This window comes from Chanos chanos, chromosome 5, assembly GCF_902362185.1.
Source record: "Chanos chanos chromosome 5, fChaCha1.1, whole genome shotgun sequence".
In the NCBI taxonomy this organism is placed as follows: Eukaryota; Metazoa; Chordata; class Actinopteri; order Gonorynchiformes; family Chanidae; genus Chanos; species Chanos chanos.
In genome coordinates, this window is record NC_044499.1 from 34,440,051 (window position 1) to 34,512,139 (window position 72,089).

General features: G+C 39.4%; 1 protein-coding gene across 1 annotated transcript; it reads right to left on the minus strand.

Moving 5' to 3' along the window:
• Positions 1–34,752: 34,752 nt before the first annotated feature.
• Positions 34,753–57,345, minus strand: cntn1a (contactin 1a). The gene is made up of 22 exons (XM_030774900.1): positions 57,342–57,345; positions 54,381–54,507; positions 53,048–53,229; positions 52,430–52,525; positions 51,678–51,884; positions 50,485–50,584; positions 49,824–50,005; positions 49,195–49,334; positions 48,861–48,969; positions 48,318–48,468; positions 47,196–47,323; positions 46,029–46,201; positions 44,466–44,589; positions 41,085–41,246; positions 40,526–40,675; positions 40,021–40,091; positions 38,543–38,777; positions 37,240–37,343; positions 36,532–36,721; positions 35,804–35,922; positions 35,425–35,575; positions 34,753–34,829 (listed from the first exon to the last, which is right to left on the minus strand). The coding sequence occupies exons 1-22, from the start codon at positions 57,343–57,345 to the stop codon at positions 34,753–34,755; spliced, it is 2,982 nt and encodes a 993-aa protein (XP_030630760.1).
• Between the last annotated feature and the right edge of the window lie 14,744 nt (positions 57,346–72,089).

The window sequence follows — 72,089 nt, forward strand, 5'->3', positions numbered from 1 at the left end:
TTTCCTGTGATTCATCTCATCGAGCTCACACAGTGAGCAAAGGCAGGGCTCACACTCACATCTCGTATTTTATCCTAGCGCGTTAGCAGCCATTTAGCATGGCAGGCACAGGACGTGGGGGGAGACGCGATCATGACAGAGAGCTGTCCTCGTCGACGAAGGCCGACACTTTCACATTCAGACATACCAGGCCACTCACATTAACATGACTCACACAGACGATCCATTAGAGTTAGTTCCCAAAGTAAAAAAAAAAAAAACCAAAAACAACCAAAACAAAAAACACACACACAGACCTTTCATGTGATCAAGCTCATGCTTACTTACTACATTTTTGTGTGAGACTGCGATGTAATAATCATGAAATCAGCAACATGACAACACAAGTAGTACACACGTAAGGCTGTGTACTGATGTCTTAAAAGCCATTCAGTGTCCTCAGTTACTCTTCCCTAGACTGATGTACAGTTATGATCACTGAGGCGTTGCAAAATGACAAAAAATGACCAACATAAACTCAAAAAGCTCCTGATTTTCCCCTGAACAGTGATAAGTTTTTTGTCTTGCCAACTCTCTCTCTCTCTCTCTCTCTCTCTCTCTCTCTCAAAACGAATCACAGCTCTTATCACAATGAGATCCATACCTCAGTGAAATGAAGCTGTATTAGTTTATGTGCTAGCTGTAGAGCTAATGCCCTCATTCAATTCCTTTGCCACTGGGAACATGTTCCCATCATCCAGAAATAATGGCAAGAAGACAAAATAATAACTCAATTTAGGGATTGTCATGATCGATACTTAATCCATTCTGCAGCAGGAGATCTTCAGGAGGAGACAGGTCACTCAGTTATCTCAGGGGTGCAAGGCTACGGCCATTCATTACTCAGGCAGCCAGAGATGAGTCTGATTGGCAGCTGTTTTATGGCTAATACGGTGATAAGGCCTCATATTGGGCAGCAAATGTGGAGCCTTACGCCAATCCGTATTGTTTCTCCAATCGTGACTGGCACACAACTGATCCGTTGATAAGGAAATTGACGGTGGGATTACAATGTCCTGGTAAAATACAGGGAGAGTCCAGTCACTTCTATTTGTGTTTATTGGTTAATTGATCAATATTGGATTTCCTTGCCTTTCTTTGAAGACAAGGAAAGTCTTCCTGACTCTCTGAGTATTTGTTGTCTCCAACTGGCACCAGCTCTGCAGCAAGGCAGACACTGATGTCCAAAAAGAGATCTTTACTGTGAGGATTCCAGACTCACAATCAGCAGGTGGCAAAGAATGTAGTTTATCCACATAAAGTGCATGACTATGGTGCCTGATTACAAAATCCTGATTTACAACTCATTTGAATTATGGTTCCTATGAAGCACCACTAAAAACAAATGGTCTACACAGTCTCTGCTTCAGTAGTGATTTTTTAACACTTATTCATAGCCTACAAATTCACGTTGATTTCATGTTGATTGCTAAGAAGGATGCACACCATGATATGCCACATTACATGATATATTTTGTGGAATATATGAATGAGCAACAAGGGGTAATACTTTTTCCATCCCCATTTTTAATGTATATAACCCATACTTTTTTAATTTTCTTTGATGCATGGGCTCTTCAGTGCCAGATGGTATTATGTAACGACTGCAATGATTCCATTCATTATGTAAAAATATAAATCAGATGCATGACTTGAATTAAAAAACTACCTTTTTGGTTTAAGAACTTTGTGCCCATGGGTAGACTTTTACAATGTTTTCCATCAGTCAAGTATTGCAAACAGAAAAATCACACACACACACACACACACACACACACACACTCACTCTCTCTCTCTCTCTCTCTCTCTCTCTCTCTATCCATCTCTCTCTCTGTCACAAGCAAACAATAATACAGTAAGAGTAAAGAGCTATTCATACTTATACATTTTGCAGCACTGCACCACAGGCTTCCAAACGTAGTAATTACCTGTCAAACTCGATTCATATGAGTAGTCCTGTATCTAGCATGGAGGCATGGCTAATTAGGAACCTTATAGGTTTTTGGAGCGAACAAAGCCCACTCCACCCTCTTAACAAGGGCTGTCTAGGAGAAACACTGCCTCTGATTAACTTCAATTAACTGCACAATACGAGATGTTCCTTTTTCATGCAAATTATGCCCCCCGCTCTCTAATATACACCACTATCTCTTAACACGATAGCATTGTGTGTCAGTCAAGAAAGGGGGTGAGAATGAAATGAGCACTGATGTTTTCTGCCTCTCTTTGCACCAGAGGGGGAAATGAAGTCCCAGCATTTGATGTCACCAGTCATCTATCTGTCACAAATATCACTTCATTACAGTGGGAGCAGTAGAAATGAAAACAAACATCTACATTTTTCAAATGTCCTGGTGCTCATTGAACTGAGGAGGAATTAAATATCACAACATTTCTCTTTCATGAAATTGTACATTTTTATAATCTTTTGATTTTAGACACATATACACAGAGTCAATTTTATGAATGATATGATTTTTTATGGAATGTTTTAGCTTTCATCCCTTTCACTCAAAAAGAGACTCATTTGGAAAACTGAGATAAATGTTTTCATTTTACCAACAGGAGGATCGTTGGCTCTGCTTTCGCAGGTATCTGTCACTAAAAAAAGAAAAAAAGAAAAGAAAACAAAACAAAAAAAACCCTTTTACCAATGTACCAAAGCCTTTTGCTATATTTAACTCATACAAAAATTGGTGCTTGTGCAATACCAGCAGCACACTGTATGAGTGACGCAGAATTAGCAGCTAAAAATCACTAATCATGCCAGTGGAAAAGATAGCACAGGTAAGGACAGAAACGAAAAGGACAGATGTAGTGTTTGTGCCATATGGATGAGGAGAATTCTTCCCCAGTGACTCTTTGTGAGGTTGGGCAGTGTGCCAACACTGATGACACTATCCCTGAAGCCCCTAGGGATCAGACGGCCAATCAGCACAAAGTCATTAAGAAAGAGGAGAAGCCAATCAAAGAACAGTGCTCTGCCCATGGACTTAAGATACAAGCTCCTACAAAGTCTGTTAGCTTGAGTAACTGCCAAGAGCTCACAAGAGCCTGATTCAAAGAGACAACAACTTCCTCTGCATTCACATAGGATGGTGGAGAATAAATTGTGAAGGACAAAAAAAAAATTATAGGGATATATTACTAAGAACGAGATGTAGGAAAGACCGCAGTGGCTTGGAAACTACAGGAGCCAGTCAATCATATGAAAACATCTGCCTGTGTTTTCAGTGAATTTCCCAGTGTTTTTTCTATTTTTTTCACCAATCACAGTTCCAGATTTAATGAGCCTCTACTATACCAACCCAAAGTTATAAAGTTAATTTCTAATGAAGCTGCCACCCACAATCATTCACATACGGCATACTCTGTATGTACGAAGGTGAAGTCCCTCCATCAGGACAACCCTAAGTAATAAAAGCCAGTCTAATTCCACCCATCCACCCACCTATCCTCCCACTCTGGGCATGGGTTTGCATGAATGTGGAGGAGTCTCCATCATGGCAACTCAAAGCAATCAAGTTCATATCTAATAAATGCTACCTCCATTCCAGCTAACCACCCACTCACAGACTTTCAGCCTGTGAAAACGATTCTTAGGATGAAGGTTTCCACCATGGCAACTCCAAGCAATTAAGTTTCTATGCTTTAACCTTCTCACTCTCTGCACTGATCTAATGATGCGTTGATACTGCAGCAAATTTAAATTTTATTAAGATCAGCATGGAAACACAAAACCTCATTTTAGCAAACTCAGGGCTGAAATTTCATACAGCACCTTTGGCAATGCTCTTAATCAACCTTTGATTTAATTCAGTTTCAAATTCATTTTATTTGTATAGAGAATTTAAAGTGGACAAATCGGCGATACTGCTCTTGAGGAACACATTGAGCAAATCTGAGACCACAGCAGCCAGGAAAAACTGCCTTTGGCTGAGACAGAAAGAAAGAAACTTTAAGAAGAGCCGAAACTCAAAATGGGGAGCCCATCCTTATTTGGCTAACAGCAGGTTGTTAGAGTATGGTCAATTTTGGGAAATCAGGAGACAGAAAAATCTGGGAGAAGTGACAGAAAAGTATAGGAGAATTGAGAGCAATCTAGAGATATTTGTTGTCAGAGTTTATCAGGCATATATTTGCAGGAGTTAAGTGCAGGGTGAAGCAGAGAAGGGGCTGCAGCATGATTCTATAATTAGCCTAAATACATTCCTGTCCTCTACAGAAATGGAGTGATAAATATGTTTTTTTCACACAGAGCACAAAGATGCCTACATTACCACAGCATCAGTCCAGATAAATGTTCATCTTAAAATAGGTGGGTCTTCAGGCTCTACAGTGGGGTAGATCACTCGGCAAGATGCATATTTGTGGATGTTGGCAGCTATATATTCAAGGGTTTCATTTGGTATACAACTGCATTAGGCTGACATTAAAGGCAACTACATCAGAGGAACTTATGAAAGGAAAGCATGTCTTGTCATAGCTTATTGTACTGGCCCTGACATAGATTAAAAAAAAGAAGAAAAAAAAGTTCCACAACTGACAGAGTCTAAGCACAGTTAAAACACAGTTCAAAGAACAATGATTTAAACCAAGCTGAAATAGGTTGTTATTTATGTCAGATAACTGAATCCAATTAATACAAATCCTCAGTCTGGAGAGGCCATTCTCCATATTACAGTCCACATGTTAATTCAAAATTGAGTGAAACATAACCAAAAATGTCCCTGATAATTAACTGTTTTGTTTAATTTCAAGAAAATGATATAAAATGTTAATTAAGATTCATGCCCTAAGAGTGAAGTTTGTAGGCACATTAATAAAGCTCTTTTCAGAGACGCATTTTTCATTTTCCATTATTTTAAAATGTCATCATGCCGTGAGTTGTAAATGACCTAGCAAAAGGGTTGTATTATTTACAAACTTGCAAATTACTGCCATACACTAATTCTACATCAGTGAAACACAGTAAATGTTGAGCCCTGGTATTATTATGCGTTATGATTTACTGTTGTGGCCTCAGGTCTCAGCCTTTGACTCTAGAGTATTTGAGGATGTTTCCTAAAGCCTACATGACCTAAGCTGACGTATAGGGTTCGCCAGTGTCATTACCCTACCGAGGTCTATAAAGCAGGTCAAAGTGTTTGCATTAAGTGAGACAAATTAACACAAACATATTAATATGCACGGTGCTAAAATGATATCTCTACATGTAGAGATTGATTTTAAGATTTTAGCAAGTGGAGATAGGATCTTTCTTCCATAAATATACATATGCTCACAGAGTATTGATGGTGACAACACAGTTTATAAAGTTAAATATTCTGATCTGTCCACTTAAATAGTAACCTGAGTACCAGTGGGCCTATTACTGCCAATATCCTGTCTCTTGATAATAGAGACTCACCTTTCAGAACTGAGTGACACAGAAAAAGAGGGTACACCACTAATAATCTGGAGGGTCAGAGAGTGAGTGGGCACTTCAGTTTAGCCAACAGCATCAGTGATTTAGAACCTTGACCTTGAGAGTAATTATGTTTAATTACAGTAAAACTGATACATTACTACACTAAACATGCAGAACTGATTATGGACTTGTACCGGGGGCTTAGAGGGGCTCTGTGTACCCACTAAGCTGAAAAGATACTGTGATCAATATTGCTTCAAACATTAAAATAATCATAAAAATATCAAAATAAGATTTTAATGATAATGGAATAATAATAATGGAATATATATATATCAGCAAATTTGACCACCTCTGTAAAATTAATGCTAATTTACAGAAGTGGGAGGATTTTTAATTACATGAACAAAGACCCAGTATTTATGAAAATAAATAAGTACATGTATTAATAATTACATACATACATACACACATACATGTATGCATGCATATTAAGCTTCTGAATTAATTCTCGAACTTTCTTGTTTGTTCGTTTGTTTGCTTGCTTGTTTGTTTTCTGCTTGGCAGGTTTTTAACCTTATGAGTTCTCAGTATAAATGAAACAATGGAATAATGAGGTTGCCAGAGTTGCCAAAAAGCTGTCCCGTTTGAATCACATCATGACTGATTTATGCTCACAGTCCACTCTGAGCAAACAATGTCCTCATTCCACATCTGAGCCACATTTCAGTTTGATCTTGAATTGAAAGGTCAATCCTCTATCTAATCTTCCCTTTCTTTTCTTTATTAATACTAGCCAACATTTCAAAAATATTTAAGACATAACAAAAGACATGACAAAGTCATAACAAGAGACACAAAAATTTTGCAGGAAAATATCATCCAAAAAGACAGTAGAGTAGTACGATATGAGAGTAAGTAGTACGATATGAGAGTTGTCAGACAATACTGTTTATAGAAAGGTCACAGAAACACTTCTTCTCCTTCACTACCATTCTACAGGTCTACAACAGACCAGTGCAGGTCACACATTCTCCTCCATAAATGAAGGCCTGTTACCCTGCTTTCCCACATATCTAATAAAGCCCTGTGACAAGACCCATGACACCTTTTTATTACAATTCAAGCCACATCTATAAACACAAGGGTGATCAAATGACATTTTCATTCCGAAGAAGTGTTATTTCCCCAAGGCCATGAACATAATTACGGAGGAATCTTGTAAATCTCACTGAGTTGGCATTAAGAACAACCTAGAAACAACCATAAACTAAAGATGGTGTAACATCTAAATCCAGATAACTGGTTCTCAGACATAACACAGAGGATGATCAAAGTACTTTGTTCAGAAGGTTAACAGTATCAGGACATGGAAAAGGAGACAAAGCCGATGTTTGTTTTCTGAAGAACTCAAGTTTTCTGAAAACAGTTGAGAACAGTTTGTGCTGTTACTTCCAGCATCTATCTTTGTAATTCCAAACACAGGAGGAGGGGGATGGCAAGAGGGAGGCCAAAATAAAGATGGGACTGTTGTTCTTACCATTGATTTAGCGGCAAAAGTAAACACAGTGGATTTTATCAACAGCACTGAGAGTGGACAAAGCCCTTTTTTTTCACCGCCAGCATATGGCCAGAGATAAATGTTTGACTGAAGGCTATTTCCCGGGCAGGCCTATCTTAACGATCTGCCGCCCTGACACACTCATATCTCTTCCTGGTACAGGACCCAGTGACACAAAGGTAATTCCTGCCCATTTGTCTGAACAAAGTCAGGTATCGAGACCACCATTTCAAAACAGGTGGCAAAGCCATGCTTGACTGAATTCTATTTGAAATGACTATTTATATTACTAAATAGTATCAAAACATCAAAATAAGTTACTGTTCATGTCATAGTGTTGTTATATGACACAACTAGCAGAGACGAATTTGTATTATTTTTAACTGACTCAAGAAACAGTAAAACTGAACAGCTACAACTTAGCTGTCCTACTGATGAATAATAACATGCAAAATGTACACACTTACAGAAGAACAAATTCTAATTTTTTTGTTAGAGCACCTGTGCAATGCCAGAGTGAAAATAAAGGCATTTATGGTCATGTGCAATGTGACATGGTGTTTATGAGAGCATAGATGAAGGAATATGGCGTCTGAACAGCGTACTTTCCATGATGAAATTATTCACCTACCATCTATGTGTAGTACTCTGCCCAAATGGCAAAATGGAGCTCCAAGTTCTAATTAGCACTTAGTTCTAGAGTTAAAGCTAGTGCATCACCCCATTGTTTGGTGCACCTCCATTTCCTAGCACATTGTGAAAGTGCATTTTTGAGCAGTTAACTGGCATTAGCCAGCAGAATCCATTAGACGCCATTAGCACTGTGGAGAGCACCCATTCCTGACACTGCCACACAAAAATCCAATGAAACACAAATATGGGTTTAAAAATGTAACCTTCGGCCAGACTTAAAAAAAAAAAAAGCACCTTATTAGCGTTTCTCTTCCCCTCTCCGTGCATACATTAACGCCTACCATTTAGCATCGAGGCAATCCGATGCAAGTCATTAAAAATGAATCCGTCTCAATTAGGCAATGCATTAACTCTATCCCTAGCGAGATATTTCCACAGCTACTCCCTCTGTCTGTACTTTTGACATGAAAAAAACCTGGCAGCATAACCTAATGATGCGCTCATTCCACAGATGGTAAATGTGTAGGCCCTTACTGCCAATGGAATAATTAAAGAACAGAAAGAGGGACACCATTCTTCCTTTCCTGTCCATTTTTTTGGACTACTGTGTGGAATGTACATCATAAAATGGAATGTCCACTGGATATGAGTGATCTTCATGCCTTCATAAACCAGTATGATTGGGTTCATACTTACAAAGAATCGGGGAAAAGGTGATAACGTAACTGCACCTCTCTTCAAACCTCTCGAATCCCCATTTGGGTTCACATTGGCAGCAGAGCCGAACGCAGGTATTCATTATGATAAAGACTGTCTTCTGGGTCATCATTCTGGGAAGTAGCCAACCAGCCAGACAAGGTGCTGCATCCTGTCAGCATTTACCATAAACCCTCTACAAATGAGGCTTTCAAGGTTGAGATGTTTCTCTGTTAACACTGCATGTGCTGGACTTTCATCACATGTACGAACACTGATGATGCTCACCAGAATCCTATCAAGTTCACACACCCCACACTGTTTTAGTAGACCAGATGCATGACCATGCTTTGTGCTACATACACAAACTTCTCTTGTTCCCTTGTTTCAAAACTGTTTGTACTGATATAAAACCCTTCGGTTTAGTACTTTTATGTTATTTATTGTTTATTTGTATGTTGGTGGCAAAAATTGTCTAATAGCATGGCAAGCTACCTTAAAGAAGTAAATAACAAATAAGTACATACAGGAAAAAGAGCAAATATTAATCAGTTCTGCAATTCATAAATGTATAATAGTCACTAAATAGTGGTGAATGTGATTTTCGTATGCTTTTGGGAATTTGTTCCTGTTCAACTTCTTCTTACGCCCTAAATCTGCCCAAGCAGTCAGCACGCACCCTCAGAGATTTGTGTGTGCCAGGTCCACAAACAAATCTATTATGCACAGCTTTCGTGGGTCTTATGCTGATTGCATTTGCCCACCTAACCCTTTCCTGGTTTAACTGGAGCAACCTAAGAATATTTCTGGTTTCATTTTCATTATAAAATTATTTGACCTCCTCCAATGTACTCTTCACAGTTATAACAGTAATGATATACAATTCACTGTTTAAATGTGTGAAATAATAGGAGAGAGAGAACAATTTGCCCCTGAATAGCTAATGCTGAAGAGTGTGGAGGAGAGAAAGAGAGCAATTCATGCTTGGGTACTAAGGTCAATTGGCGCACTAATACAATTGGCAGTAATAGGGGATAATGAGTATGAAAAGCATCTTTATATCATTTTTGTTCTACTGTGATTTTTAATTGAAATTAAGGTAGGCATCTAAAACAGAAACATAAAAACTTAGGAAAAGTCATGGAGATACAAGAATGTAGCCTGATACAAAATCAACTCTATTGCCAGACATCAGCTTAGCAGTTCCAGTATTAACTGAGTCAAGTTTGCAAGCAAGTGATATCGAATTCATGAAGCGATAAACATCCATTCAAAACAATCAGTAATATAATTACAAAATTAAACCTCATATCCTGTTCTATAAGATGGAATTAACTGCAACTTTATGAAGTGGCAAACACTGAAGATTAGGGTGGGAGATTTGACAACTTATTAAGTAGTTTGTGTGAGCACTCAGCTGAACTCCCATGGAACCAGTTACTTATTTCACTTTTTTAGTTGGCTCCTGGACGACGTCAGACATTTTCACATCAATGGCGGAGCCATCCATCATTCTCGAGTGTCATCAGAAAAGGCGGGAACCGACATACGGTCCTAGCTTTGATTGATGGTGTGTACTTTAAAAAAGCTGCCCTCTTCCACCATTATCAACCCAAGGCAAGGCAATCGCATTGCACTTGCTGTAATCAGCTTTGGACCCATCGATTCACAACAGCCATATTTGCTATATAAATATATCTGGTGTGTCACGTGAACTGTGCTAGTAGCCTTCGGTGAAACGCAGCGCTTGTATGGTATATGAGTCTTATGAAAAATGAGGGGTCCGCAAATGGGAGGTGTCCCCTTTTATGGATAGATAGTGTTTTGATTTATTTGATTGCTTTTTTAACCTTGATAAGGACAGCCCATTGCCTCCCTGTGCAGCGGTGACATACAATGGACGTCTGCCCCGCTACTCTGTACAACACCTTTCACTCCAGGCTCTTCATAGAAGAGCTGTTTTTTTTTACCCCCATAGAGCAAACGCTGCTGCAAAGCATGTTAGGTGGTGTAATCTTTGGTTAAGAAAACCCGAACAACCGCTTCATCCTTCATGTTCTTCAATCAAGTATTCATATTATATCTCAACGCTGTGTTGCCTGCTCTCCTGCCACGGCTCAGACACTCTCGTGTTTTTCACGGTGAGAGTGTGTGTGCTTGACGAAAACTAGAGCAGATGGCATAGCTGAACACGGCGTACCCACGTAAGAGAATGAATGTCCAAATAATTAAGAGACAGTGTGGAGAGGGTGATGGAGAACCTATCCTTTTATCTCTAGTGCAGTGTGACTGTTCTCCACCTTCACCTTACTCTTTCCCTCGGGTTTAGAGTGGGTCATTTCACAGGCTTATTTTCCATTAAGGAGATACATGAAGTGAGGCCTCTGCTTATCATCCTCTCCGAAGAGGGGTGGTAGAAATATTCAGATATTGTACTTGAATTAAGGTAAAGATACAAGCATAAAAGAATGTCTCCAACAAAAGTGCAAGTCACTCATTAAAAAAATAACCTGAGTAAAAGTCTTGAAGTATCAGGCTTTAAATGAACTCAAGTTTCTAAAAGTAGAAGATTTCTAAAAGTGAACTAGATGCAAGAATAAACAGGGTCTTGCACCTGTTTGTGTACATTCACATCAGTTAGCTTACCACAACAGCCTTTGGTGTTGACTCTCACACACATTCAATTGGCTTCTACAGGATAAAATAAAAATAAAAATAAATAAAAAAACAATGGCTTAGAGTAACAAAGTATATTCACTTGCCATCCCTCTCTCTGAAATAATCATCTGAAGCACCATGTGCAGGACTTGTGTATCTAATGGTAATTTAATGCAGGTTTTGTTTGTGGTCACATGACTCAACAGCATCTGGTAGAAGTCTCATCTCTGAGAACATTAACCCCATACTTGGTGGAGATAAAAACTCTGTGTGTGAAGTATTACAAAAGGATTAACATGCTTTTGCAAGGCCACGCCCTGATAAGTGAAGAACTGAATCATATGCACCAGCAATCACCTACACATAGCTGTACAGCATGTGGGAATGTAAAGCTATGGGAGAAATATTGACTTTAAAAATGGATCAAGAGGTATTACCATGAGAGTCTGCTTCTTTTTTTCCAGCATATCATTAAAGCTAAAGCTAAAAGTAATTATGTCAAATGTCCATCAAAATTCAACTGGGTAATCCACTATGGTCATTTTACCAATGTGACATCTTACCTATGGTCATTAGGCCACTTGGTTTTACCCACTATGTGGCATCCTTAGAATTTTAAGACAGTAAGCCTGTCTGTTTTGGGGGGCAATTACTTTTGATCATACTGACTGACAGTTGAATTCACAATTCATATTATGGGAGAGAACTGTAAAGATGTGGGATTTTTAAATGGTACACAGTCATAAACAGCTTGTAAACATGGTCAGTAAACTGGTTTAATTTTCAGGCATAGAAAAAAAAAGATATGTGATCATATGCATTACTCTCAGGAAACTTCATGGAAATATCCTTTTGGGAGGACTTTTACTGATTTACAGCCCAAATACAGGAAGTGTATTTTGTCGTGTAAAGATCTGTGTAAAGATCCCTTATTGAATGAAGGAATTCCAGAGGTACAGAGATAATGTATCCAAGGAGACAGAATGCTCTACACAACAAGCATTGGTCCTGTGAGACTATGTTCTAAAGAAATGATCCAAGAGCTACAAGCAGAGTTCAGTAAATTGTCTATATCCAATACAATTCATCTATTACAGCCAGAAATGAATGATCCTGCCTGTAAGGCTTGCTGCTTGGTTCTCTAACTCAAACCGACAAAAATAACTAGGTGGTACGAGCCATAAAAGCCATAGCCAAAAATGTTGTTACAGTTGTTTTATTTATCCTTCTAAGTTCTGCAAAATATCATGTAACAGAACTGTGAACACATAAGTTTTAGAAACAGCTCCTACATTAAGAAAAACACTCACGGTCGGAATCATCCATGACTGCTGTAATTCATGTATACGGCATTGTCCATAAAATCTGCTGGCAAGAAAATACTGTTGGGTCAACAATCTCCTAATGATTCAATTTCCAACACCTTAGCCTTGGCATTACATTCATCATGACATATTTCAGCGATTCTTTATATCCCTATAAACAAAACCATAAAAACACAAAAATGTCTTTCATAAAAAGCATCACCCCACCAGCTTCATCTTCAACTGTCTGACTAAATGTCAGTGATGAGAATGTACATGTAAAACGGTCAGTAAAATGTTGCTATTCTCATGAAATCACATATTAATGGTAAGTGCTAGCAATTTCATAAAGTGTGGTTTGTTCCATCTAAATTTAATTACAGGGTCTTAAATTATGCGATTAAGAAAGGACACCTCGTAAAATGGATGAATCTGTTTGCTCTCTGGGACACAGGCTTGTAAAGCAAAAATACTACATATTTAGACCAACAGAGAGCTCTTCAGGTGAACAATTTAGTTATTGACTGTAGAAGATTTTAGCATTGACTGCCATTGTTTCCTATAGATTTATTTGTCTCTCAGAAGGCTTGAGATGTATTGATTTAAATGATTTTTTCCTCCCCTCCATTGTATGAACAATGACCAGGTCAACAGTAACTAAAATGCACCATTTTCCTCAAATCCATCACAATTTATTCAGAAGCAAGTTTTTAGGGTTTGTTTGTTTGTTTGTTTGTTTGTTTTATTATTTTTTCCCAAAACCTTTGTAGATATTTAGTCATTTATTGTAAAATTAGACATTGAAGAAAACAAACAAGCAAATCACAATTCAAGAGATTTTAAAATCGAAGTTCAAAATATTTTGGTATTTGAAACATTTCAAAAACTCAACATGCATCTGAACTTGCATTAGTTCTTACTGTATTTTTCCTCTGAACAACAGCCATGTGCGACCACCCCACTCCCCTCTCGCATGCGTTGTGAGGAACAGATGCTAATTTATGCCAGTCTCTCAAACACTGTGGTCTTTAAACGATTGTTAACCCATGACTACTATCTCACAGTGCAGGCATAAGACATAAAATTCAGATGAGTGCAGCCAGGAGAGTAAATCATAAGAGCTATCAATAAATAATTACATTTAAATGTCTCTTAATGACCAAACTTTTGCTGACTGCGCTGTAGTTTATGACCTCTAATGAAAGCCTGCGTAGGAAGCTTTTATAACGTGGCAGTCATAAAGGGAGGCCTTCAGAATGGCTGACGACACACTGGGCTTGACAAAAGCTCCCTTCAGTGAGAAAGAAATACAATAATAGTAACTGTGTTTTGGGAAAATATCAACACTGGTCAAATTGCTACTTTATTTTAAATAGAAAATATTGGCTAAGTTGCCAACAATGCAGAACAAGCAAATGTGTTTTGATGAAGATAATGAAAAAAATAGAATTAAAGAATGAGAGAGTGATAGACTGAAAAGACAGCAGCTTTGCCTCAATTGTGTACCTACATATAGGCCTATTACAATTTACACAGACTCTGTTTCATTTGGAGTAATGGTATGAGCTATGGAGAGAACATGTGCAAAACAAATGACAAGAAAAAAAAAATCCTATTTCCACAAAAGGGTATTCTCAAAACAAAGCAATGATCATACTACAATTTGTTCCTCAAATGCTTTTCAACACATTTATTGTCCCTAAGACATACGCATTTAGTCAGATCATCTGTCAGAGTCAAGGGCATTGGAAAAAGGGGAGGCGGGGGGGGGATGTTGTCAGATCCCTCCCCTCCAAGCCACCACCAACCCCCCCCAATGTGAATCCCATCCCTCGCGTCTCCCGTCATTCCAAACACATCTACAGGTTAATACGTTAGATCATGGATGGTCCAAGACATTCGATCATTCTTTGGTCAAGAATGTAAGTGTTGTATTGTAGGGTCACACCTGGTTGGCTTTAAGATAATGAACCAAATAAACTTAAAATACTAGATAGCTTCATAACATGGATGTCCTAAGTTAGCATGCTTGCTCCTGGCACAAGTACCTACCTAACATTACCTACTAGCAGTGCTAGGGTGTGTGGAGGGAGAGCGCTAGCTGACTAGTTTATGGGATACTAGGCTGTTACTTGAGTAAGCTATATGGGGTATTGGTTGTGTAACATTACATTAAAAAATATGGCTTCAAAACGACCTAGCTAACAACAGTAAGCCAGGCATTTCTATGGTCCTTTTCATCTGCTTGAAAGTTGTATGTTTAATAGCTACAATGGTAAACGGCATTTTTTTCTTGCCATTAAAAAATAAATCATCACTGATGGCCCAACCCAACCATCGCTTAGGCGGTTTTGAATTAACAAGGGTAAATACATAAAAAATATTTTAGTGTAGGCCTGCTGTTAATAATTTATCTGCACCTGTAGGCCTACCTGTTTTCCAGCTCGCTTCCTACTCCTGTCTCCTGCTTGCTAATGTGTGGCTGAAGCTGAAAAGTCAACGTGCCATTGTCACAGAAATCTTCACCAAGGCTTTGAACTCCATACAACAGAACTTATAGGGCCCCAAGAAGTTTTCTCAATTATGTGTGCCAGAACAAATACGTGTACCTACACACACACACACACACACACACACACACACACACACACACACACACACACACACACACACACACATACATAGAGAGAGATCTCCACAAAGAGGTTTAAGTGAACATGCAAGCTGCTTTACTGTGAAACCAAACTGGGGAACATAAGACTCTTGTATTTTATGACACTGAAAACACAACAGAGACTATGATTTTTGAGCGTTTCATCTTCTCCACTACCCCCATCTCTTTCCCCCTTAGCTGCCAGACAGCTACCTGTGGAGCTCTTGGCTGCTGCTTGCTGTCACCTGCCGGGAGAGACAGTCCCCAGAATCCCCCTGTGATACATAGCAGCTCTGAGATCAAGCACATTCTGGTGGGAGGAGATGGGACCTCCCTAGTATTACCCAATGTGTAAAAGCCAACTCACTTTATCCCACTGGGCCAGCAGTGAATAGGATTTTAAATTATTTAAACAGTATCAGTAAGGCCCAAACTGCACACGCCTCTGTTAGCTTGTTAAAAACAGTACAAAACTATTTTAAAAAAGATATACTTAATCACACAGAATTAGTGCAAAAAAGAGTGACAGGACTAAGAGAGTGCAAATCTTCTTTTCAAACCTCCTCCATCTTTACTTAACAACACAGAGATATGCGATTCTTCAAATTTTCAGTCTGCTCTGGGTACAGGATAAAGAATAATCAGAGCATGAAACATGAAATGATTAGAGCTTCCCACCATTAACTTACAGAGAGAACACTGACATAGACAGAGAAGATGAAAAAAAAACAGAGAGGGAGAGAGAGAGAGATGATTGCTCATTAAATGGGTCACTTTTAAACAGAGGCAAAACAGATTCAATTACAATGTCACACTTCTGAGCTCAGTTAACTACTACACAAATTCCAGCAAAACAAGGTTATATATCTGTGTTAATTGTTCATATGCAAATCACATAAGGCCATAACATAATGTACTACTAAACACAACTGTGCTAGTCTTTTCTTCCAAACAACACTGATGATTTTCATCAATCTTCATATTTATTTGCAAATTAAAAACCAATTAAGATCCAGGCAGTGCAAAATCAGCATCCTACTGTCAGATTAATTGCTAAAATGTGCTCATAAAATACACAAAATATACAGTAAACTTCATATAACCTCATATTAACAAACACAAAGAGAATACCAAATTCAATATCAGCTAAGAGAAAGCCGCCTAGCCTCAACAGTATATCACAACATATATCAGAGAAACAGTGTCTACGAATGAAGATGCTGACAGTGGAGCAAAACTGTTGGGAGAGAGTATCCATCTATCAGAAGAATGGCTTTCTCTAATACACTCAGCCTGTGAGCCTGCAAGAGTGAAGTCAGGGGCCAGAGCGTGAAAGCACTTCAGCTGTACCCATGACACATTCGTGAAGACTGAATAATCAGGAAAAGATCCATGAAACTACACATCCTCTGCTATTACTAACCACACAGACCCTCAGATGCACATTTTAGATGAGGATTCTTCACCATATCAACAGGATCATAAAATCCCTGTAGAACTGCCAATTACGACACCGTCTGACACCTCCTGACCGTAAAACAGTAGGAGACTTCTGGCTCTGAGGTCTCTGAGATATACTACCACTTGTTATCTGGGTCCATTTAAGGTGCTTAAAGGAAACCCTGGAGAAGTGTGTTGGTCTGTGTTTCCAGGAGCCCAACTCCTCCGTATGGTGCCTACCCTCCTTTTAAACCCCCATGGGATCAAACCTCTGAGACTCACACACCTGAACATACACCCCCCCCCCCCCCCACACACACACACACTTGCTCATACACCACACACAGTCAAACAGACACACACACACACACACACACACACACACAGAGACACAATTTATAGCTGATCACCATCACTAATGCACCAGTCTCTCCACATCTCCTTGAGGGCCTGCGAGGAGATGCCTTTATGGCCCACATGTTCATCTGACTCTGAGTACTCTGTATTATTCATCAGATACACCAATTTACCATCATAACACAACTAAATTATACAGAAGTGTGGAAATTTTATGTTTACAAACAGATGCATCTGTGTGAAACATGAGCATAGAACATGATGTCAAGCAGCTCTAGGGAGATCCACAGAGAAAAAGATTCTTCAAATTAGACAATAAACACACCGTCGTATATTTTAATGTCAAAAACATATATTTTCATGAAAAATGTCCCAGGGTAAGCTCACACCTTGATAGTTCCATATTTCCAAATATCTTATTAACCATACTCTTTCTGCCCTTATTACGTTTCCCTTAGATACCGTGACACACAGCTACACATCATTACCATAAACAGCATTGGGGAGCATCATTATGGCAGCTATACACAAGCAGACGCACATACAAACACACACGCAGACACACACACACACACACACATAGACTTGAGCTTGACAGATCAGCTGCTCATCAGTAATCTGCAGAGGGAGCATTCCACATCTATCGATTAACTTCAGAATGCAGCGCAAAAGTCATTTCCTGAGAAGAGATGAGACAATCACATGAATTATCCCCAACATTAATTATCATCCTCTCTGATGGAAACAAACTGAGGACTGTCAATTAAAATGGAATCAATGACAATATAAAAATGGGGGGAACAATTCCCAGAGAACAGGTTTAATTTGATTAATAGTCACTAACATAGCATTTTTCACACAGCTTAACAGAAGGGACAGAAAATAATTACTCTACTCCAGTAATAAGAAAGGCTGAACATTTTTGTTTCAGTCCAACACTAAAACACCTGATTCAGCTCATTAGCTATTCATCAAGGCCTTGGCAAGCCGAAGCAGGTGTGTTAGAGCTGGACTAGAATAAATACGAGAATACACTGAGAACATTGTTTCAGCAAACCCAGTGAGCCCAGACCGGCATATTATCGATCTTGACCGAAATGTATATTAAAGACAACAGAGTCTAAAGTGGTCAGTGCAAAAACTGGCCGTGCAAGGCCCTGAACTTGTTATCCTTTTTGTCATAAAAGTACAAGAGGATCTCTTTCTCCAAACATTGTTTTCTCCTTGGACAGTATGAATGTTTTTATAACAGACTCAGATCTGCAGCCAATAATGTCTGACGACTATATTTTGCAGGGTAACTATTCTGGTTCCCATTTTTATCCAATTCACCTCTAATTTGTTTCATTCCACTGATTACCTTATAGTCCTTTTCTTGATAGGTTGGTAGGGAGAATCTGTAGTGGACCAGGGCATGAGAATTCAGATCAATGGCTTCCACAGACTATAAGGAAAACACTGCTCTTCACTAGGACTTTCTGTCCAACCTAAGAGAGAGGCTGAGGGAAGCTTGTGACTGCAAATAGTTCCGATCCTTTAGAAAAACACAGAGGTTCTGTGATCAGCTTTGAAGTCTGAGAGTACTCTCCTTCCAGCATGTCAACTACACGGACCCACGCAGCGCATCCTGAAATACACACCTACGTTTTCTTCAGATGCATAAAGACCCTTTCATGTGTTAAAATTCACTAAAGCTTGGTAAGGTGCATAAGGTCTTACGTAATTCCAAGACAGGCCTAGCGCGTCACAAAACACAAACATCATGATAGTTAAATGAGAACTCACAAGAAGTTGAACTCAATATAGATTTGCTTCCAGTGTGAACAAGAATAGGGGCAGATGCAAAGAAAGTAGTTGGATGTCTTGGGCTAGCTGTTATAACAGCTGGAGATGAAAAATCACAGAGTGTGTTCCTCTCCAATGGCATTACAAATTGGCAGCTTTGACCAGTACAGCTGCCTTACTGGCATCCCATTGAACAGCAGCAAAGGAATTGTTCTATTTAACGTATGCCTAATTAAAGATAATCACCATGATTTACTCGTGATCTTTGCTTGTGTTGCCAGCTTTACACAAAGAATCTGACTCAAAGGAAAAAGACTAATCACAGTTGTACTTGTGTTTCTCTTTCATAATGTGTTTCTTTTTTACAAACAATAATTAGAACAGAGTCTTCCCCCAAAAAATGAAGCAAACTGTTTTGGAAAACTAACAATTAGGGCAGTTTGTTTGAATTTGTAATACAATACTCTAAAGTAGCTAAAAAATTTACATTTATAAAAAACTGATAAGTTATGGAAACCTTCCACGGCTTCCACATCTACAAAGAGAAAGAAATCCAGCCACATGACTCGCATCAGTGAAAATGTTCTCAGAGAGGATTTAGTCATTTTGAAGATTTACAGTGCCACCCACTGGTGAAATTCAAACAGTACACAGTCATCGATTTGACAGAGTTCCAGGCTCAGACATACCTGTATGTACTTATGCGTTCACTAAAAACAGAAAGAAACAAGCAAACAAATAAATGATGAAAGAAAGAAAGAAAGAAAGAAAGAAAGAAACAAAGAAACAAAGAAAGAAAGAACATTGAAATAAAAGTATATTTCACATTTATGCAATGAAACAGAAAAAAAAAGGATCCTATCACACTGTTTGCTTTCAGATTGTCGCGTGTCATAACGCCTGGCCTACAATGTGAAACCAGACTTATATCACAGACTGTCACCTTGGTTACCAGGCCCTTGTCTGACAACAGGACAAAAAAAAATGATTCACACAATTCAATGCATGATGGTTGCAATAGCCAACATACTCCAGTGCACACAGCAGCACTGATAGGTTTTGAGGTCTCTGAGGCGATAAATGAGTGACATGCTTCGCTCTTAAGCACACTTTAAAGCTTAAGAGACCACAAAGGAGATGGGCACAATATATAGGACGCTTCACCATCCCTGCATATGTGTATAGAAAAGATATTTTTAAAAGGCTCTATCAAGTATTGTTGGCTGTCCCTACAGGCTTTGCCATCATCCATCACGGTGTGAATCTATATCCCAGAACTCTCTGCCTTCTTTGACAGCGCCAGGTGATTGACAGCTCACGTTATAGCACAGAAGGGTGGCACTGAGAGAAGAATAGACGATTTATGAGCTTATGGCCCTATTCACCACACTTACTGCATTAGATGAACAGAGAGAGTGGATTTAAACTAGATTTGCTTTTCATTGTCCAAAACATGACGTGTCATACAGTATGTACCAATGCTTCAGTGCTAGGACGATTTGTGGTCCTCTCTGAAATTCAGCAAAAGAAATACACTAAAGACATGTGTGAAAAGGCTATATGTTAGAAATGCCTGTATAATTTAAAAGTATAAACATCTTTACTTGTCCAGTATCACACATTTTTTGCATGCACCTGCAAGTGAACTATTTGGGTTGAACCTCATTGAACCAAAATGATGGTGGGTGGCCACGTCCTGATAGCTGACGTGGTCAGATTGCTCGAGCAGTAAAAGTGTCTGCTATGAACAAAGAGACTGTGACCTTGTGAGGATGACTCACTGTTGGATGGTGGGGTCTACACTGCTGGATTGCTTTGCGTAATTACAGAGTCTGTGGTCTTACGTGAGGCAAAACACAGATCTTAATCTGGATCTCTTTCATGCACTTGAGGTAAATTAGCAGGAAATGAATCAAAGAAATGCCAAAGCCTGCCACCCAGAGGGAAAACACTAGCACGCGCGTACATACAGTATGTGGGTACAAATGTACCATAACACACACACCCTCTCTCTCTCTCTCTCTCTCTCTCTCTCTCTCTCTCTCTCTCTCTCTCTCTCTCTCTCTCTCTCTCTCTCTCTGTCTCTGGATCTTGCTCTTTCCCTCTCTATGAGATTCTTTGAACATTTAGGTCTCAAGAGACATTTGCTTTTGTCTAGAATGCTTTCACGAGCCCCCCCCCCCCCCCCCCCCCCCCCCCAAAAAAAAAACACATAATGAAAACTAACTCATGCAGTGACCCAGAATGTTGCTCATGAGCCAACAACATCTCTGGCCATATATACTGAAACATTTCTTCCAAACAAACTGTGCATTTTTGGGTTCTTTCACACCTGGTGCAGTTGCAGTGGTTTTTCTGATGTGTTTCCCCTATCAACAGTCAACATTCATTTTGGCTTGAGCAAAGAACTATCCAAACTCAGCTGTGTACCAAATATTTTAACTGTGGTCCACTAAAAAGAGTAGTCCTGGAGTTTCACAGGCAAAAGCAGACCAACATATTTGGCAGAAATACAGTGTTAGAAACATCTATGATTGTTGTATGCATTCAGTTTTAATAATGGAACCACACTCAGGCCCTTGCTGAAATTAATCAGGAACAGTGACAGATTTTTGCTTAACCTTTTATATTAGATTATATTGAGCAGTTTCCTTCAAATTTCTTAAATGCTTAGTGTACCCTTGGATAACTAAACAATAAGAGTATGACAAAGCTCTGTGTTTTGTCCAGGAGATAGATATCACTGTTACAACCACTGTTCTGCTCAAGGTCCTTCCTACCAACTTTCTGACTGGTAATTGAACAGGGGCTGCATGGCTTTGGATAGAAACAGGGCATTTGAAACCAAAGCAGACCCAGTGATCTGATGGGGAGTTGGACTGAGGAACGCTATTAAATTACAATACTAAGGCAATTTAGCATTCATGTGAAAACACTCACATACTGCCACAACCTTAGTCCTGTGAGGGAAAACGTGTACTAGCTCATTTTGCAAGAGTAAAGACTTCTTAACACACTTGTGATTTAAAATGCTTACCTTGACCACATTTCTATTGTCAGTCTAAAATTCTAAATTCTGTATTTCAAAAGCACAATTACAGAGCTATGTATTCAAAAGACAGTGCTTCATGTTGTGTCTTGTTCATATTCTTATCACAGCCAGCAGAATAGAGCTCATCTTCTCAAGTCTGCACAATCCTCACAGGGCACAGGCTTTTCTCTCATGTCTCACACAGATATGAAAAAGAGCATACATTTCATCAGGCGCCTCTTCCTCGGTTAGCAACGAAAATACCTCAGACTGATGCTTCTTATTTTCTCCAAGGCTATTTAGTGTTTGTTTGCTATTACTGAGGTCAAACTTTTTTTCTTTGTTTATCTTTAAAGACCTCTTAAGTTTTATTTCTCATGTCACTGTAGCAAAAGTTTTAGAATTGGTCTTGTCTTTGAAATAAGATGTCGACGACAACATATGTCAGCCTGATGTGGCAGCTGTCATTCGGTATTATGTCTTAACACGGCTGTGATATATGTGATGTATTATGACACAGCTGGCTCCTGTTCACAAATATAACTATCTTTTGTATGTCTTAATGAAAGCTGCCTCAATAAATGGCAAATACAGTGGATCATCCCTTTAAAAAAGTCCTCTTAATCTCATGTGTCCAAAACTGAATCACTGTAACAGCCCCTTTCTTCACCTCTCATATAGAGCCACAGAACCATGGTATCTCACAGCCTGTTTTTAAGCCTAGACATCACTAAACCTGTTTGCTCTGATTACTGACTTTTCCCTCCCTGCTTTGCAGTGAGGAAAGCTCCCCTCAACACAACACAATTAACAAAGAGTACAATTTTGAGACTTTTTGTAATATCTGAACGTCTGCACTCGGCTGGCAAGGGTACAGTGGAGTTCCAGAGTTCCCTTAATACCCATAAGCACCTGACATTTCCAGAATTTTTATCCCTCTCTTCAACACCTACACATGTTCTGAACTGTGTGAGCTAAACTAAGCCTCAGAAGTCACGCCAGCCTTCACATCATTATGACTTAATTCCATAGTCAGAACACTGGGGAGTCTGTTGATAGACTGGAATAGTGGGAGATCAGTGTCATGTTGGGATCTGTAGTTTTTCATTAGAGGGTAGACGATATACTATTAGAGGACTTTCAGGGGCAGAAATCCGGTAAATGGATTTAAATAGTATACAAATCAGCAGATTAATATTCCAGTGTTGTTTCTCCATACAGTAAACAATCAAAGCTTTTTTGAGATGAAATTCTGCATTACAAATTGTGAGGCTGATTATAGTCTGAAGTCAAATACAGTCCAGACCACATATCCAAAAGGACCCTTCAGTGCCTTTTTCACAGCAATAATTTTCCTTGTTTATTGTTGTTTATGGTTGTTATCATCGATCTAAATACTGACTCATAACTTGGAGGCCCTATTCACTGTAGCACTGAAACACAATCTTCGAATGTCCAAAAGGCATTAAAGAACTTTGTCTTTTGATGATTCAGTATTACAGCCTAACACTATTGCTCATCCTATAAATCCAGACATAGAGGTCCATCAATCATTTCCAGACAAACAGCTTGTGTTAGCATTTTGTCCGTGTGACACCAGCACTGCGGCTTTGTTTGCCCTTTCAACATGTTGGCTTGTTTAGCGAGAGATTTTCAGCTGTTAAGAAAGAGCTTTGATGAATAAAGGTAGTCTCTGTGCTGAAGATCAAGCAAAAAGGAGTCTGGATTAGTCAAGATTCAAGTGGGAAATTAAAACCTCTTTGGTAGCTGTTTGACCAGTAAAAGTATGTGACAAACGCAAGTGAACAGTACAAGGTTATCTGACATGGGCAAAATTGCACTCATCAAGTTATCTGTATAATGCAGATTCTAGAGTATTCTAGAGTAACAGTTGATCACTAGCCTTGTATGAGTATGGGTAGTTTTAGTTGATGAGTCACTAGCCACTGGAAGGTCTTCTTGAGGTAAAGGCCTAACCTTATGCACTGATGGGATCTATTATTTTAGGATTGTAGAACCAGGATATAAAGCTGTTTGGCCAGGTGTCCCACCCATGGGAACCACATCACAGCCCATACAAGAGCAATGAAACCCCAGGACTTTGTGAGTCATAAATTCTGTCTTTTCGTGACTCTGAAGTTGCAACCCTTACTAAAGTGAGGCTGGCATTTACTGTGTGACAGGTTCTCACCCTCACCATCACTGCAAGATATTTCTGTTGTGTCTCTCTGGCCTAAGTAAAAGTGTAAAACTGAAGAGAGAAGAATGCTGGTGATCTGTGATCTGTGTATCTGAAACGTCCATGAAATTGTTCACAGTTTATTTCACTCCATCTGCATTCTCCCATTTACCCTGAGTGTTCCCTCTAAGAAGCCTCCTCTTTCTCTCAGAAACAAAACAGATCCCTCTGGATTGCCAGTCATAACCTATCACTGAGCCTATATGGACTGAATTTCCAGGTAATCTAATTGTTCTGCTGTATATTCCTGGGCTGGTGCTTGATTGTGTCTGACTATGTTAGCTGGAGTTTGTGAGGGAGAGACATCATTAATTTTAGGGTCCAAGTTGAATGAGACTGTCCTGCTGTGTCTATGCTTGATGATGAATGGCCTTGGTCAGCAGCACTGCCTCACCACACCCGAGAACCAGGCTTTTGAGTCATCAGCAGGTTACCCAGGAGAAACAGTGAGAGAGATACATCTGGAGCAATATGTGATACACTACTCAGACACACTCAAAGGGTCTTAATGGGTCTGGCTAAGATCCAGTCTCAGGCAGGGAATGGGGGAATATACAATCACTTTAAAAGTACCATCAAATTCGCTTTAACTGACCCTTCATATAATGTTAGACCTCCCAAACTTCAATACAGTAACCTTTTATTAAAAAAAAAAGAAGAAGAAGAAGAAGAAAGAAAGAAAGAAAGAAAGAAAGAAAGAAAGAAAGAAAGAAAGAAAGAAAGAAAGAAAGAAAGAAAGAAAGAAAGAAAGAAAGAAAGAAAGAAAGAAATATGAAAAAGTTCAGACTGCAATCTGTTACACCAAAATGTCCATGAAAACGACATGGCCACAAACCCAGGGTCAACCGTATCTTTCTGATTTATGATTACTGTTACAATGGACCTGCGCACACTTAAGATAACAGATACTAATATGTCATTGCGTTTGCCCTATAAATTCCAAACCTCTGATCCCAACCACCAAAACACACAAAGCTGCCATTATTCACTGTCTGCGTACGAAGCAGCTTTCGGCTCTACAGCTACTGCTTTTACTGTCAGATTCCTGTGCACACAGAGGACAGATGGCCACTGAACACACATAAATACCAAAATAAAGCATTCCAGCTTTTGCTCATGAAGGCTTAACCTCTCTCATCACTATGTCATTTATGCTTTCATGAACCGTCACATAAACTGGCCATCTAAAATGATGAACTGACTAAATGAAGTGGAGATGATATTTCTGCATTTCACTCTGTGCTTTTGATGTTCGCAAACTCCCTCTGAACAGCTGAAAGAGTTTCTACTTTTATAGTCACACAGACACACTTCCCAAGAACAGCTAAGATGTATGGTTTTTGGTTAGACTAATTGAGTGAGCTGTCATCAAAAACTGGCTTTAGTGGAAGAAATTAACATTTAGTGCTGGATTTACTAATTTGTTTTTAATGTTTTATTACAGTAAAGCTTTAGTAAAGCTGTGAGCACGGAGAGAGACAAATGAGTCACGTTAGCCCTTGGCTCATTCGGACTTGTTTGACGAATAACCTGTGAGGAAAGCCATTCAGAACAACCATATCTCAAGTTACTTCTGTTGACCCGTCATGATCACCTAGTGCATCTTGTAATCTAAAGAACAACACCATGAATCTTGTGAGTCTAAATATACTTTAACAGCATGGATCGTACAAAGCAGACAGGGCACAGGAAATAGCAGACTGGGTGGACTCTTGAATAAACAGGCTGTGTGTTCACTGCAGGTCACTGCACTCTGTAACAGCGCATATCCATTCTAGAAACCACCCATCTATCCCACACACACACACACACACACACACACACACCCCTCACTCCACAATTTGGTTTTAGCTTTGGAATATTTGCATGCACTTGCTGAATAGGAAAAGCACAAATTTCAACAATAGAGGCATTCATGATTTATTAAACTGTAATTTTCTAAAATTAGTATTTCCCTCTAAAAGCCTCTCTTACCAGAGGGTACAATGTTGGTAAGTTCAGTAAAGACTTCTAATAAGTTCATTATGTTAAAACCCATTAGTTAAGTGAAATGAACAGAAAAATGTCCAGAAGACTGCAAGAACAATAAGAAGAGGCAGAAGATACTGGTGAAACAAATGAAAAACTTTGATAACACATCTGTTTTTCCTGCAGTTTTAACACTGAAAACGACAGACATTACATGGACGTTGCCAAAGAAAAATGCCCTCTGCTTTTATCTGCAATCATCTGTTATTCTGAATCTAGCCTTTACCCTCAAATATCAAAACTGCCCACAAGACAACACAGGTCATAAATCTCTCTTTTCTCTTGGAGCAGTGTAAGCATGATGCAATCTATTCCTGCCATCGTTTCAGTAGGACACAAAACAAGGTAGATCTGCTTTTCCCTTTGTGTCTCAGATTGTGTTTTATAATGTTACTGCTTCAGGACCTTACTCCCTACCTCCGGGCACAGATAACAGTGGGAAAAGTAGTAGACTGCCACTGCTATAGAATCTCAGGAGAGAGGAGGACAATTGTATTTTCAGGTTTTTATGGGTTCCCCAGGGTGTTCTATTATTGAGTTACATAAACTGAAGTCTTGACAAAGTTGACACGTATGTCCATTGTACCAACCACTGCATGAATAAACACAGAGTATAGCGATGGTATTTACAAGTCACAGTCAAATTAAAACTTTTAACTTGATTGTGAACAACTGGATTATTTGTGGTATTTGTTTAGCAATGCATGTGTGTGTGTGTGTGTGTGTGTGGGTGTGTGTGTTTGTGTGTTTCTCTCTCTTTCTTCCAAATGCACAAACACATACACACACATATACACACTCATTCAACTTCTTAAATTGAAACAATGGATTTGGTTGTAATAGACTGTACTCTAGATTAAAATGTTCTGGGTGATGGTATATGTACAAATGAGGGTTTGTTTCTTAATTTCTGCCTATTATTTATTTCTAATATCCTGTTGAACAATGAGGGTTCAAGATGCATTCAAGATATGAGTAGTGGTTGTTAAAATAACTGAAGCAATACAAAGGCTGTGAGCTTAATTCCAGTGCTCTTTAGCTGAATGCAAACAAAACTTACAAACAGCTCCACAATTGACAAACCTATTTATTGAACAAGAACTGTTGAGAGAACAGTAATTTGAGGTAAATTGGAATCATCAACAAGGGTGAGATAAAAGCCATCAGAGTATTAGCAGCATAGTGTAAACAACTTCCTCAATTCATTGATTTGCAGTCTTGGGTAGTCTGTTGGCATGCTGAGGGTATTTAAAACCATTTAACATGGCCATTTACAATTAAAGTCTGCCTCTCTCACTCGCAAAATAATACACTGCAGCTGGGAATGTCAATAAGTATAAACTCTGGTTTTGTCCACTCACCTAAATAAAAAATCCATAGTTAGCAAAGAAATGAGACTAGACACCAGGGTAAATAAACAGATCAATGCAGATGTTATCTAAATCAAGTTTAACCATCGAACAGGAGGCAGCTGAAAACACTTCAGTTAATTGTGTAATGCATGTGGTCTGCTGTGAGAAAGATTTAAATGTTGGTTAAGAACAAGGTTCAAGTTTGGGAGACTGCCTGTTCACTTTTTAAAACTTGCATAATATGCTGAGGAAATGTGTTCACGATGATGAGAATGGATCCTGTGTGAGGGAGAGGGGAATGTGAAAGGTCAGTGTGACAGGTGAAAGAGGCCTCAGGGGTAACGTCTGACCTCACACACACACACACACACACACACACACACACACACACAGGCTCAGAGTTTCCCATCAAGCAGGAACAAAAAAAAAAAAATCCACACCATAGACTCACCCATATCCGAAAGAGCTTTTCATAAGTTTCAGGTGCCATGCAGTCCGAAAGGGTCAAAATGTCGCATGACCCTGTGATCTGAAGTGTCATTGATCACTGAGTTATAGGGCTCAGCTTTCACTCAGCAATACAGCACATACACAGGTGTAGTGTGTTACAAACTCATCTCAGATATTACACCTGTCTCGAGCAATCTGTGAGCAACCAATCAATATTTTTCAGTTTGGTCCTCACTGTCATTCTCACGGGCAAAATCCACACATAACTACGGAGGTACAGCAGGCTAAAAAACTGTAACATAGGAGCAAAGTAAAAAAAAAAAAGAAAGAAAGAAAAAAAGGTGGAAAAAGTGGATCAGACTGACAACAATTTGTAAGCCAAGATTCCTCTAATATGTACTATTACCACAGAGGATGGTGTGCCAACTAAGGTTCTTCTCTGTCAGCTAAAGTTCGTCTTTCTCTAACTGCTTGCTGATGGTCACTAATGTCAGGTGCCTGGGTAGTTTTATGTATCATTAAGCCAGTATCACTCTGCACTAAACATGTGCTTAGTGGCTCATTGTGTGAAAAGATGCAGTGGCTGGTTTCACATGAATGAGATAACAAAATGTGCTAGCCTAACTCACCTTCACAGAGGTGGAGTCCATTTGAGGCAAAGACTTACATGAGTTCGTGGGTAACTGAGCATGTGAAATTTGAGAGAAACTATCAGTAAGAAAGTATGCTAGATAAGCAGACTGTGAATCTAAACCAAGACATAAACTATAATTAAAAACCAAGGGTAGATTTTTAAACAAATGTAAAATACAATGATGATATCTAAACCTCATTACCTAGAGAGGAAACAATTTGTGAACCCTTTATTGATGCACTCCAAAAATTCACTTACCAAAACACAAAGGCAGGGCAATGAGTTTTAAAACATGTCCTAGTCAGACTCACCTCCAAAAGCCTGTCCTGAACCTGCAGTCCATCCACCCTGTCAGCTGGACCTTTCTTGGTCACATGTGACACATAGATACCAGGAACCTCTGCATCCCCCTGCATAAAACAAGGCAATAAACTGTCACAAACATTGCTGTAGCTTGATAAAACTCCAAAGCCGCTTTTACCTCAGAAGCACAGAGAAGTATCAAGTGAAACATATATACTAATAGTCAACGGTTTGAACATATATTTTAGTACACCAAGCTTATTTCAGGAGATTTAAAGAAAATACGTAGACTATAATTCACTATTTATTTTTATGAAACAGGAAAAACAGGAGCCTAAGAATCAAAACTTAGTGTGGCACAAAAATGTGACAATGGAAGGAGAGTGATTTACTTATCTGATATTTTTAAGCAAAGAACAAGTTTTACCTGATCAAATTCTCCTCCCATGATTTTAAATCCCAATACGTTGTTTTCTCTGTGGAGAGTCACTTTTAATAGTTGTTGGTCTCCATTCTGCATGACAAAATGTTCAAATATGCAGTTTTAATGATAAAATAAGAAAGTGTTCAGCAAAAGTAGCGTTGCTGAATAAATCTATGAATACTTCTCAATGGGTTGACTTCCAAATACTGTACTGTTGTCGACCGCTGCCGTATGTCTCAATGTGGGTTGGCACAATGACTCGACCACAATGGGATGGCCAAGTTCAGTTCCTGAACTGGTGTTGCCGACTAAAAGAATACTACGATCATGCCACCCGACTGTCAAAAGCTTGTTCGCAACACTGCGGAGACGAGGTACCTTACCTTGCCGCGTGCACCGATTTGTTGTTCTATGGCGCTGACGTGAAGCATGTATTGACTTAGTTTCTCCTGGTACTTTTGCGCATCGACCTGCGCCTGACTCTGCAGACCTGAAAGTTGCCTCAGAAGTTTTTGCTCTCGCGCTCCACTCTCCAGTGCTTGCCCACGGGTCGCGTCTTGAAGAGTCGCTGCACGCGCCCTCAGTTCTTTAGTTTGCGCTCTGAGTGCGTTGAGACAGCAGTGGTTTTCCTTGTTCGCGTAAAACAAAAGTCCACATCCATTTTGACAAATATCTGCCGTTTTAAAGTCACTGTTCACTGCCTGAGACTCTATATGACCCAGTCTGGAAGCCTTCCTGCACAGTTTTTCATCATAGTAAGTTGGAGAGTCATTCATTGTGGAATAACGTGAAGCGCCCAGGTTTTATAGAATCAAGGCAGGTAAACTTGATTATCAGATCCAGCTCTTGATGAAAAATACAAGAGTAAAGAGATTGCTTAGACATAATAAACCCTAATAAACACCTCCACACTCTTTGAAGGATAAAACTCCGGTCTTAGAAGCTGCACTACTACAAGCGAAAACTTCTTGCGCTGTCGTCACAAAAAAAAAAAAAAAAAAAGACAGAAAGGGCCGAATCACTTCAACGTCGGGCTGTCCAGTATTCCTCATCGACTCTTACTGGTGTCTACTTCAAAATGATAGTTCCTTAAAAATGAAATGTGAGAATGTCAGTGTTAGGTCCCTTTTTGCATATGCTTTTATTTGCCTCCTGGTCACACATTGATACGTAACACTAATGCATTTGGGGGTTTCATTTAACACTTTTCGAGGAGCTCCGCACGTTTTTAATTTCGCCACCAGAGGTCAGCATTTCTTTCAAAATTTGCTTCACCAGGATTTTGCCATTATCTTTCAATCTGATTTCACGGACTTTAAGAAGTTCGTTTCATTTACATTTGCGGATTGTTTGACTGATTGTAGATTAATTTGCGGTAATACTATGACAAATACCTGTTTTACTCTGTTTCCGTTGGTGTTTGTGTAGGCTACTCTGGTGGTGTCTGTGAAAACCCCCTGAACTGTAGTAGGTCACACACACAGCCCAGTGTTAACTAAAGCATTTTTATTTGTTTGTCTTTTTCCTGATCTGTCTTCAATTCTGAGTTCGGCTAGCGGGGACTTTGAAATGACATTTGCACAAATGATCGATGGGCAATAATGCTCGTGTTTGTTCCAACGACAAATAGGCCTAAAGTCTGCATTACGATTACGATATTGCCTCTGTGACCTTCCTCTACTCATGCAATACAGGCTTGGGTGCAAACGACTGAAACGTCAGGGCATCATATTCTGGAGTCAGGATTCAGGATCTGCCTTTTGTACATGGTGACATCAATCTGGTCATATAAGAACTCATAGGTGTTTTCCAGTCCCAGGTCGGGTTGGCTGATGGACAGAGCTAATATTGATTGCATTGATTCTGATTCATTTTCCTCGATTTTGTTTCTCATTATGAATTGAATTTTAGTTAATACCCTGAGCAGCGCTGGACATTGTATGGCCCCAACAGACGACGACGCAATCCATGTGAAACACAAATGTAATGAAGAGGGCTTTTGTATTTTGTGGCCTTGGGTTTCTGAAATTGTTTTGATTTACTTAAACCATGAATCCACTGAAGGTATGCATGTGACAGGGGTCAACTCTATGCAATCTATCATTGTTTCAGCAAACTCAGGCAATAAGACAGATGTTTGTGAAGATAATATGCAAAAGAATACGGACATTAAAAAAATTATCTATGGGACATTTTGTCATTTTTTAATTGTGTTTCCTTGAACAAAATACTGTTAGCAATGTAAATTGTGATCTGTTTGAGGATATGAGTGCTGTCTTAGAAGGTTTCTCATCATTTTTTTTAAATAAAATATTCAACTCCTCTAAAATCCCCAACTTGAAAATGAAATGTATTTCTATTTGCAGAAAGTCTCCAAGTCTCTGCTGGATACACAGTTCTCATTACAGTTTAATATGCAATTAAGATGATAATCTGACAGGAAACTCTAATGCGTTTACCTAATTGGGCCACTCAAATAAAGTGACGCTGTGACAATATTTGATGTAAACTTTTAGCATCCATGGATCATATGTGTACAACATTCAGTGACAAAAGAAAAAAGGATACAGATTTATTTCCTCTGGAGAGGCAGGGTAATGAAAAACACAGGAGGGTTTCTATGGAAACATTCAGCACCTCTATATAGAAAATTGTGTTGTACACATGACACATACATATTGTCAGATGTAGAGATATCAGCATGGTTTAATACTTTTGTATTGTGTTTCAATATGAATTCCAAACCTTTATGTGGATTGGCATGCTGCTAAAATGTGCTGAACAGAAATATAGATATGAAATGGACATGCATACAATCATTTATCTAGCACATATGCACAAGTAGGGGGTCTCGGATAGATAATGAAAACCAATTAGTCTCCCAGAAGTTTAACAATTTTTTGAGTTTTCAGACTTGGCTCTTAAATCCAGATGATTTAAGTCCACATTATTGGTTTTGGTCGCTGTAATATATTACAACTTTCATACTAAAACAGCTCTCACCTTGTAGATTTTCTTTTCTGGGCTGATTCTGAGCAGCCATGTTGTGCACACTTGAAAATATATCATTTAGGCCGTTTTCCAATACTCTTTCATTTAATTTGAGTTTTGTGGCAAACTGGCAGTCCAGCAGTTCAAAGACAATGGTTGTAATGGTTTCTTAACATTCATGGATTTCACAAATAACCCTGCAATAAAAACATTTCTATCACTAATTATATCAGTAATTAGTGATAAGCTATGAGCTGTAGTCAATGTATTAATGTAGTGCTAATAACCATCCCTCTATTTACTGTACAATAGACTGTATTAAGAACATTAGGATAAATGAAAAGATTTGGAGTCAAATTTTTTGTCTCTATAAACTTTAATTGAGAAGACTGGCTTAAATGAAGCAGATAACTCACATGTTAGGCGTATCTACATTGTCTCTGACAAAGAGGGTTTCGTCGTTCATGATGAACAAACGTTTCATTACCACAGAGGCAGATCAGGAAAAGCTGAATTACATGAGTCGACTCGTCAAGATGTATGGAGTTCTATCGCGCTGGAATGTACCATTCATTTCCATGTCATGCATCTGAGGCTGTACCATTACCTCTCCATATCACAGTTCGCACAATTTAAAGGCATTCATGCATTTGGCAAATCTTTCACTTGGATGAGTCGTCGCATGAAGGAGACTGGGAGAAAGCACTTTGTGGTGGTTCTTGAATATACTCATAAAATGTAGAAGCAATGGCTGTTATCAGTCATGTTTTAAGAGGCCCTCCACGCAAAAGGTCAAAGTTGAATATATTTTTGAATATGTAAGGATGAATTGCTTTAACTGAACTTCCCCGTAGCAAAACAAGGTGTGATGGATGGCCTTATGGTATACTTTTCAGTAATGTGTTCTAATCAGATTAATTCTATATTTCTGATAACAGTATATTTGTCATTTTCAAAACAATTTTCCAAATAAATATGCAATTTTGACCTTTTGAAGTAGGAGTTCATCTTGAACGTGTCTGAGGGGCTATCAAAACGCAGCATTTTGCATTTAATGAAAGCAAAATAGTCAAGCAAGTGGCAAATCATAATGTGTATGCTAATTATCAACACAACTGAAAAGATTTGTCGTTACCAATATATCTCTGATAACATTTGTATCGTGTTAAAGGGCAATAGTTAAATGAGAACAATAAGACTATATAAACAGACAATAAATGATCCTTGGTATATGACAATTAACTGTTGTGCTTGTACTCTGCTTGCACTGGTCAATAAAAGATGACTCAAGATCAGTTTGACAAAGGGGTTATTTCTACAGAGCTAGATGAGTTGTAATATTAAAACATAATTCAAAGCAGGCAGCCACTGAAACATAAATTGCACAATACTCATGAGTCAGGACCACTGCATAATTGTTAATAACGACACGCGGGTGGTAATGTGGAAAAAAAAAGCAGAGAACAAAGTAATGTTAACATTCCTTACAAAGCACCAGCTTTCACACTGAGGTCTCGCGGATACAGTCAAAACAAAGGCAACTTTTTGTGCAAGATTTTTGTATTCTATTGCATGTTGAGAATATTTCTACCTCAGATTAATGGATGCTTCTTTAATGGACATTTAACTTTCTCACAACATTGAAATAACGTTAATGAAACACCAAAGCGTTAACATCATGGTTCTTGAGTGACGTCACTGCACACATACACCCACGTAAATACTTTGTTTGCATTTGAAACCATACGGATATGTTGTTTTTGTATACTGATACGTTCATCTTGGTTTACAAACACAGACTCGCGAGCTAAAAATTCAAATGGTCTTTTTTTGTGCCGTTTATTAGCAATGATGAAGAATTTGTAAATGTTCAAACCACATGTTCTTCCTTCAACTAGCAATGTATTCATGCACACATGTTAAGTCCCGGTCTTCAATTCGTTCCATGTTAGGGCTCAAAAATGGTAATATTTTCAAAATTAAAAGAATTTTTCCAGTAGTAATATGTAAATATGATCAAAACAATATATATATACTGAATAGAGAGAGATCAATAGCTTATAAATTATTGCATATATAATATTAGAATAATTGTCCATTACGATCACTGTTGTATATGTGCAGTGTGTATGTCATAATCATAGGGAGTATGTTTGCTTTGACTGTATCTGTTCAGGGCAGATGTGCTTTTATTTTATTATTGAACAGAACAAAAGGAAAGCCACTTTGCAAACTACATATAAGACATATTCGAATAACCTTTACACTGACATTTTACTAAAATTCACTTGCCCAGAGTGCACCATTACTCTCAATTATTATTATATTTTTTTAATTTGCTACAATACATGTAGCTTCTTTTACAATCAGTGGAAAACTGTACTGCAGTAGCCCACAGGTAAAGAACAGTGCAGTTGGACCTCTTAGCAAAGCTAAGTTACAGCAAGTAACATATTCGTAAAACATCAGCATATGGTTTCATGTAAGGCATATTGAACAAGTTGAATGAACAAACCCCTTCATTGCTCCTCCAAATAAGTTTTCTGAAGATAATAAACATGGGGTATCCTGGTTGTCTTTGTCCTTTCTGTGTTTCTCAGTGTGTCTTTTTTTTTCCCCCACAGGCATATTCCGAGTAAGGTAATATGCATTTGGTTGCAACCAAAAGATAGTGTGGAAAAAAAAGTCTTAGTTCTATCAGGCGTCATCCTTACAGAGTCCCTTCACCACACAGAGTGAAGGTCGGCAGAGGACACCGTTACATTCAGAGTCTCTGGGAGAGGATCGCTACTGCCAGTAGCACAAGCAGGCTGAAAGACTGGGCAGCCATTACAGCTCCAGCTGGATTCAAAGAATTGAGACATTCAGAATTAAGAGCAAAAAGAAACTATTTAATAACTTTCTCTTTACTTTTCACAAAACATTTTAATGGTTACTTAAACTTAAGTTGCTTAAGTCTATAATTGCCTTGGTTGTATGAGTGACAGTTTGTTCTAATGGAAAGGTTTTGTGAGCTCACTGGAGTTTTGTCACATCCTCTCAGCTCTCATTTTAATGTCTGCACCTGTTTGTGGCTGTAGGAAGCCCTGACATTGACTAATGGCTGTGTTGATATCTTTCAAATGGCACTAATCCAACCAGAGACAGAGCAAACTCAAACATCACTCAAACTCATGAGTTAGTAACAAAAACAGGGCTAGAGATAAAGGGAGATAAAGAGAAAGATGGAGAGAGAGATAGAGAGATGGAGCCAGATAGATATAGAGAGAGACAGAGACAGACAGAGAAAGAGAAAGAGACAGATACAGAGATCTAATAAGGTTTCCGTCTTACTCTGAAGATAACTTAAAAGTAGATCTTACCACAGAAGAAGTCAGATCAAGAGAAAAGGTAAGTGGACATTTTGTGAAGGCTAATGGCATGCTTAAGAAATTACCTGTGATCTGTAGTCGTGCCACAGCTCCATCGCCTCCAGCACTGTATGCTCGAACTTCCACAAGGTATTGCCCTTTTTTTGTTAAGGGCAGGTCAATGGACTGCCTCTCTGTCATATATAACGTTCCCTTGCCATCCATTGTATAGAGCACCTTTAAGCACAGGCAGAGATGTGAATTTTATAGAGTGTGAAGACAGAGAAAGCGGGTGTTGTATGTTAGGAGAGTAGGACATATTCAATGGAATAAAATTATGGGGTGAGATGACAAAGGTCTACGTAGTTCCTGAGAGCTGTATAGCTATTAAAGTTCACCTACTGCTAAATATGTCTCTGTTCTAAGAAAACCATTTGACACCAAATATGATGAGAGAAGACTCACTTTATAGCCCTCCACTATGGATTCGTTGGCTAAAGATTCCACCTGCTCCCAGGCTATGTTGACTGAGGTGCCACTGGAACTGAACTTTGGGCCTAAGATCTTTGGAGGACGACTTGGGGCTGAAAGGAAAAATGCAAGGCTGTTTAAAGGTGCAGAACAGAAATACTGCTTGTTCATTATTTAAGCAATTTGCAGTTAAAATCAACAAATGTGATAAATGGTCTCTGAGGAATCGAACTCCAAGTGCCTTATAGGTTTAGTTTATTCAACATTTTCTCAAAATCATAGTTTCTATTTATTCTAGCTGTTCATGTATTGGTCATGTAGCACTTTAAGAGGGGGAACTACCACAGGTCGGTGGGGTCAATTCCACAATTACAACAGGTCTGGTTTGGTGATGAGCTTACTAGAACCGAACCTAAGCTAACAATTGCTCCTAGAAGGGGAGACCCACATGTCTGTGTACTGGGAGTGATAAGTAAGCTGGGAGTAAGCTTTGTAATCTTTTTGTCTGTCCTTTTCTGAGACGTCTTTACTTCATGAAAGTTACTTGAAAAATAAGGCGTATTTTGGTTGCCTAAATCAAACCTGAGCTTCAGTGGCCGCCCTGTGGAAGCTCCGTCTTTGTCAAATTATGGATTGCTCCATTAACTGAGGAAAAGTAAACAAACAAACAAAAACACTATTCTACACTAAACAAAGCAACCTAATGTCTGAGATTTTCTTACGTGCTTTCTTGGTCCGGATCTCATGGATTATGCTCGTAGGACCGTAGCCAGCAGCATTGTAGGCACGCACGTTGACGAGGTAAAGGGAGTCTGGCCGCATGTTGTCTAGTCTAGTGTGATTCTCCCTGCTGGACACCATGAGGCGGAGGGCTGTTGCCTCATTCTCATCAGTCTTCCTCCAGTACCTCACCTACAGGAGAACAGTAAACGTCACCGCATGAGCTACTGAGACACAAACTACAAAGCTACGGTACTCTACATTCAATATTTCTAATGAAAATTCGTGGCCTCTGGAACCAACACTTATAATAAAGAAAGAACTGCAACTGATTGTAATTAAGCATCTATATTTAAGCAGAATATTAAGGACTAATTCAGCAGTTTTACCTAAAGGAGGCATGAAAGAAACTCAGTTCTGAGTCACTTGAAATGATTTTTTGATATGTACCCATTGTAATACTGCAAGAGACACAATATACTGTAGATAATTACATAACTAACAAAAAAATCCTATTGATTTCACACATGCATTTTTAAAGAATATAAGGAAAGAGCATGCCGATATGTGCACAAATAGAGTATAGAATTTTGTTTTTCCATAAGCACAATATGTTCAAATTTTGTTTTGTAGAGCTGAAACATATTTTATATTTGTATTATGTTTTCATTTGGTTTGTTTGCATAATGTCCATGTTCTCTCAGATTCACCTGATATCCCTCCACAGTCTGATGGAGGACTGGAAACCACCATACTACAGCCTCAGTGGCAGAGAGACTCTTCACCTCCACTATGGATGGTGCCTCAGATGGAGCTGGAGAGGAGGGAAGATATAATGGCATATTATAGCATATTAGACGCAAAGCATAATTAATTGAAACGTTTACAGGAACCACACAAGACATTAAAGCTGCTTTCAAACAGAGAACAATATAATGGCTTGTCAGAGCCAAAGAACAGTTTACAGAAGTCAAACAAGATATTAGGAGTGCCTTAAAATCAGATGTTACCACTTTACCATCATAATCTCAGCATTTATATAACGTGTTAAATTGAAGTCAAATACCATATGTTTGAAGCTCACACTGTAGCTCGTTTAATGCTAAAAGAGCTAGCTAACAGTGACAAAAAATGGAGCTGCAGTCACGTCTACTAAAATGAGCAATATCACAGTTATCTGGAAACATATTAATCATTGCACTCAAACCAGATTAATTTCTGCAGTCATTCACCTTTTGCTCATATTCAAGAGTTATAACCCATAGCCGGCTCTCCATCTGTTACCGTCACTTTTCCTATACTGCAGAACCAATCAAAAATGGGCGCGAGTCCAAACGTATGCCAAGACTGGGCATAACCTTCCAGAAGCCTCTGCCAGTTTCTGATACTGCACCAGGTTGCCAGGGCAACAGAGCATGGAGATGAGAGAGTGTCTATTGGGGAGGTGTGTCTGTCTAAACTATCTTTCTAAAGCACTGAATAAGTGGGTTAAATGCCCCGAAGCTTTAGACAGAATTATCGTCTTACTGATAGCACTACATAGCTCCATAATCCCTCTTTGGAGACCGAGGGGAGGAGAAGATTCTCATATCAAAAGGCATTAAAATTCCACAGATATGTGAAGGATGGGGTCCTTACAGTGTCAACACTGGGCCAAGTGCACTCGGTTACTGTGTCACTAAGTGCTTTACTATTCCAGCAGCTGAGGTGCAATAGGTGAACAACATGTAATGTTGCATGTACTAATGATTAATTCTCATGTGACATGGGCTTTCAGCATTTGATGAACAGGAATAGTGATCAGTTTTCATTATGTTATGGTGCAATGGAAAGCCAGCTATGAGTGAGTCTCTCTTAAAATGTCTCTTCTCTTCATGTTGCTCACTGTTTACAATACAAAACTACAGTGTTGCTGTGGTAAGTTGAACACATGACTGGCAGGCGCACACACACACACACACACACACACACACCATGACATTACTTTTGACTTAGTCTACTCTTGAAACCTACCGTCCTCTGAGGAGTAAATTACTGCTGTGAGGCTGAAGGGTCCTTCTCCTTTGCTATTGAAAGCCTTCACTTTGACCTCAAACTGGGTGTAAGGGGAGATGGAGGCATCCTTGTGGACGTAGCGATTGGCCTGTGGGTCAGCCACCGTCACCTTCCTCCACTCATAGTCATTGCGAGGTCTAAAGGCGACGATGTAGCCGAAGTTGCGGCCGTAGTAGTACTGTGGCTGCACAGGCTGAGGATGGAACAATTTTCATAAGTTTCCTTTCATTATAATTTGACATGCCAAAAGACAAAACTGTCCGAAAAGAAAACAAGTATGGAACATTCTTATTGGAACTGATTTTTAGCTCAGCTAATCTGGCTTGTGTAATACCTCTGTGGATACTGTAATGTTCTGTCAACAAGCAGCAAACAAACATTTGCCAGGAAATTTATTACGCATTTAAGCTGACTTTGCATCTTTGTGCACTGATGAACTAGGTGGTAAATCCAAGTATCTCCCCAAAGGTTGCTGAGCTACACCTGTGGGAGGCTGGGTAGCTTGTTAGCCTAAACTGAAAAACGGCATTCTTCAGGGTTTTTTGGACTGCGGTGAGGTAAATTTGTTGATTCCTCACAGGTCAGTTGAGGCCCTCTCTTTAGTTACAATATGAACAAATAAATGTCCCACTTTCACCTACTCTACTCTCTGCATTTGGTATCTGTCAGACTGTATCCAACTTTTAGCCGGTCAGCTTTTATCTGGTCAGCTTTTATCTGTTCAGTCATGCCCACTGCTCTATGGGCATTAGAGCCACAAAAATTTAACTCCACACAGTAATTATAGTTTTAAATAAAACTGCGTGTGAGAAAATAATCAGTAAACTGAATTCTGAATTTTATGTAAAACTTTTCAACCAGAAAATCAAAGCACAGAAAACAAAGAACTGTTTGTACCGACTTCCATAACAGAAATGAAAGACAAATGTGTAATACAAAGAATGTCACTATCAGTAACCTCCAAATACAGACTCATCAGGAAACTACTAAAAAATGTAAATAGCAATTTCCCCAATTGTTTAGCGTATCAGTCATGTGTACAGAGCAAAAGGGAAAGTCAATGTTTGAAATTTATTAGATATGATTGTTGAAGTTTACTTACACACACAACATATGACCCTATGTTACTGAGTCAGAGGAGACTCAAGGCTAAATTTACCAAAAAATTATTCAGAAATCCAATAGCGCTGCAATAATTACTGCACAACAAATATCTTAACCAAATGCAGGTCTAATAATGGTTTCAACACAAGGTTATTTTTAAATGCAAAAAAAAAAAAACATTTAATATGTTGACTGATCCTTATCTAATGTGAATTAACCAACATATGAGTCAGCGGGTTCTTACGAAAAAGAATGAACAGTGCATTCAGTCATTCCATTAAGGTTACATAAAACAAGAAAGAAAGAGGAAAAAAGACGATGAAGGTTCCTACCGTCCATGTAATGGTAAGCTCCCTGCTGGTTCCCCCTCCTCCACCAACGTCTGAGGGCGCCACCACAGGAACTAAAATAAGAAGGGAATGCTGGCCTTTTGTTTCCAATGGGACTCAATTTACTGACATCCACACTGCCAGTGCCAAACAACACATACTCAACTTTACCTCTGGCAATATCTTTTTGAAAACAGAGCAGCTTTGACAAATACACTGTGTCAAGGCAGCTGCCAAGTGCAGAACCCTGCTGTTGATGTAAGGGTTTTTAGCTGCATAGAGAAAGCACTGGCTCAACTCCTTACCGTTCATCTAATCACCCACCATTCTCCATAATCTCTGGTCAAAAGATGTAAATTTGCTTTTGAGCTGGAATCTTCATCAGCAATTCTAATGACTGGCATTTTTTAAATTAAATTAAACAAACTGAACATGGAGGGTTCTGGAAATGGTGCTGTGGTACTTACCGATTTGCACGTTAAGTGTGATTTTGTAACTTTGTACTAACCTGCCTCCTGAGTAGTGATTTTCGCTGAAGGGTCACTGGGTTTTCCTGTACCCAGAGTATTGGTGGCGGTGACTCTAAACTCATACGTTGTCCAGGGAATCAAGTCAACAACTGTAGCTGTCTCTGCATTGCCCTCCACATTCGCAGGTGCTGTAGAGAAAGACAATTACAACATGAGGTTCCACCTGGCCAGACTATAAATTATGTCACACTAATTCATAATTATGCCCAGATATCTTCATACACGCAGATACAAAAATACACTTAGAGATACACCTGAGAACTGTACATAAGCATGCTGAATATCATATTACATATAAAAAGTTCAAATATCTCGATATCTTCTAAAACATTTTTAGATGACACATTTCCCCTATGTGTTGACCACAGTGTGTCTGTTATCTTTTTTGACTGTATGACAGCGATTGTGTCCTGTGACATGCAGTGGAGGGCAGACATATATAGAGTCTCTCTTTATGGGTTACCTTAGCTACAGAGAGGGTCGAACTGTCCAGACAGACTACTCTATTCAGTGAAGATGTGGCATCCAAATACTCACAGGTGACTGCGTCCCTCCACTCATCCTGAATGTTAGGCTGTCTGTACTGGATTGTGTATTTGGAGATGGGACTGTGGTTGTCTGTGCCTTGACTCCAAATCAAACGCACTGACTTAGGCCCAATATCCTCGACCCGAACACCGCCCGGAGGTCCGGGGGGACCTGGGTAAGGAGAGGGAGACATACTGGTTTGGAAACAGTTGATGAGAAAAGTTACATGCTTGTAAACCTTTCTAAATATAGGAATGCTGATCCAAATACCTTTTAGGTCTCCTTTTTTGACCATTACATTTTCACAAAATGTAGACAGCAAACCAGCTGTTTTGACTGGCCCTCACCACATGTTCCAAAGCCAGATGTGCCTGCTTGTCTGGGATGCAATACCATGGATGCAACTTTTGAAGTCATTATTTTGCAACATTAGGGCTTGTGTCTATACAGCGTATAACAGCAAATTGTGACAAGTATCCTCAGGCTGCCTTTGAGTTAAGACACATTTAACTCAGACACACTTTGAGAGAAATTCTCTGTACATCACATTAAATATACAAATTACACACGTCTCTTGAGGTTATCAAAATACATGAGACCAAAGCATTGACTGGCAGACTCTACAGCCATTAACATAACTCTGCCTTAACCCCAGGCCAAAGTGGAAAGTGTTTAAATCCATTTATCCAATCTTGTTTTCTTTGGTGCTGCTCCACTTGCTCCTTCCACAGTAGTGAAAATATATCATTTAATAGAAAAGCCAGATTGTTAGTGTTAGCTTTGAAAGCCGTAGTCAGATACAGCCCAAGAAATAAGATTACCTTTTTTTTTCATGTATGTCACTGGTCCTTAAGGAGAACCACAAAGCTTGGAAAGTCCACAGCAGAGTATACCATGATAGAGGTCATCTTAGTCCAACAGATTTCAAATATGGTAGGTTTTACATTGACAGTGCTGGTAGCTTAGTTTAATTACAGTGGCATACAGTACTTTTCCACTGGTTTCCAGTCAGTTGTGTTTGGCTACGTGAACACATCCTTATCCCAGTTTGACTATGCTGATTGGGGCTTTATGGTACAAGAGCTATTCCAAAGGTTGACTGACCAAATATAACTGTAAACTTCATTTTGACCTGTTCCTCAATCTATCCTTTTCCTTGTCCCTAACCTAAAACATCATGTAAAACATCATATGTCCTGTTTAATGTCCTTTTCATTTCAGAGTGTGAAAATGAGAGACATGGTAAGGCTCTCTTAAAAACATTTGCCTTTTCATACAAATTTTTGATGCAGCTGTTAAACTTAACAATGCTAGAACTATTTGTAGGTTTTACTGAGCTCTGCATAACTTATGCATGTGATGTTACAAGAGATGGCTGATTGATGAAATGTTTTCATTTCAAAGTGCTGATAACTGGGATTCACAGTCATGGATTCATTACTAATTAAAAAGCAATCTGAATGATGTGTTGCTATGTGTCTGTTAGCACAGACAAATGAGCATATTTGATCTGTCATTGCTTTAGGGAGTGATGCCCCCCCCCCCCCCCTTTTGGAGTAGCGAGCAGCTCTGCTGTCTTGATTTCATTCAGAGTGTGCAGAGTTCAGCTGGAGTGTTCCCTTTCACATGTTCCTCAACACCTACACTAAAGGCACAATAAAGTGCAGTCTGAATCACAAAGGAAGTTAGTAGAGAGTACATTCTGCCTAGAAAGTGTTCAGCAGACAGGCAAAATCACACACCCTTACAATCTGTTTAAAAGTAAGCATACAAATGACTTTATAAAATCTGAGTTAAGAGATGTATTAATCAAGTCAGCAGTAATCTCTATGTTGAATTCAGACTATACAGACTGAATACCAGTGCGGTTTCTCCGCTGTGGGGGGCAGGGTTTGGACACCAGTCTTTATCTTAACGGGTCATTATTATGCAGGAACATGGAGAAGACAGAGGGAAAGTCACCAGCCTTAATCAGCGAGTCTGTCTTGTGGAAGTTTGTCTGAGCATGCTCAGTAATGTAATGTCATGCAATTCCAAAAGGCCTTCTCTCCCAGGGGCAGAGACCGTAACTGAGTTTAATAGTGTTGGTTTTAAGAATGGTTCCAGTCTTGAAAACTCCATTATGGTCACTGGCATAGAAACATACCGTGTACCATAAGTAACCTTTAATTTCTTGTGCGTCACAAAAGGAGAAAATCGATTTAGTACAAAAATATTGTATGTGTCTGTGGCCAGTTCTGACATTTCTTTTTAATGGTCACATCTTTTCCTGCACATGCGTATATTTGCCAGTTTACCACACCAAAGAGTGGGCTGAAGGAAAACTAAGGATGAGAACAGTTTATAATACTCACAGAACTAATAACAATTCAAGTCACTAACAACTGACAGAATTTGACTGGAAATGAACTTAAAATGTACTGGAAATTCTGAAAGTTTGAGGAACCTCAGATTCAGTTAAGTTAGTTCTGGGAATTACATGAAGCCAATTAACTGTAAACCCTCCAACATTTTCTACAGACATTTACAAATCATGATATAAACTTTGATCTGACAACAAGGCTGGATGTAGTCAGAAAATAGATGTACAAATATTCACATAGAGATTACATATAAGGCTAGACCTTTGCATCAGTCTGCTTGATGAAAATGTTAAACATCTCAAAAAAAAAAAAAAAGGGGGAAAGAAAACGCCAGTTGCCAAGGCTCTATAAAAGTTGATCATCTGTTGTTTTTTGGTACTGTGCCATATCCAATACACAGGGCTATTTCACCCTCAAAGCCCATATGGTGCTCCAGGGCTGACTGATTAGTCCTAGCAAAAGGAAAACAGTCTGCTAATTCTCGCATAATTTAAACCTCTACCCTGCCTCTCTCACACCACATAGCCAAAGGCCCAGTCACTGTAGCAAGGCACTGATAGTTTTCAATTTATTTAATGGCAGTTGCTGAGGATATTTTAACAATCCATTTCTATGCAATACTGGCAGTACTGCCTCATGTACATGAATCTAAAAATTACTCTTACAAGCACTACAACTAGCTCAAAATCCAACAATAGCTCAGCTTTTTAAAGTGCACTGTATATTCAGATGTGAAACTTCAGCTCTGATTTGCATCCAGAAAGTTACATTAGCATGAGAGATGGAGAGAGAGAGAAAGAGAGAGAGAGAGAGACAGTTCGTGGATGTAATATGAGTCAACTTTCCCTCTTACCAATTCAGTTCAAGCCCTTGAACACTGAAGTCTTCAAAGAGGTAGAAGTGGAAAATCAGAAGCCACTGTTTGGTTTAAGAATCTAACTGTGCATTTATCCAGGCTTAGTCACTGACAACTGTTTCACTGCAGGTGTGTTGATGAATCACTTTTTTTTGTATGTGCTGCACTCACCTCGGACTACCAGGTCAGCGGAGGCTGTGACATTGTCCACAGGGGTCTGAGCAGTGCAGGTGTAGCGGCCAGCATGCTTCAGCTGGGTATTCTTAATCAGTAATTCACTACTCGAGTCTCCAACCTGACCACAACAGAGAAATAAAGACACACTTTTAGTGCAAAAACCCACTGCATGTGTGGAGAGTTTCTGCAGCTTTATTTCACACTATTGTGTTCAGAGGTTCACCTGTACTGTAAGAAGGACCAGTTCTAAATGAATATTGTTTGGATACCCTACTGTAGATACTGCTATTCAGGCTCAGACACACCTTCTGGAAACATACTGCGTCCCATCAGTAACCGGGAGCATACATATGATACACATGTACAAGCACAACTAACTACACACAGACTTGCAAATTTGTAATAGAGATACACTCCTAAATGACAGATTTAAGTTATTTTCAGAGCTCTTCAGGTAATTTAAATCTTTTGGTTCTGGTGGAGATCCCCAATGCTTTGCCAGCCATCTAACCACGAAGCAGTACTTAATGCGCCATTAAATTTCACTTCGTACACGACTCAAGATCCCATGCAGTAAAACGCACGCAATGAATGCCATTTTTTTTTTTTTTGCTGAGACCATTTTTGTTCCTCCATTTGACAGGAAAAGCTATATTTAATGTGTGGTAGTTCCCACAATTTTATGTGAAATAAGTGAAACATAACAAGGTGGTGCTGAAAGGAAAATAAGACCATGACTGTAGTCCAGCGTGAACAGGCGGAGTCAGGAGGCACAATCAATCAAGAATCCATTACTCGCCATCGGCCTTGAGTCCCAGAGATGACAGATAAGATAGAATGCTGATAAAAGGGGCTATTTGTGCAAGATGTGTTTTGAAGATCAGATATGTGATGAACTCACCACTAGATTACTCTCATGCAGGCTGCAGAATTACAAGCTCAGTTTTAACAAAGCTCAAACGGATAGCCCATTATCTCTACACACTTTCCTGAAGAACTGTGTTATAGTATTGAAGTACATTTTGAGCCTTAAAATCAACACCACTGGCAGACAATGAGAAAGTGCATTCAATCAGAAGCTGCTGGATTTGTCTAAGTGACTCTGCACCTCAAAACAACATAGGAAATCATAAAAATATAAATACTGATAGGGTGTCATCATGCTGTTAATAAAACGACAGGGGTGTGTCTAATGTTAGTTCCAAAGAATAAAGGAGAAATGACACTCTGTGCTCAAAGGAAAACAACACAGGAGTTTTATCAAAAAGTAGAAATGCTTAATTAGAGCCATTAAAGTTCTAACTGCAGAAGCATACAGCGATGTGACTGTGTCATTTAAAAAATGTCACAACACAAGCAGTGCTTCTGATTTCACTGCGCCATAATGGTTTTCCTCATTACCTCTCTCTTTAACATGTAGACACTGTGTAAATGTCCAAAGTGAACCCTATGTTTATCACCTAAACTCTGGAACATTTAACTTCTTTAAAGCCATTGGTATTCTTGTACATCTTTACATCATACTGTTTCTCTGTCTTCATTCCCCTCTGTTCTTACCATGATGCGTTCATAGTGCTCCCTCTCCTTGTCGAAGTCAATGGCATGGCCATCCAGGGACCAGATGAAAGTGATGTCCAGACTGGAGTCGTGGGATGCAGCACACTGCATGTTGGCATTCTCACCCACTGTGACATCAGCATTGGATGGGGCCAGCGTGATCTTAGTGGCATCTGAGGGAACCCCATTAGAGAATGATGGACATGCTGAATCTGTATCGGTTTCAGGTTTTCAATTCATCTTTCTGTTCTATTTCTATTATTTTATTCTCTCTTTTAGGCTTATCTATGTTTCATTTTAAATGTCCTGTTCAATGCTTTCGAGTGTTATGTGCATTGTTTTTGGCATTTACACATGCCGTGCTATTTTCTCTATTGCATTTCAGACTAGGCAGTTGAGAGAAATGCCACTGAGTATGTTTGACCAGCAGAGGGCATAGCTGGGTAGGGCAATGATCTAGAAGTATACAATCAGAGGAGAGAGACCACAGCCAATGTCATTTAGACAACTAGGGGCAAAGATGAGAGATGGCATTAGTGTGTCAATGAAAAACGAATCATTCTTATGCTTTTTCCCAGAAATATTGATCAAACCCTCTTCATTTCCAGTCATACTAACCACAAAATCAGCAACGATTCGTGTTCATCATCTCCAGTCAAGTCTCCATGCAGGATGCCACTTTCACCACCTCTGACCAGCAGGGCAGGATGCTGGATTCACCACAACTCTTATCATGCCTACATTTATCTATTTAAAGTAACACCATGCTTTGGGACTGATTTAGAGATGATTAGCTGCTGCAGTTGTGGTTAGCATGACTGGAAGTGGAAGAAATCAGAGCTGTCGATCTATGTTATATAAGAGCATTGGTGGAAAAAGACCACCGGCTTTGCTCTTTGTTCATAAGCAATAGTGTCTATGGCAGGTGTCAGCTAAGGATAGAAGGAAGAGAAAACATCAGCAAAGAGCAACAGGGGGGGTTTAAGCACATATTAGAGGATTATGGTGTTTTTTCACAGATTTGAAGAGCAAAGCAAACTGAAAGGGCAATCCCAGGGGTTAACCTCAGGTAAAGTGGTCTAAGATCCTGGTGAGTAAGTGTTTACTCAACTAAGCATATCAGTCTCTCACCCACAGTCATGTGGAGGTCCTGTAAGATAAGCTTACCTGTGACTGACAGAGAACCAGTGCTGTTTGCCCTGCCGAGTGTACTACGAGCAAAACAGGTGTACTTCCCCTCGTCCGTCTTGGTTACGTTGAGAATCTCCAGACTACCATCCTCCCAAATAAATATCCTGCCAGGAAATGTCGCATTATGTGTGCGCATGGGTAATCACAAGCACAGCTATCAATTACATGATCTATGCTAAACACGACTGCATAGTTTTCAAATAATTACCTTTATCCCTTTTAGCGGGTCTGGACAAACATTTGAGATGTTGACTCACAAGTAATCCTTATGTCTAAACAAGTGGCTAGGTAATCCCAATCTCAATATTTGAGATTACCCAACCATTTAATATCTGTTTCTAATTTTAGATCCAGCCAAATAATCATCAAGCCCTTGGATACGTGAATCAAGTGGAATAGAACAAATTTGAGAAATGAATAGGGTTCATTATGGCTGGCCTACATTATTAGTAACATGCAAACAACACACTTGTTCCCCCAAACACGCACTGGCATGCACTGCTAAGAGCCTGTTTTAGGCTTTCTCTCCAAACGGATGTTTCTATGGAGAATTGATAAGATAAGCAGTGGCTAAAAGTGGGGTTAATGCTCTCTGGGGTACGGCTTGGCCCATGTTAAAATCTGATTAGTGTTGCGTTGACACGGAGAGACTAAGAATCCCAACAGTGACAGTCTGTCCTTTCTGATGAGCTTTGCGTTAGAGCTTAGTGTCACTGACTGAGGTGGAGTCTAGGCCAGAGATACAGAGATACAGGCCTCAGCAGCAGACTGACTTAAGAACTCTAATTACGTCCAGTGGCTAGATGTCGAGCTAGCAGAAATAGAAATGCCCTGGCTGTAAACTACACTTGGAAACCACGCTGCGGTCCACGACGAGGATATAGGCATAAAACAAATACTGACCTACTGTATTACTGGAGTAAATCACACAAACAATACATAACCCTGAGCTATGGAAACGAAACAAGATACAGTACTAAACCTTGAGCTGGATGTCTTCATGCACATGCTACATAAGCTTCTAAATAAAAGGAACAGAGCAAACAAACATTACACTCCACCACACCACACCCTCTTCAGTGCCGTGACAAGGCTGACCTGCTGGAGTTGGAGAGCAGTTCCGTCCCTTTGCTCCAGGAGAAGACTGGCTTAGGTGCAGCTCTGGGTTTACACTCGATAACCACACGTCCATTTTTGGGTGCAAGGATCTCCGACTTCACCGGGTTGAACTCAAAGGTTGGAGGACTCGCTAATGACACAGAGCGGAGTTTGTTCCACATTTGTTTCACTTCATATCTCAACACAAATGGAAAACATGCACATGACAGAAAACAGATACTTCAACACTTAATGACAGCACCATGTTTCCTACTGACTCTACCAACAAATATCAGTAATAGACAGTACATCAGGATTTTAATTGGGGTTAACTTAGGCCTATAATAAATAGCATAAAACACTCCACTTTAAAAAGAAGAATCCCTAATCAACAGTAATTTCCAGATCAGACAAGATAGTCAAACACAATAGACAGGACTTACATTCAGCATAAGATCTTCCTGTAGCCAACTAAACATGTGACTCCACCCCCACCCCACACACAAGAAAACACACACACACAGTGGCTGTAGGGCAGCTCACCAAAAACACGCAGCTCAGCGTTGGCATGAATCACTCCATACTTGTTCTCTGCGACGCATTGGTACATCCCCGAGTCATCAAAAGTGAGGTCAGTGAACTTTAACTCGCTCTTCACATCAAAAGGCAATATATTAGTGTTAGTGTAATATATTAGTGTAAAATAATATACCTCTGAATATTGGTTCTTTCAGAATATCAATTTTAGCTCGTTCTTCACTTTTGTAACACACATAAAATGAGTAGTAGGCCTAAACGCATTAAAATTATAATCTAGTCTTTTAACTTGGGTGTATCCTATATATATATAGAACATGGCAAAAAAACATGATCTTACCGTATTACTCACTACCACATTGCCATTTTTCAGCCAGTGAACAACCGGCGTGGGTATTCCACTGGCTACACATGACATTGTGTAGTCACTGTTGACGTTCGCCTCTGAGCTAGAGATGTTCTCCAACCACTCTGGGGCAGCTGAGGAAAGATGCCAGTCAGGGACAAGATCACGATGAAAGCAGCATTAAAAAGAAGGTGCCAAGCTGAATGCTCTAAACCAGGGGTGGGCAAATCCGGTCCTGGAGGGCCAGTGACCTGCCGGGTTTTTGTTTTCACCTCTTAGTTACCTGTTGATTTTCACCTTGCAAACAGGTGTGCACGCTCTTCAGCCAATCACAGATTGTATTTAGTTAGCTGACAAGAAAAACAGCGGGACCATGGCCCTCCAAGACTGGATTTGAATACCCCTGCTCTAAACTGTCTTCATTTGGATGTCCTAACTGCTAGTTCATTAAAATGATCTTAAAGTCTGTACGAAACAAGAAAAAAACAACACTGAGGCCGTGAACAACACAGGAAAAAAAAAACATCAAAAAGAAAACAAAAACTGATCGGGTAAGCCCAAACCATTTGGCTTTATCTGAAGTGATATGAGAGTGAAACTGTTTTGAAACTGTTACAGTGTACCTTCTACTATGAGCCGTGCTGAATGCCGGTCTTTTCCTTTCGAGTTGACAGCTTCACACTCATATGTGCCTGCGTCCTCATACTGCACGTTGACCAAGTGCAAGTGCCCCCCTGCCATACTGATCTGATGGTGGGCTGGCAGTGTGCCATCCATCTTCCTCCATCTAATTTGAGGGATGGGACTGAGGGGGTGTTTGGGAGATATGTTAGTACATGTAGCTTCTGCAGTACACTGCACAGAGCACACCACATTCTAACAAAAGGGAACATTCTAGATTCTTACTCTGTGAAACCTGATGACTGCACACAAAGAAGTTAACTGAAGCATAACAAGCATTTATGTGTTCTGAATCTTAACCTTTATAAAAATAAATGCCTTATTCAGGGGCTAACGTTTAAATATCCACATTTCTCAAAAGCTAATTAGCTTTAATGTATTTATTTAAATGACCTAGATGGCCAAAACAGTAGGTGAGCATCACAAAACTTTCATTTGATGAAAAATATCTGCTAACATGCTTCATTTTATTACAACACTTGACGCAAGCAGTCATGGATTTAATAATTCACTGATGTACGTAAAGGGAGACAGAACAGAATAAATAACAGGAATGGTTGTTCGTTCCAGAAAGCAGAGAACAAATGGATTTTTGAGGCTTACTTTCCCAGAGCAAAACACTCCAGGGTGATATTCTGGCCAAGCAGTGCAACAGTGTCAGGAAACTTGACTTTGATGTCAGCTGGGTATTTCCTCACAGGACCTGGTGCAAACACAATATCACATTTATGTGAGTCACCTGCTACTCAAAAGATCCCAAACAGCAAACGATCCTAAGGCAACAAATGACTTTTTCATCATTGAAGGTTCAGTCAAACATAGGATCAGCCAGAAAGACAGACAGAGAGAGATCAATCATTCAATGCTCCATCTCTAGAGTGAATAAACAAATATAGCAACACAGAGGAAGTGAAAACTAGAGGTCTCACATGTTTTGCCATTGAGCTTGTGTTTTAGGGGTCTTGAGAATCACTAGGGGGGGGGGGTGGAGGTTTAAAATGCAAATTCTTGTAAACATCTGAGACAAAATAACAATGTTACCAACAAACCAGTCAGCAACCTGCCTCTCTAGTATGTTCTTACGCAGTAAACAAGATGTGTGTGTGTGTATGTGTGTGTGTGTGTATGTGTGTGTGTGTGTGTGTGTGTGTGTGTTTTGCGTGTTTGTGAGTGTCAGTGCATAAACTAGTAAAACTGAAACAAAGGCAGAGTATAACTGGATATTCTAAAGTCCTTACAGAACAGGAAACGGGCGCTGCCATCTCTTTGTTTTTTTTTACTTTTAGAGTCTCTCCAGATTCACACAAACAAGCAAACAAACAACAAAAGGCTCTCCAAATACTTCAGCTGTGGTTTCTCCTACTAAGGCAAAAAACCCTCACACTGACTCACTTTTTGGCAGGTCTTATAAAAAGGGATAATGTTCTTGCACAAACTCTGGTACACTGACTTTTTTTTATCCAGTCACACTGCAACGCTCTAGGAACAGCAGGAAATGTTCATGTGCTGCCTACATACTAAGATGCTGGTCTGAGATAAAGAGAATCAAAAGTTTGGAGCTGAAACTTGCTCTGGTGAGTTTTCCCAACACCCTCGGTCATATGGTTTACATAATGAATCAAACAATACCCCCATTGCCTCTCACGAATGGTTATGCAAGTTAGTGAATTCACTACAACAAAGCACTTTACACAGTTCAAAATCGAGCAGATGCACTTGTATGACTGCTATGAATAAGTGTCTCAGGGTAAGACAGTTATAAAAAAAACAAAACATAAATCAGTCAGTTTACTAACGTTCCACTATGGGCACCAGGGGGATGTATTTGCTGAAGACGCTCTTGGTGATAGAGGGACTTGACACAAAGCAAGAGTAGTTTCCACTGTCAGAGCTGTCCACTTTTGCAATGTAGAGGTTCCCTGTGGTCTGTGAGACAAACCGCCGCTTATCCACAGGAATGAAGGTGGGGAACTCATTGAGCATCCAGCGAAAGGATAGATCATCTTTGTAAAGAAACACACACAAGGGAAGAAAATTTAGTACACATTCTCTCATTATAAGGATATGGAGAAAAACATACATTCAGATTCACCTTGGATAACTGTATATAGATTTACTCATTGGTTTGCTAGCAGTTCAACAGGATTATTTTATCCAAGTTTTAGGCACTGAATTTTTCATGAAGCTTTTGGTTAAAATTGCTTCTCTTTAGCCTACTACGCCTGAAATACTTTTGCTTATTTTAGACATTTACTGTATCATGTAGGCCACTCTGGGTAAGACTTTTTGCTTGATGAGCAAAAAATGTAAATTTAAATTTTGCCTGTTAAGTAGGTGAGAAAACTGCAACTTCTGATTCATGCAATGCAGGCTTGATTGCCAGTGAGGAAAATGAGGAAATGACTCATGTAATCACATTTCTATGCAAATTTAAGAGGCACAAATCATACATTAAAGAGCTCCCAACAAATCATACAATTCTTCCAACAGACCATATTATTTTGCCCATGAGGAGGAGAGCTATATTTAACATGAACATTCTGCTAACCTGGAAAGTGTGGAGGAGGAGCACACAACAGCACCGCTCCCTGTCCCTCCTTTATATGCACTGCTTCTCGGTCCTCTGTGGAGAACATGTCCAAGTCTGAAAAGGAAAAGTGAGTGTGTCAGAGAGAGGGATAAAGATAAAGAAAATGAGTGAGAGTGAGGGAAGGAGGGAAATATTCGTTCAAACTTATTCAAACCATATCAGCGTTTATTTCACTATAAAAGCTTTATGCTGAAGGCTTTATGCCTTTCGCAGCCGTGTCCTTAAATATCCACATGACCTTTGGCAAAAAATATCATTGCGCTTTCACTAAAGAAAACCATGTATTAGCAAAATGCACTGCCATCATTTTCAGAGACAAAAAAAACCCCATAACCCAGCAGAACTAACATTGATTCAGGAAATAAGCCTGACGTTAGAAATTAATTTTACCAAGACTGGATAAAGGTTGCCCTTAGCCCAAACGCAGTGACACAGGCTTCAAACGTGCTTTTTGACTGTCTGCATAACGCTCAGCAAGAAGAGGGAAAAAGGTGTTTCCAGATAAAGTAGCCTACAACCGCAGATAGCAAAACTTGTTACGTGGCAAGATGTACTTGCTCTAGCAGAGGAACTCACATCCAAATGTGACGGTAGCCCCTCGGCTGATAACTGTGCCATACTTGTTGGTTGCTACACAGATGTATCTTCCTGCATCTTCCGTCTTGTTGGGGGAGCTGATGGCCAAGTTGCCTCCCACCATGCTGAAGCGTTCTGCACCCTTCCCCTCAAAGGGAATTTCCCGGTCATTAATCTTCCACCTGAAAGAGTGGTTAATTTTGCTACTTTAGCATTTATCACTTGTGGCTAATTGCTTATGCATAATACACTTATGCCGTAATAACGACTTAATTCATTACTGTACCATGGCCGTACTTAACATTGGTTAATGAGATACGACATGTATAACTCATGCATACATACATATGTACACACACACACACACACACATGGGTGTATCACTCTTGATTTGTGACCAGAGTTCAGTGTCCATGTTCACTTCTGTGCCTTAAGTTAACCTTGGAACTTGAACGTGACCTTGAGGAGGCTGTGGATCAGCAGGCAATTAAAAGCCTTGCACCATCATCGCTGACTTGCATGTCAGGCAGAGATGGAGTAAGTGTTAGAGGAAATCTGACAGAAGAATACCTTTTGTTAATGGGAGATTGGTCAGGGCATAGGCTGTAAGTGTCTGGACAGGTGCACTAGAATGAAGGCCAGTTTGATAGCCAGTCTAATTTCAGCAGGGAATTTGACAGAATTATTAATCAAGTCAAATCAGACAATTCCAGTGTGATTTAAAAGTAATAGTACATATATAAAAATGACTGGAGGTTCCCAAGAAATAGAAATGACTCAATAGGAGGTTCCCAGTTAATGAAGCAAAGCCAAAGTGGGGCATATGAACATACGGCCAAAGGTTACAGATTGACACACCACATAGGGAGTTAATTAAAATAATTTGGAGATACAAGGGATTACAGCTTAAAGCTTAAATGCTAAGTGTAAGAACTGAGTGACATTAACAAACATTTCAATACACACAGAGGGTTAAATTTGAGTTTGACAGTTACAATAGACGCGTAATGAGCTTACAGTTTACAATCACGACTGAAAATGTGAGTTCAAAGAAAAGAGGAGGCAGCAGCCTCTTCATTATTCAACACAGGGACACATGCAAAAACTATAACATTTGCAAACCAAAGCTTCAAAGACCAAAGCCCTCAACAAAAATGGCATCGAAATGACAAGACATAGTTGTCAACCAAGCCGCCCACACACACTTGGCTATTTTAAGGACCATAATCATCTATGCCCAGTGATTCGTGAGTTATGTTGCTAAGGCAGGAGATCAGCAACATGGGAACACGGGTCGCTAACGCAGCACGGGAAAAAGGGGAGCATCTGTTACCGGTACGTGGCAGGTGGGTTGGCTCGCGCTCGGCAGCGCATGGTTATCTTGTCCTCCGGTGCTTCCTCAGGGTGAATGGTGTCTGTTGGCTCCTCCTCAAATATGGGTCCATAACCTGTAGAGTCATCTGAGGAGAACACATGAGAGAGAGAGAGAGAGAGAGAGAGAGAGAGAGAGAGAGAGAGAGAGAGCATGAGAGAGTAAGCACATAGAAGTGAACCACATCAGTTTTGCCTCAGGTCACCGAGTTCATAAAATAAAGCCTGGCGTTGCTGTTGTGGTCACTTTCCACTCAACAATGAAAAAAAGACAAATGAAATGGTAATATGGGGAGAATGCATTTAACAGAGGTACGGTCACACTGTTTAACATTATGTCTTACTACTTAAAAACTACTTGAGTGTGGTTAGTGTGCAGAGAGAGAGAGAGAGAGAGAGAGAGAGAGAGAGAGCGTAAGAAACAGATAGAGACTGCCACGAATTGGAGGTGAGACTGGATGCACGTGCAGAATTAGCATTTATTTGAAACAAAGAGCAGACTAGAAAACAAAATGCAAAACCACAAAAAAACAGAACAAAGCAGGATTCTTACAAGATTACAAATAACTCCTGGATTTACTCAGGAGCATCAGGTCACATGAGACAAGATAGGACAGACTTCGACAAAGGAAACTAAAGAAAACTAGGGATATTTCTACTAACAGAATCCCAGGTTTCATTAACAAACAGGTAAGCACACTGATTGAATAATTAACTGAATGAACCAAGATAACATAGATGAGACTAAACAAAAACCTAACTCAAAACAGCCAGTAGAGGGAGAGAGTGAACCAAGGCATGACTGAGATGTGGATTATTGAAATAAGTTTTTTTCTTAAACATTTGATTTTCGTATTCAAGTCATTCAAGCTACTTATGACATTAGTGGCACATATGACAGAATGTCATTAGAAAGCCAAAAAGTGAAACCAATCAAACGACAGCCTGCAGTGAATAAAGCATGAACATAATTAGGTCATGAATAATCAACAAGCCAAAATGTAAGTGTGTGTGTGTGTGTGTGTGTGTGTGTGTGTGTGTGTATGTTTGTGTGTGTGTGTGTGTGCCTACACTCTTTTAAAAAAGCACCTCCGGTACCTTTATCACCACAGACTCATGCTTTAATAGCCTACTCTTCAACCATCTAAATCTAGATAATACACCCTCCAACTTGTCAAATCCTGACAACCTTTCCTACACCTCGACATAACAGGAAAATGGAGGCATCTAACATCCAAGGATCCAAAACAGAGGATGTATTTCAGTACAACTTCACCTCCTGACAAAGTGTCGTTTAAGTACAATCTCAGCAGAGCTAGAGAAAAACAAAAGAAGAGAAATTAAATAACAGAAATACATTGGTCCCCTTACTGAGAAAGTTGCTGATGCCATCATAGCAGATCACAATAACATACTATCATGTTTGATGTGTGTTAATGTTAAAAAAGAGGCATTCAGCTGAAAGGCAATACCGAGAAAAGAACAGAATAGCATAGAGGCAAGGCTGCCAAGATCTACCTTCCGACAGAGCAATATAATTGCTATTTCTATTATCTTTTAAACTACCGTATTGAAGAAGACAGTTGGCAGATGGTACTGTAGCAATGGGCACAGAAGGGTTCAGTGCCTGGAGATAGCGTGCATTCTCATTCTCTCTCTCTCTCTCTCTCTCTCTCTCTCTCTCTCTCTCTCTCTCTCTCTCAATTTAGCTCCTCTGTGTGTACCATAGCTAAATGGGTCTACTGTGCAGCAGTGAGAGATCATGGCCAGCAAACACCAAATGAGAACCATTCTTCTTACTGGCCTCACAGTGTATCCACTATTTTTGACTGACTCCTTTGAGAGACAGGGAGTCTACTTCACACTGAAATTTATAGACAAAAAGCAAAGCTGTTTGGTGTTCATTTAAATTTTAAATAGACTCCACATACCCCGTGTTTCTGCTTTCACTCTCTATGTTAACCTTCAGATATCCTGATGAACCATAAATAATGCATGTGTTTGACTAAAATTTTAAAAGTATGGAGGTATTATGATATTATATACACAATCTGCATCAGGAAACCAATTGATAACCACAGTATACTGATCAGCAGCAACTAAAAACCAATAAATTTAAACACCCTTGAATGTGTCTAATGAACATATATACATATATATATATATATATATATATATATATATATATATATATATATATATATATATATATATAATTTTATTTATTCACCCAGAAGACAGTCAAGCCTCCGAGCGAAATGTAGTTTTCATTGGCTCGATTTTGGAAGTGTTTTGATTTAAACAACAGTGACATTTTTCCTCTGTGAATATCCTCTGCTAACTGTCAGCATTTTTATTACTGTTAATGCTATTTTGCGTGATGTGATGATGTACTCTATGCTCTAAGAGAGAAACAAAGACAGCTGTGACAGAGGTTGCACCCTTCAAACATTGGACAGAGTTGGAGGCTAAGCTGTGAATGAGAACACATGGGCTTTGGAATAAGCTGTCTTTGTATCGTCATTTTTGAACAATCAACATTGTTTCCATGTGATCTGACCATCAGAACACACTGGGACATAGTAAAAAGCACAGTCAGTGCTTCATGAGGGTTTTTTTTTTTGGTATTTTTCCTTTTTCATTTCAGAAGTGAATATTTCAGAGTTTAACTTATTAGCTGAAAAACTAAACACATTTCTGTAGTGTCCTATGCTCAATAGTGTCCCTGTAAGACTGCTGATGTCTGTACAGTATGCCTCCAGTCATGTCTGGTCCAGTACAACAGTGCTATTGTTTGCTATGGCAATGCAAACCAACCATCTGGAAACTGTGTTGTATTCTAGTCTTTTGGTTGTGTAACATTGGCTACAGCTGGATAACAAGGTGAAGATGGACACAGCCTTCTCAGTAAGGCACACCTTACCCATGTTGTTAGTATCTCTGTTCACACACACACACACACACACACACACACACACAAACAAAAGCTACTCCCTTTCTGTTACGTCAAGAGTGTGAGTGAGGGAGAGTGATCGAGTTATAGCCTCTGAAAAAAAAGGTATAGGAGCTGAAATAAAAGTGTCAGCAGCATGACATATTTCAATATGAAGACACCACTAAGTCCATATTCTTTTTCCATAGCTGTCATGGAGTTATCCTCTGTGAGGGGCTGTACATGGTGCCATCTATGTGGCAGAGAGGAACATTAATCAGACGCTGAGAAGCTGTTACAGCTGAAACATGCATGTCAAAGCCAATTAGGGGTTGTGCATCCATAAACACAGGCCTTGGAAACAGTAAATTACTCAGGCAATCTCAGAGTGGTGTGACCATAGGATTAAAACAGCACAATATGATCATATCATCAAATGCTTTAAAAAAAAAAAAGAGAGAGAGATACGACACGGCGGTAATTAAATAATTAAATAACAGATTCAAATTTTCTCAGGGTTAATATACCAGTCATCAAATTTGCAAGTTAACATGATGAGCAACTCAACATTCAAATATTCTTTAATGTAAAATTCATGTAAAATTTTTCAGAAGGAGAGGATTCCACTGTTCTGACATCCAATTTCCCATCTGAATGACAAATGCATAATTTACTCCACAACCACATCAATCATCCATTCTCTGACAAGTCCTAATTAACCAATGACACATGGATCAACTGAACACTCTGCATGTTGCTATAGTCATTATAAACAATAGTGGAAAGCGGAAGTATGAAGTGATTTATATGCACTGTACAGCTTGTAGCAATGCATGGGGCTATACTATGTTATCCACTTTACCTAATAATCCTCTCAACTCACAAGCCAGATGTCCAATGACTTTAGCATGTCCTGAAAATGGTCACATATGCAAACACAGTACCATCAGCAATAGTACATGACACATATCTTAACCAGTCTTCAGGTAGAATGTTGTTTTTCTCTAACCAGAAACATATAGAATTAGCCTGGCCCAAAAGGAACTCAAATACACAACATGTTAAGCTGCATGTTGTTTAACATATGTGTCGTGAATGCGTTACAGTCATGAATTCAAAAGAAAAGGAAAACTCATCTGAGCTGTCCTCAATAGACCTGTGATACGGGCACGGTCAGTCAGAGGCTGCTGCTAAACCCATCCTGACAGGCAGATAGCACGGCGTTTACACAGGCCCGAAGCCCCTGGCAAACTGATCCATTGGCTTTGACATACTTCCATTGTTTGTGCACAGCTCAAGGGTTCACGTGAGTAAAAGCAAGACTCACATACTCAAATGCTAAAATTAATGAGATAAATCATTCTGGGTCACTAAATGGGGTGGGGTGAAGGAGGTGGGGTGGGGGGTATATACAAAAAGGCACCAAGTCTCGGGTCTCCAGTGATTGGTTATGGATGTGGCAATCAAAGAGATGGGGATCAAAGCCTTTGAGGGACATGCTAAATGCTAATGTAGGCTGGAGAACATACGACTACTCCTCATTTCTTTGAAAGTAAATGGGATTGGGGGATTGTGCTTTGGCTGGAAATAGAGAGAACCAGACCTTTGATATCAGCCGTCTAGTCAATCCTATCCGACAAACATGCGAGAGCAGAGAGTTAGTTGTGTGCTGAGCATGGCAATGTATTTAATCCCTCAAACTCTGACAATGATTTCTTTTCAAACTTGCTGAGGACTGTGAGCCAAGGTCCTGGTGGATACATCTGGCCTTCAAATGATGCATTTGCCTGTGCTGTTAATGAATCATGCATGAGGGACATTCCTGCTACCAGTCTTGTATGTCTCACTGCTAACAACCTAGGTCTCCTGTGGCCTTGGAGCAAAAAAGCCTTTATGAAAACAGGCCAAATCCAAGATGACTTTTCCTTGCTTAAGGTCATTCAGTTTTAAACCCGACATGATTGCAGGTGCTCAGAGTATCAGTCACGAGCGATTAAATTTGTCTCGTTTGTTTACTTGATTTGTTTTTACTTGTGCTTACAGTGGATTAATCTTTGAATGCCACACACTCAAGAGTCTAGGGACGTGAGATTCACTATCTTTTCTGCAGCTCACTGGGACCATGTCAAACGAAAATAACTTACAGACAAGTGAAAGACATCAGTAAGTACTGCATGTTCCAAGAGCTCGAACCTACAAGCACCTCAGCGAAGAACAAGACATATCTTCTGAAAACAAACAGTGCTACTTACCACCAAAGCTTCCATTTCCAGATACTTCACCATCAACAAACACAGCTGAAAAATGGAAATAAATAAGACTTAGTATATTCTAATGTTATTATGAATTATTCATAGAATATTTAAGGAACAGAGTGCAAAAATGCACTGTTATACAGAATTATGAGGTGCAGACATAGAGATTAAAACCAAAATATTTATATAGAGTTCAAACATTAATCATACACAGAATAATCTGATAAAAACACATGGCTGAAATTTTGAAATCTGTTTTGCATTGAAATTTTGCATCGAAACGTGTGCAACCTCCTTCTATCCAGACACGTAGGAAAATATGTGGTTCAGGAGTTAACTGAGTAATTAGTATCCCAGTTTGCTCAGGGTCAAGGAAGGCACGGCACAGAGGGGTGATTTTAGGAGCATGTTTGACGGGAACTTCAGTAAAGAAGACTGCTGCATTTGAGAATGTTTCAAAAGTGGCTAATGAAATAGTGCTGACATGGAAGTCCAAGCAAAAAACATAACTGCTTAAGAGCAGTTATTACCAAAAGTGGACACTCTTTGATTCTAATGTCATTGTTTCGAGGTACATGGCAAAATGGGTGTGAAACTCAGAAATAAGCTGCAAATATCTACTAGGAATACCAAGACAGGGCAGATACAGGCTCATTATGAGGAGAAGGATGCTAAGGTCGAGCTGTAAGGCACAAAAACCATATTGCACCTAAAAATGCACGTATAGTACTGCAAAAAAGATGGGTAGTGGTAGTGCTCTACTGAACAGCAAGAAAAAAGAAATATAGTCAGATGATTCATCAGTCACACTGTTCTCGACAAAAATACAAATGCATTTGTAATAAACGCCAGTGAAACCCACAGGCCTGAGTGGCTGCTCGTACTTATTGTGTGTGATGCATTTCCCTCACATGGTTAAGATCCACTCAACACAGTTCTAAGGGCAAATAAAAGCCAGTTAAATAAAGAGATCTGAGGGATCAGCTTCATCTTAAACTGAAGTGTTTCTATTGTGATTGGATTGGTCTCTTTCACGATCATCAGTCCACAGGTTTAAACATAACACGAGCATAAACAATTAAACAAGGCCATCTGAGCCACATGATCTCAGTCCAGGTCTGAACACACTGGAGAATCTGGAATGGTGCCTGAGACAGCATTGTCAACCACCTTTAACAAACTACCAAATGATGGAATTTCTAATGAACGAATAGTGTGCTACCAGCCTCCAGAGTTCCAGGCACTTGGAGAATCTATGGCAAGGTCCACTGAAGCTGCTCTGGTGGGTTGTGGTAGTCCAATGAGTTATGATGATATTGGCATTGTTTATATTGTTTATTGTTCAAAAGACTTATGAACACTGACAAAGTCATTTGGTGAATTGTTTGTGTGTGTGTGTAGGGGGGGGGGGGGGGGTACTCATTTAGTGTGATATTAAAATCATAGAGCATCTAGGCATCCGCAGTCATCTGCAGTTGAACATTTTGTTGAGACCATGGTATAAAAAATCATTTCAATAAATCCCAATATAGCTCATTATAAAACAAGCTTGAAGGGTAGTCCCTCTTAATAAATGTCAGAGGTCTAATTCAAAAAATATATAAAGACCTCTTCCAAACAGCACACAGGGCACAGGAGAAATTAAGAAGCAATTCTGCAATGGCAAGATAGTGGCAACACACTGGTTCCCTATCACTTCTGATCCGATGTGGCGATGCCCTCTGTCTTCTTTCCTCTCTGTTGCTGGCTGCATCTCAGAAAGCAGGCTTTCGTCTGATGGCGGATATGAAACTGCCCTTGTTAATCAGCTGGAGAGGCTCTTTATGGAGTAATGCAAGGTGACGGTATTATTCTAATCTCAATGCAATTACCTCTGTCTGGGAAACCAGAGCTAAAGGTGGCGATAAGGATGGAAAGATGCAGTGAAATGTACTCACAGAGAGATGAGAGCATCAGGGAGAAGGCTAGGAGGAGTGAAACCTGGCGTGGCATGATGCTAAGGCTGAAAAACCTTCACAGGCGATGCTTAGAGTCAGAGCTGTAGCGGCATGGGCAGATGTGACTGGTTTCCCTAGAAGAAAGAAGAAATCTGTGTAAACAACTAATAAATAGTTCACCGTGTAATAGAAGAAGATGAGACAGTTTAAGAGAGAGAAACAGAGTCTCATCAGTCTCTGAAAAAGACCATAGGTTGGCAGAAAAGTAAAATAGCTCTTGAATATTTGCCAGAAAGTTAATTGCAGTGCAGAAAATTTTACAAGGGCCACAATCTGTTTTACCAATTACTCAACCTTTAATTACCCCCTGGGTCAATCATTTTGGCCCTACGTATTGTTTGATCCGTCGTCCTGACTAACAAAGCAACATGTCAACATTTCCCTGTAATTCAACCATGTGACCTTCCTAATAAGGGGTGAAGTGGGAAGATAACACATGTTTGTCTGGATTTATGTCTGGTTCCAAAACTTTTTCAACCAAATTAAATAAATAAGATTTAAAAAATTAAGCATTTGCACAGGCGGTGACCCAGGACCAGACTGCATTAGTACTGGCTAACAAGTCATCCCTCTATTAGGAGATGCGTCGATACTACTCGCGTCGTATCTGGCCGGTATAGCATGGTAAACACTTATACTTGGTACTTCCAGTAGCTTTACGTACCAGTACACTGATGTGTAACGATGTAACCTGTGAACTTGATGCAAAACTAACAGCAGAGTGTAACACAGTCCAATTCCCTACCTCTGCTTCCACAGCTTAGAAATTTCTCTCAGTGCCACGTACCGGCGATGAGAGCAAGTGACTCTTCAGCGCAGCTTCTGAAGTTGTTATCGAGAGAGGAAACAGACTTATATGTCAGAGAGTGGAAATACTTCTCTTTATCAAGAACAACCTTCGCTTTATCTTTACCCAGCCACGCTAAACAAGCCACCTATGTTTATTATCAGTTTGCAGCTGTCTACTGGCTTAGCAGAGAGGGTAGCGAGACTTAGATTTCTATAGATTTCTGCTTTCTCACAGTCTTATTACTAAAATTGTGGCCTGTAGTAAATGTAAGTATTTACTAAATGTGTGTATTGAAGCTAAAGAATACTACATAATAAACATTTTCTCTGAGTGGCTAAACCCCGCCCCCCCCCCCCTCCTCCTTATTTGTACTCAGTGCCAGCCAGTAGTCTCAAACTGAGTACTTGGTCCCCATGTCTGCCTTTAAAAAAACTGGTATAAGTATACCACTTCCACCTGTATGTATTGTTACACAACTGAACTTCACATCAGACCCTCCGGTGGTTATGGCAGAATAAAAAACATTCTGACAACTTAATGTTGTACTGCCACATAATGATTGACAAGCAGTGATTTACTAAAAAAAAAGAAAAGAAATGACCACAATTTTTGCCTGACCAGCCTGTGATGGAAAATTATTGCCCCCCCCTCCCCCCAACCAAATACCCTGTTTGACATCTTGGACTTGCACAGGGGTGGAACCAGTATGACAAGCAACAGCTGTTTCATGAGAGAACTGAATGTAGGCCTCTGGTCTGGGTAAGCAGAAAAACAGCCACCTGCTGATACTGGAGATGACAGGTCCATGTCTAAACAGTTGTGGCATGGATACAGGGGACAGGTAAACATGCAGATGACTAAACACAAGGCTGTTCTCTTACCATGCAATAAAACAGCCAGGAGTAAAATATGGCTCTTAGTCAATTCAGTTTCCTCAGACAAATGAGTAAGGCCAACACATTTTACAGAACAGAGATGGACTGAAATAAAAAAGAGCTATATATTGTTCACTAGTGTGTGTATGTCAACATTCAAACATACTCTTTGTACATTTAAATGTTATGGAAAAGATCACTTGGGAAACAATAATCATATCTAAACTCATATAAGATGATATCGCATTTAATATTCATGTCAGAAATAGTCAAGAGAAGAATGCAGCTAATAAGTATGACCATATCATGTGAGACATGGCATGACTGTACAACAACTTTGGATCATCTGACAAAATGTCTAACAGTAATACTAATAAAATTTATGACATAGAAGTTTCAATTTACAGATCATAAACGGCAGTCCTTCAATCTTATGCACCATGGCTTGCATTTTAATAGTGTTTATCCTTGACTCTGACAGGATGAGCAATAGGCCAATAACTGAAGAGATGTGTTTGTTTACAGATGTTAAATAGAGAAGGACCTGACAATGCCATCTTACTATTCTAGGAACAGACAGACAGATACACACACACAAACACACACACAAACACACACACACACACACACACACGCAAAACGCAATGCAATGTCTAAAGCTTTGCAGCTGGAGACAGGCACACACAGTGGGGATTTCATCCACACTCTGACGGTATCCTAGCAACACTTTTGAAAAAGGAACAGTGGTGATTTGCCAAGTTCTTTGTGACCATGAATAAAACTATACAAATACAAATTTTTCATCTGGCACGGTATTGTTGAAGGATACCACGATCCACAGGGTGCTGTAGTCATCTCGACAACAATTCTATCAGCGCTCCTGACAGTGCTACAGCACAGAGTAACACAAACTCAATCATTAGCAAACTCTCCTGACTTACAAACGCCTAATCCTCTCATACATCCACCCAAAAAACGGCACAGAATTAAAATTCAAATCTCTAACTGCACAACGTGACAAGCAAATCATCTGGATCTATTCTCGGCAGGATTTGGGTAGGGGGATTCAAATGTGAGCTACAGACTGAAAAATAGCCATAATGTTTTTGAAAGCAGCACAGAGGGGCAATTGAAGATGCCAGTAAACTGAAATGAAAGCGCAAGCGTGAGTAATGAGTGTTTGTGCATCCTGAGTTCTATTGCTGCGCTCATCTGAAGCTATCTGAAGCTACCTGATGAAAATGGCCTTTCCTATCATAATAAATCACTTAAAAAATAATGCAGTCGTCTAGCAGCTCCATTCCATTTCTAATCACTCAAACTATGCCGGATCCTGCTATTAATGGATGAGCTAACCGAAATGTCTCATTTGGGGTATTTCAACTGAATTAAAATCTATTTGATGTCCGCAGGGTATATTAGGACTTAAAATCAGCTCAGGGTTTATAGGCAATTCCCAATCTAAGGTTTTACATTCACACTTCAACAACCAAAAAATGGAAGCCTTGATTTAGCATGATCCCCTTCAACCCCCTAGGGTGCCATTCTTAACATGAGGGACTCGGAGAGACAGCGTTGGGGCTCGGGGGGGGGGGGCATGCACTGTACACGGCCCATTCAATTCACTAGGACAAATAATAGACCTCTGTTTCATGAGAATGTCATAATAAATAAGCCTAATCTCTGAAGTGCATGAAGTGGGAGGTGCTATCTAGTGGGTGGACCTAACAGACAGAATGGAGCTCATCCTACCATCTTATGCCCCTCCCCAGAGGTCTGTCAGTCAAAAAAAATACTCCAAACTACAGCCAGAGCACTGGGTTAAACCAAACCAGGCTTAACAGCATTGAGATGAATTACCACTGAAGGGCTTTGAATGGAGTCACATCGCCCAGGTGCTTCACCATGCCAAAATTGAGCAGATATCTGATCTGACCACAAATATAGACTCTGCAATGTCATGTGGCTCAGCTCTTTGTGCCAAAACAGCATTAAGATTGCAGAGCTGTACAATGTCACTGAGATTGGAGCTGAGAAGCATGGGAAGCAATGGGACTAGATAATTAATCATGTCATAGCTGATAAAGTAACAGCTCAATTTACTGCTTTCAGAGTGGTCAGAGAATATTATAAGGGACACAAGGAATACATGCTCCATTCAAACATGAAGGATAAAGGAAGGATACACTGTTGAGAGTTTGGAAGATAATGGCACTGATGAGAATACAAGATTTCATTTACTAACTGATGACGTCAGTGGCACAGTTGAAAAGTCCCTAGACCTTTGGTGCAGAGCCTGTGTTCCTCTGAGGCTAGTGAGGACTGGACTGTGTCCAAAGACATGACACTTTCTTGATTTGAACACCCACATTTAAACCGCTCAGTTCGTTCTCACTGGAATATCTTCCATGCATTAACTTTTGAAACAATGCACATCTGATCGTAGAATATCTTGATACGGTTGCCTACCTGTGAATTATTTATTGAGGTGATCGATCATAAATACAAGAGCCAGCGCTGCAGTTTCCAAGTGCACAAATAAGCTTATATGGCCTGTCACAAGTAAGTTTATGCCATTTCCCCACCATTCAGCTATGCAGGTTATGCTCTGCTCCCGTGTTTTATCATAACCCTTTGTGACAGTGAGAGAAAATGATTCTATTGAAAGAGTAACCCAGACCTTACCCATCCAACTCCATTAAGCTGGAAATAACACACAAAGGAGATACAAACACCTTCAGATAAAGTTCCAGACAACCAAGTCTGCCAAGTAGCGACAACACTGCAGTAAACCTGACTTCATCAAAGGTGGAAATTGACTCCAATATTTGGCATGAGCTACATTTTGTTCTTTCCTTCAATGCAGCACTGTCGTTTTTGTTACCGTTCTCGAATGTTTCAGCATACACTCTGCAGTGTTGTTCTTTTGTAATTTTGTAATTTCTGATTCTGCTGAGTCACATTTCTATTTCAGGTCAGATGAAATGCAATTAAATGGATAAGAAGTCCTATCAAAGTGAAGTTTAAATGAAAAAATACCAGCAAGTAAACAGTGCAAGGATGATGGCCCATGCAGTACAGATAACCCCAGTAACACCGTATCATGAAACCACTGAGAGATAATGCATTACACTGACACATTCACAACTGCTCTGGCTTCGAGACAATGAAGGCTGGACACCACAGCTTTAGACCAGTGGTTCATGTCCCTATCAGTACTGAGAAGAATGGGCTATACAGAAAACTGACACATTTATGACGTGATGTTCGTCCAGACAGACAAGTCATGCTCCTGTTCTCCTGTCACTCAACAGGATTGCTTGTCACGCTAAAGAAAGCTATATTACACAAGCCCCTAGCCAACACAATAGTCATGGGGTCAGAAAGGCCATAACATTGGCATCACTGGTCATTCACTTACAGCTATCAAGAATTTATGGTCATTTTATTTCATTTCCATTGGTTAATGGCCTGACTAGTAAATGAATACTAAGTGGTTGTGTCAATACCTGTATCTGTTTTAGCTGGTGCTCAGGCAAAAATGTAAAGTGTTTAGTAAAACAACAGAAAGAAAAACACAACTGACAGAAAAGCAGCTGCAGTGAGAGACAAAGCATCACAGCATCATAATCTCATTTTGCAAAGAGAAATATCACCCTTGGAAAAAAAAAAAGTCCATGTGTTTGTCTGTTAAATTTCTTTTCATGGATATTGTAACCCACGCCAGATGCAAGATACTTGACATTTACATAAATCTCTAAAATGCGAGCACTACATCATTAAGAATCATTTGAATAAAACAGGCAACTGCTGCTCTGAGCAGATAATATGCCCTTGTATCAACTCCTCCTCTCTATTATTCTAAGTTATTCAAATGGCCAAACCCGATGAGGACCCCTCCAATTGTTTTTTCTTTGACCTTTGTGGAGTGTGAGTGCTGTTGCTGTATCTTACTGTCACATGAAAACATAAAAACATCCATAAATATAGGGTTTAGTCCCTCTTTGACTGTGACCTTTGCTTGCGTGTTCGAGTAACTGAAAGGAAATAGAGAACCTCTATGGTTACGGTGCTCATGAATGTACTGTTTTTGTATCTCACTGAATGTACTGCATTTCTAAACATGATCTGTGAACGAAAAGCAAGTGAAGAAAACATGAACAGATAGTTCATATACCCTGTCTACTGGGGTAAAAAAAAAGAAAAGAAAAGAAAGATCACAACAATGCTTACTCTAGAGCTCTAATTGGATAGCAACAGCCCTTCCCCCACATCTTCAACCCTCAGTAACCCCGACCCCCACCTCATCTTCTACAGCTCTTTCATATTACATGTCACTAGTAAATCTGTCTATTTTTTTCAAAGAAATATCATTGGTTTTGCATCAGGAGACCATTTATCACACATTGTAAAATGTTTGGAAAAACATGCTAATAAGGAAAAAAGGAAACTAAGTTTACTACTATTTCTATACTATTGAATTTACTCTTCAGTATTTTCTACACTGTGTGCTATTTACTACACTTTTGACGCGGTGCCCAGCTTCTAATGTACTCCTCACTCATTGCTCAGTTTCTCATATGCCCACAGAGCCAGACGACCATCAAGGTTATAATGCTTCACTTCCGGCCACAATCTACCAAATGTATGATTAAACAGACTGTGATTTGTCAATTTGTGCCCCAGTTCAACAGGAGTTACTTCTTGCAATTGCACACAGTAAACATTGTTTGTTTATTTTTCACTATTGGTATCTTATTGATCACTAGTATTATAGAAAATAAGGTTCATATGTGCAAATGCATATCAACCAGCTTAAACCCAATCAAGCCTTGCTTGTACCTAGACCCTTTATCACATTATTGGATTAGCAAATGAATCCAATATTAGGCAAGAGATTAACTTTACACAAAACAGAATGCTTTAATGTGATCATAAAAAATAAGCTAGCAGGATAAGAGTTAATTGCCTTTTCGCTTGCTAAAAAAAAGCTGTGCATTTCATTGCATCAAGTGTAAATATAAATATAGCTAATATTAATGCTCATATTAATCAGCCCAGAGAAAAAGAACGAGAGGAAATACCATAAAGAAAGTACCCTTGCTGACTCTCACCTCTTATGCAGGGGCAGTGTCATGACATCAGTTTATTCTGCATGGCAAAGCAAGCTGCTTAGTGGCCCATATCCCTATCCTCTTAAGTGTGTGCGCATTGCCAACTGCCCTAAATCCTACAAAAGCCATTGTCTCCTACACAAATGAACAGCGCAGGAATGGAAATGCAATCCACGTTACAGGAGAAAAGATTAGCTCTCGCAACAGGAGAGCTGCCAGGAGGATCGTTGAGGGTACACTGGGGAGGGTTCATCCCTTGCAAAAGTGAAGGGGTAGGGTTTTTAAAGACCCTCCTCTCCACGCACACAGACGTACATGCATCGCACACCCCTCTCCCCTCAGGTTGTCAACAAATTGGTCTGAAGGGGCCATCAAAACTTTTTTATTCATCACAGACAACATCCTTATCATTAGTTTGAAAGCCCTGGTGATTTTCAATTCAATTCAATTCTTACTTCTGAAAGAGCACAGCTTTACACAGCTTTATGATCTAAACAAAATAAAGGACACTGAATAAAACACAGATGCTGGAATGAGGAGCACTTGAGTGTTGCCAACTAAGCATAAGGACACAGAATATTAATCAATGGTTCATTAATAAGGATGACCCCTTGGATTGTTGCCATCCAAGCACAAGTCCCTTGGTTCTTCCATTATTTAACACACTTAATCAAATAAAAAAAGAAAAAAAGAAAGAAAAAAAATCCATTCAACCTGATCCTGGTCTCCAAAGCTCTTTACTGTTATTTACTAGAGGTGTGCCTTAAATCTAGAGGTCAGTAGTTATTGAAGAAATATCAGTAGTTCCAGATGTTTGATGTATGATCTTAAGTCAGGCTACTTATGGGAAATTTCAGCTCATAATTTCATTTCAATACTGAGCCACCTAAAGCAACCTAATATCCAGAACCAATTTTTTACAAATAATTTGCGTTACATAAGATTAAAATAAAGCACGATTAAAGCAAAATTCAGTGTACTTCATAAGCAAAATCTACTGAATGCATGTATTAAAGTTGTGTAATTTTACTCCATTTACTCCGATTTTCATGCTATGAATTTCAATCTTTTCAGAAACCTGACAAAATGACAAATGGTGCAATCAAGCTAAAAAAGAAGCCTGTCCTACGTCCAGACACAAAACAGCAGGAGAAACAAAACCAAGCTTCGAATTGATTAGCATTATTGGATTTTATGGCCAGTAATGATACAGGACTCCCAGACATTTCCCTCACCACTATGTTGTGTCGCTACGTCCCATCACCATCCATCTTAGACAGGCAATACAACGACTGAGAGGATGGATTCTCATTTATTTTAACCACTTCCACAAAGCTTTACAGAAAGGTAAGCCTCCAAATGAGATCAACAAGCCACATCAAGAGAGAGGAAGCATCAATAGACTATTATATGAAGAATTCACATGCATTAACACTGTCCAATACACTCAAAACAAAGATAAAAATATCGGTCGGGAAGGTCTGAGCTGCACCACTAAAACGCCCAATGAGTTTCTGAAAGCAGCTTAAGAGGAAAGATACAATAATGTAATTCTTCTGATAATTCCTTTAACAAACAGAAGGCACACACTGCTTATATCAGATGGGACGTGTAATAATGTAAACTATTCTACTTTTGAGAAGATGGATTCAACTGTGCAGCTCTGACAAGAAGCACATTATTCTCCACAGAAAGAAACATGGTCCAGTCCAGTCAAACAGTGAATTTAAGGCTGAGAGACAAAGAGAAAGATTATGAAATGCTTATCATCGTTCAGTATTCTCCAAAATAATATGAAATATGCAGTCATTTCCATAAAACATTTCAAAATGTCTTGGAGTTCAGGAAGTAAGAAATGCAATATTGTTTGGCCATTTTTACCCCAATACAGCGGAAAATGAAGACATTTTTCTGGTTCTGGAACAAGAAACTTGCCTTGAATTAATCTTGTCATTTTTAAAAAGAAGCAATCATGCAGGGTCCTAAGGTCAGAGGACAGATGTAATTTTCTACATGTGAGCATAGCTACTCGATTGTATTTTTCTGCTTAAGAACCAAAGTGGACTAAATCGAGCCAATCTGAGCCGATGTGACACACTTGGCCCTTGTACTCTGTGTGTGTGTGTGTGTGTGTGTGTGTGTGTGTGTGTGTGTGTGTGTGAGGAGGGGGTTGTACATATATTAAAACATCTTATTAGGTCAAACAATCCTGACAAAAACACCAAGAAAGAAAAAAACAGCTTCTTTGTAAATAACGTAATAAACAAATTGATGACACTAAATTATTCAATCAATGAATAACTGACACCATTAAAATTCACTGAAGTGTCATGTGTTTTTGTTATTGTTGCTATCGTCATTGTTTTTTGTTTCTCTCATTTTTGGAGGAACCATAACATCTGCCTGTCCTACAAAATACTCCCTTCACTTCAACCTATGTAGAATGTCGTACAATTGAAACAATTTAACAGTGGTGGTTTGTGGGCTTCAACCTTCGCTTTATGAAAAGAGCTTTAAAGACACTCCTATGGCCCCTAGATAGCGCACACAAAACAGATTGCAAAAAAAAAGAGGGCAATTTTCCAGTGAGCTAACAAAGACTCTCAAATAAACACTGCAATTACACATTGATTACATGAAAACCAGTAGAAAAAGGATGTTCAAAACACTTGTTTTCAATGCTGTCTGGAGAACTGAAAAGCGCTGCCAAAACCAGAGAGTGCCTGAAAGCTTTGGGGTTTCTATCCAGACAAAGCAAGCAAACCGTGTTATCAACGTGTTATTAAAACGAATGGCAAAAGGCAATGATTTAAGAACACTAACCTAATCGGATTAACAGCTCAAGATAAACAGCGAGCATTTCATTAAAATCTAAATAAAACAAGAGCTTAACCAGATACAAGACAAAATAAACTGAGATAAACATTAAACTTTTTTTTTACTTTCCAAAACAGAGGTTGACCTTCAAGGAAGCATTTACATGAGAAACTAATCAAGTCTAGATGTTATTCATTTATTTAATTTTATTTCTGATAGTCCTGCTGAGATGACAAAATTCCCCTGTGAAGCAGATCCATATTTTATGCAACAGCTCATCTGAGGGTAACGACAAAGGCACTTTCATTCATGCATGCAAAGCTATTAAGAGAAGGTCAGTCACTATACCACGTTTCATGGTAACATATTGATATGCCATTAATATGGTCTGATATAGGCAAGTGTTTACCATAGCTGACATTTCAAACATGTATATATTTATATTTTGTATCCCTGTGTTTGTGAGAAAGTACACTGAGGTAAGAACTGAGGTGTGATCTGACTTGTGACAATCCTTAAGGTATACTGCATTGCTGAATTAAAAGGGAAAAAAAAACATATATTTGACACAACAGTGTGAAAATATGGTTGAAAGTTATTTGCAATAAACAAATATTATGTAATGAATACTTAATTTTGACTCCTTAATAAGTGATGAGCTTATTCATTCCTAGAGGACAGAGATTGTAAACATGGATTTTTTTCTCTGTTACCACCACTCGTATGTGCAAACTTACAAGCATGCACACACACTCAAACAAGGTTTAACACCCCCTCAGACACATGCACACTTACCTGCTCACACATACTGAAACACACAATCTCAATATAAAGATAATACAGAGATAGATACACAGAAAACAAATGGTATGCATAGTACAAACACATATC

Coding starts and splice junctions, on each gene's coding strand:
- cntn1a (XM_030774900.1), bottom strand. Junction 51,885..52,429: donor TCCTCCTCCACACTTTCCAG/GTTAGCAGAATG, acceptor TTCTTTACAAAG/ATGATCTATCCTTTCGCTGG. Junction 49,335..49,823: donor AGCACGGCTCATAGTAGAAG/GTACACTGTAAC, acceptor ATCTTTCCTCAG/CTGCCCCAGAGTGGTTGGAG.